General features: G+C 37.1%; 2 protein-coding genes across 2 annotated transcripts; one reads left to right on the forward strand and one right to left on the reverse strand.

Annotated features, from left to right (window-relative positions):
* The first annotated feature begins 961 nt into the window (after positions 1-961).
* Positions 962-13,225, forward strand: LOC118729848 (killer cell lectin-like receptor subfamily F member 1). Its single transcript, XM_036457383.2, has 6 exons — positions 962-1,126; positions 2,246-2,344; positions 8,460-8,591; positions 9,693-9,847; positions 10,673-10,785; positions 11,670-13,225. Exons 1-6 carry the CDS (start codon positions 988-990, stop codon positions 11,800-11,802), a joined length of 771 nt encoding a protein of 256 aa, XP_036313276.1. The 5' UTR covers positions 962-987; the 3' UTR covers positions 11,803-13,225.
* Positions 13,226-17,926: 4,701 nt separating this feature from the next.
* Positions 17,927-54,355, reverse strand: CD69 (CD69 molecule). Its single transcript, XM_045587425.1, has 10 exons — positions 53,981-54,355; positions 50,078-50,200; positions 48,562-48,761; positions 48,108-48,211; positions 46,842-46,949; positions 28,457-28,534; positions 24,670-24,836; positions 23,065-23,231; positions 20,781-20,884; positions 17,927-19,019 (listed from the first exon to the last, which is right to left on the reverse strand). Exons 1-10 carry the CDS (start codon positions 54,036-54,038, stop codon positions 18,896-18,898), a joined length of 1,233 nt encoding a protein of 410 aa, XP_045443381.1. The 5' UTR covers positions 54,039-54,355; the 3' UTR covers positions 17,927-18,895.
* Between the last annotated feature and the right edge of the window lie 17,734 nt (positions 54,356-72,089).

The raw sequence follows: 72,089 nt of genomic DNA on the forward strand, positions 1-72,089 counted from the left end.
GTAAAAGTTATTGAAAGAAAGAATTTTCTGCTTTTTAAAAAAAAAATATATATATTTTATTGATTTTGTACAGAGAGGAAGGGAGAGAGATAGTTAAAAACATCTATGAGAGTCATCGATCAGCTGCCTCTTGCACACCCTCTACTGGGGATATGCCCACAAGCAAGGTACATGCCTTTGACCAGAATCGAACCCGGGACCTTTCAGTCCCCAAGCCGACGCTCTATCCATTGAGCCAAACCGGTTTCGGCGGTTTCTGCTTTTTTGGGTCTGGACTTGGTCCTGTATTTTTTGGAACAATGGCATTCAGTGTAATGAAGCTGTTACAAGAAGATGCTAAGATGCAAAGGAAAAATCCCAAAACATATGGGAGAGTATATGCTGGAAAATTACCTGGCTAAACTTAACATTCTTGCCAGCATCCTGGGGGTGGATGCTATGGATGTCCCTGGCTGTCAGATTCATTTAGAATGCGGAGTCACTCTCTGCCTGTTGAAAGAGGCCATCTTACTGTGACATTTGTAAGCTGTAATGACTTCTGTCTGGTGTTACAAGATTTACTTGCCTATTGTATGGAAAACTGGTGATCAGGAAAAGCTCTTCATTGTATGGACATGGAAAGAACACATTCAGATCAAGGTTATCTGGAGTATTTTTTTTAGTCATGTCACATTAACTAATAGATTTCATCCTAGCTTTGCTTCTAAGAATGCATGTCAAACTAAGTATTTATAATGAATCTCCCCCCCCCCCCCCCCCCTCAGTTAAGGAGCCTTGCAATCAAATGATTAGATGAATATCTTATCTTTGGTCAAGTGTTTAAATGTAAAATGAGTAATCAAAGCTCTGTGAAAGTTAAAAAAAATAAAATAAAAAAGAAAGGTATTTTCCACACCCTTTAACCACATCCTTTGTAATTTTACATGTAGGCTTAGGGTTTGTTCAATGCCACAGTTCTTACACAGGAACTCTGCTTTGGAATAGGTGATGTCTCTCTTTCCATCAAATTCAAAGATGGATTATTCTATTTATAGGATGTTTGGAAAGGAGCAAAACACAGAACGATCAACGATTCAGAACCCAAGGAAACATCCTTATCACTGCCAACAAAAGTGGACATGCAAAGGTAGGAATCTATAACTCTCCTTTAGACCTCAGATTATAGAGCTAGGGTCTTTAAATCCTAGGTTTTTTGTTTGTTTGTTTGTTTTTAATATATTTTATTGATTTTACAGAAAGGAAGGGAGAGAGATAGAGAGCCAGAAACGTCGATGAGAGAGAAACATCGACCAGCTGCCTCTTGCACACCCCCCACCGGGGATGTGCCCGCAGCCAAGGTACATGCCCTTGACCGGAATCGAACCGGGGACCTTTCAGTCCACAGACCGATGCTCTACCACTGAGCCAAACCGGTTTCGGCTAATCCTAGGTTTTTAATGAGAACTTTTAAGAATTTGAACTAGAGTCTATTCAGAAAATTTGTTATCTTATTTTGAAATAATATGTTTACATAGATGTATCTGCCCTAAAGTACGTGGATAATGCTTATATCTAACACAGTTCCTGGCATATAGTTATGTTTATAAATACTATTAAATGGAATGTAATAGATCAGATTTAACTTGACCTGTGTTGAAGATTGTGAAGGTGTTTAATGTTTATTTTATTGAAGCAAAATATATAATTATAAAGATTATCATCCTATTTTTGTTTTATGAATTGATATAAATATACAACTTTATTTCAAACAACATTTGGAAAGATGGCTACAATATTCAATTTTTCTTATGTTTCCCTATAAGACATTCATTTTTACTATTATTCAATTATTTTGGCACTACTTACATTTCACCTTTCTGTGCCTTAACCCCATGAATATTATTTGTGTAATCCAATCAAGATACAAATGAAGATAAATGAAAAATTTTAGTAGAAATGGTTTGACTAACCAATTGATCAGCTAATATCCACCCATTTGATTATTGTACCAGTGGTACAGAAGTGTTAACATAAGAAGGATATTTTTTAAATAAAGTATATTGACCTTTTATTTCAAAATCAATAAATCCTATTCATTAAAGATAATTAAATATGTGTTCATGTCAAGGAAACTTAAATAAAGATTGTAGATTTCTTCCCCAACCTTCAGACAATGTGTACTGTCAGAATTTTCATTTCTAGGAAACATTTTCAAGTTCATTTTAAATGTCAGAATATTTCAGAAAAAAAAAATTATTCATTACAGATTATCCTGAATGTCCAAAGTGGCATCAGACTGCTCTGAGACTGATCAGCATTGCACTGCTTATTCTCATTGCTACAGTGATAGGACTAATTATTTGGGGTAAGTAAATTGAAAGCTATATATTCAACTACAGAGATCAACACGTTTTCTTTGGTATTTACCTTTATTTCTCTAACTTTTTCAGACTAATTTTTCACATTTGTGTGGTGATTTTTTCAACATTATTTTAGTTATGTTGGTAATAAATGTCACAGTTGATTATTTTATTAATAATTATTAGTTTTTTCCTTTATATAGGAGGCCATAAAACTAATTTATTAAATTTATTATACTCCTAACTTTACTTAATTGGTAAATATTGTGGGCTTGACAGACTAAATCTATGAACTGAAGTTTTTTTTTTTCCAAAAAAATAAATTTTTATTTATTTTTAGAGCAAGAAGAAGGGCAAGAAATAGAGAGATAGAAACATTGATCAGAGAAAAACATCACTGATCAGCTGCAGTCTGCATACCCTAATGGGGAATTAAGACAAAAACTCAGGCATGTGCCTTGACTGGGAATTGAACCAGTGATATCCTGGTTCCTGGGTCAATATTCAACCACTAATCTACACCAGCTAGGCTGAGAATTTTTATATTTTGGTAAAATTACTTAGTTCTATGAAAGATGATTTTGGCCCCTTAATTTTTTTTTTAACCTTTTGGCTATAAGCAAGTGTAAAAAATTTTTTTGACTCTACAAGTGACTTAATTTACAAGTGGCTTGAAAATTTAAGACCAAGTGAAATCTAATATCTGTGCCAACAAGGGTCAGGCTGGGAGCACTCAGTGCAGGTGATCAAGGAGGCTGTATCACAAGGTCCCACAGGAAACCTACCACATAAAGTCATCCAACCAAGACTGGAAGTCATTGCATCTGTAGCTAACACATAGAAACAAACACAGAGAAGCAGGTGAAATAGGAAGACAAAGAAACATGGCACACAGGAAAGGGCAGGAGAAATCTCCAGAAAAGGAGCTTAGTGAAATGGAAGCAACAAATAATCAGAAATAGAGTTCAAAAGAATGATTAAAAGGATGCTTAACAAACTTAGTGACAAATAAAAGGAACTTTTAGAACTACATGAAAAACAGCATAGGAACTATAAAAAGAACTGATCAGAAATGAAAACTACAATATCTGAAATAAGAAATACATTAGAAGGAATAAACAGTAGGTTGGGTTAATCTGTTAACTGGGGAGTTCCCTTTTTAATTACGCAACGTACAACGGGCACACACTCTTTCACTAGGATGTGTCAGTACATCACGCCCAGCAGACGTAATTTTATATTATTATTTGTACTTAATTAAAATAAATGAAATATATATTTTTTCGTTTATTTATATATAAAGCACAAAGGAAAATACAAAATTACAAACAAATAGAAAAGAATACTAACAAAAATTGGAAACATCGAATTAAAAAATTATAAATTTTACAAACAATTATAAAGATTACAAAAAATATATACGTCCCTCTCAGGGCGCAACATATATTTCAAGGATGTATTCATATGTCCTACCCATTCCCGGTAGTGTTTATGTTTGATGTATTTATAGTTCTCGCTCGGTTAACAGGTTAAGCAAAGAATTGAATCAGCAATTTGGAAGACAAGGTAGAAATAAACACCCAATCAAAGCAGAAGAAAGAAAGGAAGGAAGGAAGGAAGGAAGGAAGGAAGGAAGGAAGGAAGGAAGGAAGGAAGGAAGGAAGGGAGGAAGGAAGGAAGGAAGAAAAAAAATTACAATAGCTTAAGGAACATTTGTGACAACATGAGCTAGATGAACATCTGTATCATAGAGAGGTACCAGAAGAAGATGAGAGTGAGCAAAGGTTTGTGAACCTATTTGAAGAAATAATGACTGAAAACTTCCCTAACCTGAAGAAGGAAAAGGACACACAAGTTCAGGAAGTGCAATTTCAAAAAAGATGAATCCAAAGAGGCCCACATCAAAACATATCATAATTAAAATGGCAAAGGCTAAAGATAAAGAGAGGATCTTAAAAGCAGCAGAAGAATGGCAGTTAGTTACGTATAGTATAAGAGAGCTGACATAAGACTGCCAGCTAATTACTCAGCAGAAACAATTCAGGCCAGAAGGTATTGACATAAAATATTCAAAATCTGAAAACTGGGGATCTATAACCAAGACTACTTTACCCATCAAGACTATCATTTAAAATTGAAGGAGAAACAAAGACTCACAAGAGAAACTTAAGGAGTTTGATGCTATTGAACAAGCATTAGAAGAAATATTAAAGGGTCTGATTAAATAAGAGGAGGAGAAGGAGGAGGAGGAGGAGGAGGAGGAGGAGAAGAAGGAGAAGGAGGAAGAAATAAATCTATACCTTTCAATAATCACTTTAAATGTAAACAGCTCAAGTGTCCCAATCATAGTGCTTAGGTTAGTGGGATGAATAAGAAATAAGACCTACACATGCTATCTACAGAAACACCTCAGAATGAAGGATACACACATACTAAAAGTAAAGGGATGGAAAAGATATCTCATGCAAATGTAAATGAAAATCTTGATAGACATAAAGAGGACGATTGACAGTAATACAGTCATAATAGGAGACTTGCATATCCCAATGACATCAATGGATAGATCTTCTAGACAGGAAAAAAAAAATAACAACAAAAGAAAAAGGAAATAGCATCTTTAAATGTCATGCTATATCAAATGTATTTAATTGATATCTTCAGAGTATTTTATGCCAAACCAGCAGAATGTATGTTCTTTTCAAGTACACATGAAACATTTTATAGTATAGACCACCTCCTTGTACTACCTCCTTATACCATATATAATAAATTCAAAATGGATTAAAGACTTAAATGTTAGACTTGAAAACATAAAAAATCCTAGAAGGAAGCATAGGCAGTAAAATCTCAGACATTTCTCATAGCAATATTTTTTTTCCCAATCTACCTCCTTGGGCAAGGGAAAAGAAATAAAAAATAAACAAATTGGACTACAGCAAACTAAAATGTTTTTGCACAGCAAAAGAAATCATCAACAAAATGAAAAATTGACCTACTGAATAGGAAAACATATTCACCAATGATACATCTCAATAGGGGTTAATATCCAAAATTTACAAAGAACTTATACAATTCAATACCCAAACAAAACTAATAATCTACTTAAAAATGGGCAAAGCTGCCTGCCTGCTCTCTTTTTATTAGTCTGTCTCTATTTTGCTTGGTAGTTCAGTTTGCTCATTAAATTCTGAATATTAGTAAAACCATATGGTACTTGTCTTTTCATAACTGGTTTATTTAATGTATCACAATAATGTTCTCCAGGAACATTATCAAGCTCTAGTGAGGGTAGAGGTGTGGGGGCATAGGAAGATTGAGCAAAAAAGAAAAAAATGAAAGAGAAATCATGGACATGGACGACAGTGGGGTGATTGTGCAGGGAGTCTGGGGAGATGGAGGAGGTGTGAAAGTGGGGAAGGGCACAGAGGGGTAAACTGTAATAAAAAATTTGTAAAAAGTTAAAAAATTTAAAAAGTTAAAAGCAAAGAGCCTAAATAAACATGTTTCTCAAGAGGAGATATGACATTTGAAAAGATGTTCAACATCATTAATCATCAGAGAAATGCAAATTAAAACCAAATGAAACATCATCTCATACCTTTCAAAATGACTATCACCAATAAATAAACAAACAAGTGTGGATGAGGATGTTGAGAAAAGGAAACCCTCATGCACTGCTGGTGGGAGTGGAGATTGGTACAACCTCTGTGGAAAGCAGAATGGAGTTACCTAAAAAAGTTAAAAATGGAACTGCCTTATGACCCAGTGATTCCACTTCTGGGAATATATCTGAAGAAACCTGAAAAACTTATTTGAAAGAATAAATGCATTTTTATGTTCATTGCAGCATGCTATCTAATAAAAGGGAAATATGCAAATTAACCATTACTCCATCACAAAGATGGCAGCATCCATAGCCATACGATGGCGGCACTAGTTCGGGGGCGGAGGGGGGGCGGTCAGCTACTAAGAGTGGGCAGCATGAGCAGCCTGGTGGAATGCTTGCTTCGTCACTGCGGCAATGAGGCAAGCATTCTTCAACCGGCTGCAGATGAGTTCCTGTTAGCACTCGCTCAATCAGCTGAGTGAGTGCTGACAGGAGCAAGTCATCCCTGTGACTTACTCATTTTAATTGGAGGGAAAGAGGTGTGCAAGTTAGCAAGTGCTGGAGGCCCAAGGAGACGTACAGAATTCCACTTGGGAAAATCCAGAAGACACAACTCATGCAGGCACAGCCACTCTGGGCACTTCACAAATGAATGAGGTATTTTCTTCTCATTCCTGCTACACCGAGCATGCAAATGCCAGAACCAAGACTATATAATAGATAAAACCGAGGGGCCTCTGGGCCTCAGAGAGCCTGTGGGCAGTGGGCACTGAGCAGCCAGGTCCCACAGAGAGCTACTGGCACACGGATTTGTGCACGGGGCTACTAGTTATTTATAATAGATAAGGGAAGCAACCCAAGTGCCCATCAGTAGATAAGTGGATTAAAATGTGGTGGTACATTTACATAGCGGACTGCTACTCAGTTGTAAAAAAGAAATGTTACCATTTGGGACAGCATGGATGGACCTGGATAATATTATGTTAAGTGAAATAAGCCAGTCAGGGAAGGACAAATACCATGTGAATTCAATTATCTGTGGAATCTAATGAGCAAAATAAACTAACAACATATATAAACACTCATAAATACAGGGAACAAACTGACAGCTGTCAGAAGGGAAGAAGTGGGGAGGCTAGTGATAAAGGTGAATGCATTAAACAAAAAATAAAAGCAAACAAAACAAAACAAACAAACAAACAAAACCCTGATAGGCAGATAACAGTATAGTAATTATCAGAGGGGAAAAGGGTGTGAGGAGGTAGGAGGGGGTAAAGGGGAGGAAAATGGCGATGGAAGGAAACTTGACTTGGATGGTAAACACACAATACAATCTATCTATGTATATAAAAGCCTAAGCGACTGTTATGATGGAACAACCAGAACAACTGGAACGACCGATCGCTATGATGAGCTCTGACCACCAGGGGGGCAGATGCTCAACACAGGAGCTGCCCCCAGCCTGCAGGCCCTGATTGTCAATGGGGCTTGACAGCCAACCTCCTGGTTCTTCCCCCCAGCTGGTAGGCCCCGATTGCCTGATCAAGGCCATGCCCTGGGCTGTGACGGGTAACTGGGGGTGGGTGGCAGTGGACATGGGCAGCAAGGGAAGGATGAGGGGAGAGGCAGGGAGACAGGGAACCTGGAGGCCAGACCTAGGGACCCCACCTGTGCAGACATTTCATGTATCGGGACTCTACTATACAGATAATGTGTTATAGAATTGTACCCCCTGAAACTTACATAATTTTATTAACCAATGTCACCTAATAAATTCAATTAAAAAAAGATATTTTCTTAAGATGAGTTCTACTGAATAAGAGCTATGGATAATTATATCTGTTGATTATGATTTTATTCATGTTAGAGGTTGGGGTACACATTTTATATACATTTTCTTTTTTTAAAAATATATTTTATTGATTTTTTTACAGAGAGGAAGGGAGAGGGATAGAGAGCTAGAAACATTGATGAGAGAGAAACATCAACCAGGTGCTTCCTGCACATCCCCTACTGGGGATGTGCCCGCAACCAATGTACATGCCCTTGACCAGAATCGAACCTGGGACCTTTCAGCCCTCAGACCAACGCTCTATCCACTGAGCCAAACCGGTTTCAGCTTTATATATATTTTCTTTTAGTAGGCATTCCCCCTTTTATATATGAAAGTACTAAGAAACAGAGAGGCTTCATAATTAGTTCAAGATAACAAAGAATTCTAACCTATCAGAGTAAACAGATGCAAATTTAAATATATTTTAATTTTATTTAGAACATTTGTTTTTGTTTTGCTTCTACTTACTTTTTTACAAGTGGAAATCTATCTCTAAATGATCAATCCTTTGTTAAATTAGACTCTAATTATTAGAGGGTTGAAATACTATAAACAAACTTTCTTTCAACCAGAAGTTTATGCAATCACTTGTAGTTTCATTTTAGTGGGTAATTAAAAGCCATAGTCTTATAATTATAGAAATCTAATTAGTGTCATTTTTTTTTTTCTTATTTCTCAGTATGCCACCCAAACTTACGTTCCTTCAATGATAGCCACAATACGGAAATGTTTGTTAGTGAAAATGGAACCAGGGAATGCAATTGTATGAATACTCTTCCCAGAAAACAAGCAGGTAATGCAAATTTCACAAGTAAGTGATTTTATTTCATTATATTGTAGGGGAGAAAAAACTTTCCCTCTACCCTCTAAAGTTTAAACTCCGGGGGACTGTGAATTAAACTGACAAAGGAACAATTAACAGGAGAAAAATGATTGTTTATGTGCATACTGGAACTAACAAAAGAAGTAGCTAGCTCACAATGCTTGAAGTTAAAGGCTTATATACCTAATTTAGGAGAGGAAAAGGAGGGGAAGAAATGACTTGTGTGGGCAAAGCTTCTTTCCTTAGGAAAGGCAAGTGTTTTTTTTTTGTTTGTGTTGGTTTTTTTTTGTTTTTTTTTTTTTTTAGAAGTACAAACTGCAGAAAGTTTGTGACAGTGTCTGTTAGTGATGGTGAAACTTATAAACTCATTGCTGAGTATAGATTTATTTTAATACCTATTCCACATTTTTCCTTTTTACAGAAATAAGTCTGGTGGCCATTGAGGCATATAGATAATGGGTCTTGTTGAACAATTTGTCTTACAAATTTGCTAATACAGTGTGTTATGAAATACATTCTTCTGCAGTTAAAAAGGACTCTGACAATAATTTTCTTTTTCCACAGTAGTTTTCTTTTAATGCCATTCAAGCTCTCTGTTTTACTTTAAATTCCCCTATGTCCACCAATGATTAGTTATATAACTTTGAGTAAGTCACTCAGCCTTTAGTTTCCCAGTTTACATTTAATTTAACTTAATCATGGTATCTTTATTTACAAAATGAGGAACATGGAGTTAATAATTTCATGGATTTTATAAGTTTCTTATAGGAAATAAACATTTTAGCCCTGACCGGTTTGGCTCAATGGATAGAGCGACGGCCTGTGGACTGAAGGAAATAAACATTTTATGTATTCGTGCCCATAAAAATTCAGAAAATTAGTACTTGATGTAGTAATAACTCCATAAATAATAACTATTTATTGCATTTATCTCTTCTAAAGACTATTAATCAGTAGAGAGGGAGTTCATTTCTTAAAAGTGGGACAAATAGTTAACTTTAAGAAGACAGTTTACAAAATTAGTGCATAAACTCTTTGATATTCACACCTTGTTTTCTTTCATTCCTACTTCTTATGTTTTCATTACAGGAGGCCCTAGACTAAACGTATGCCCTAATAACTGGGTGCAGGAGAAAGGGAAGTGCTATAATTTTTTTAAAACTTTTAATTCATGGACTGATAGCCAACAGTTCTGCTTAAGAATGAAATCACACCTCTTGATGATCCAAGACAAGGCTGAACTGGTAAGAGCTAATTTACTATGAGTGAAAAAATATACTATGGAAGAGAAAAAAAATTTAAAAAATGAAAATTGGGAGAAATAGGTACATTTTAGAATCCAGGAATTTACAGACTAATAGCTATAGCCATTTATTGAATTCCATTCATGTGGCAGGAACTGTGGTAGACACATTACAAATGTTATATAACTTAGTGCTCACAGTAACCTATGACATAGGCGATGGTATTTTCCTCATTTTCATAAGAATATGCAGAACTTGACAGTTTTTATAAACTTGTCTACTTCACTCCTTAAGTAAATCACAAAGCTAGGATATCCATGCCATCCTTCCTGGAGAGAAAGGTAGGATCTCTTTGAGGTACTCATCAAAAGCATTACAAATATTTGGCAATATCCTACTATGTTGGGTAGGAAATAGAGGGCTCTTTTGTTTCATTTATGTGAAGTTCATCATAAGCCTCAGTTTTCTACAAGTCTGAACATTGGTAGTCAGAGCAATCCATGTATAGTTCTTGCTTCTTTTAACAGACTTGTTCATTCCCCATTTTTTCTTCACATCCTCTTTGCACCCTTTCATCAGTTGCTGCTTTTATCACCATCCTCATGAATTCTTTAAGGAGAGTACGCTTTCACATAAAGTCACATATTTTGAATTTCTTTCCACATTGATTTACTTGCCTACACATGTAGAAATCATCTTTTTAACTCTCTTAAGATTTTCCTGGATAGAGAGATAAATATAAAAACCTCTTAAAGATGGAAAAAAGTAGCAGAGGCTATTTTAATAAGTATTCTCACCTAATTTCCTCTGTATCCCGTTTCACAGGCTTTCATACAAAATAGTATACAAGATGGAATCTACTTTTGGATCGGATTGAACATTACATATCCACAGAAGACATGGACCTGGTTGGATGGGACCCCATTAAATCCACAGTTGTGAGTGTCTGACGTTTGAATACCATGGAGAACTATAAAAGCTCAACAGCCAATCCCTGCTGGGGGCTTTCGTAAACTCTAGATAGACAACTTGTTCTTATAGATTGCAGACTTTGATATTTGTTAATGTGTGTGTGTAGGAAAATTTCCTTAGAGAAATGAAGGCTTCTAAACTAATTTATTTTCATGTTTGCATTTTCTTTTAGTTTACGTAAAACACTAGAGGTATAGATAGAAATTGTAGTCAATATACAATTGTCTACATTTAAATCCTTATAAAGTGTTTCTCAAAGGTTATAGAATAATCCTCATTTTAAAAAAAATATATTTTATTGATTTTTCACAGAGAGGAAGAGAGAGGGATAGAGAGTTAGAAACATCAACGAGAAAGAGTCATTGATCAGCTGCCTCTTGCACACCCCCTACTGGGGATGTGCCCGCAACCAAGGTACATACCCTTGACCGGAATAGAACCCGGGACCCTTCAGTCCCCAAGCCGACGCTCTATCCACTGAGCCAAACCAGTTTCGGCTAATCCTCAATTTATTAGAAGGATTCTAATAATTACAAATTCTAAGGAAATAAGATATTAGAACTCAATAATCAAATGGCATTTGGAAGCCAGTCTTTCCTACTCACATTTTTATTCCACATAGTATTTCCATTTACAAATGACCGTTTTGAGTTAAAAAGCTATTTGGAGCAATTTTTTTTTTTTCATTGAATAAGTCTTTGTTTACTGTGCATTTCTTGTCTGAATATTACGATGTCTTAGACCTCCAGCTTGGAGAATAGTACATTCTTTCTAAGAAGAGAGAAAACACACAAAAGACACACAATTGTACTTTCAGCAGAGTGAGGACAATGTGCCTTTTCCTTTGCAGATGTGAAGTCAAGAGCAAGGATGAAGACAATGCTTGTGCTGTGATAACCAAGAAAGGTGTGTTTTCTGAAACATGCCACACTCAAAATTACCATATTTGTCAAAATGTGATTTCTTCAGACAAGGATCTCTAAATTGATCACAGGTATGCTTCCCATTAAAAAATGTTCACAAATATTCTTTATTTATGAATTTTTGTAAAAACACTTTGTTTCTACACAAAATTTTTGGTAATATTGATGATACTGATGTCAATTTGTGTCACCATAAGTACAAACAATCAGACTCAACTGAGTACTTGGTTCTGCCTTGGTTCACTCAAACGGTATTTCCATAGTCATCTCCCATTCATGAGAGTGACTGTTTCAGACAGAAATTATTCTTTTATCCCCTCAGTGATTCTCTCCCTGCATCTCTTAGTCACCATTAACAGAGGAGTTTATGTTTTTTTAATCATTTTTTTTAAGAGAAGACATTGGATGATATATTCCTGAGCTTTCTACTATTGAATCTACATATTTGTCTGCATCTTAGTACTTTTTCCTCTTCTCCTGTCTCCAACAAAGCAGTATTCCTCTTTCTGTCTAAATAAAATCTACAAGTCTATAGGCAAAATCACATGCATTTTAATTTTTTCAAGAAATTAATCTCTTCTCTAATCTCTCGTTCTTGTTTCCTTTTCTATCAGCAACTACAAGAAAACTTTCCCTCGGCCACATGTGGTTTCTAGTTTCTGCCCACCTCTTATAAGTCAAACTTCCTAAGAATGGTGATATTTCCTTTTCCCCTCTTCCTACCTTACATTTCAAGTTCTAAAATTTGGCTTCTGCTTTTCCTACTGTTTTACCAAAGTGCTGTTACCATGCCAAACAATGAGTTTCTTCTGGTAAAATACAATGATAACTTCTTAACTTTCACTTTAACCATCAAGTTTGCTCGTTGTTGACCTGTGTTTTCGTCTAGAAATATTCACTAACCTCAGGACCTATTACACAAGACCCTCTTGGATGTCAATCTACTTCTTCGGCCATTCTTTTTCAGTTCTTTCTGTCGTGTCTCTTTCCTCTTCTGTTCCTGAGTTTGTGTGGATTCTCTAACACACACAATTTTTGTCTTAACTCATCCACTCCATAATTTTAATTGCCATCAATTTATTGATAACTCCCAAGCCCTTCATTTCTAGCCTAGATCTTATTACAGTGGATTACCTATTGGGCATCTCTATTTGAACATCTCACGGCCCCTCAGTCTCCACTAATTTAATGACAGGAACATCCCCACACCAGTCTAAGCCAGAGTCCTTGAAGTCAACCATAACTTCTTCCCCTTTTTTTTTTTTCACCCTCAATATTCAAACACTAATTTAATCTTTTCAATTTTACTACATAAATATTTCTGAAATGCACCCTCATATCTTCATACCCACCCTATTACCCTAGATCAGTGGTACGCAAACTCATTAGTCAACAGAAACAAATATCAACAGTACGATCGAAATTTCTTTTGAGAGCCAAATTTTTAAAACTTAAACTTCTAACGCCACTTCTTCAAAATGGACTCGCCCAGGCAGTGGTATTTTGTGGAAGAACCACACTCAGGGGCCAAAGAGCTGCATGTGGTTCGCAAGCCTCAGTTTGCCAACCACTGCCCTAGATTACTGCAATAATCTTTTCATTTGTTTCTAGTTTTGTCTGCCAAAGTCCTTCCTGTGCATTGTGACATAGTGACTCTCTAATCCTCATATCAGGTTACATGAGTCATTACCTAATTCCTTTCAATGGCTTTTCCCTGCTTAAACCTTTTATTGGCTCCTACCAGACCCTTCTTGTCATGGCTCCTCTTCATTCCTCCCCACTTTCATGTGTGTAATGAAGCAGACACACTAAACTGTTCAGTTCCTTTAAAATATGTCATGCTTTCTAATTTTATTGTTTGACACAGTTTAACAAACTTTATTTTTTTCCTTTATTACCTTTTAACTTTTTATTTTTCAGGGGTTGAAAAATAAAAGAAATTTAGAGGAATATACTTCCTTGACCAGTCTCCACTCCGACTATATTATATAGAGTTGATATATATTTTCCTAGCTCCTTGTACTTACGTATCTAATCTAATCATCTAGTACCTTCTTTTTTTTTTTTTTTTTTTTTTTTGGCCATTGTTTACTAAATTGTTTCTTAATTACCCGTAAGCTATGTAAGATCAATAATCCTTATCATTGTTTGGAATAATGATGTATAATGATAAATAAGCACCTTTTATGTTACTGAGTATGTATTTGTAATATGTTCTATGAGTTCCAGGCTTTTAGTAGTTATGCAGATCATTCTGTAGTGTAGGTAAGCGTAACCTACAATTGAGAAGTAAACCACTCTATTTAAAATAAATAAGTAAGTAAATAAATAAATGTCAGTGTTAGGTTTATATGCTTTAATAAATACAATTTTCCTGGTTTGCTGTTTGTTTTTAACCTAGAATCTACGTTGAGACTTGGAGCAGAAACATAGCTGCATTAATGTTTGCTAATTAAATATAAGTTTACCAATGGGAAACCTACTTTAAAGCCTTAGATCCACTAGGAGTAAAACTTAAATGATATAGCAACATTTAAAAAATATATTTTTTCAAATACATTTGTTTGAACAGAAGTAATTATAGTTTATAGGAAATGAAATAGAGAACCTTCCACTCACTTTAAAAAATTAAATACAGAACTATTTTTATTTAGTATATGTACTATTTTATTAAGGTGGACATTTATACAATGTGGAAAAATGACTGAAGAAAAGTTACAATTGAAAGAGAAGAAAAAATAATAGAAGATTAAAAGATCTGAGGACCTCGAATATTCAAAGCCACATTATCAATGTTCTTTGAAACTATTTTGACTTAAACACTTAAGCATTTAAATATTAAAACATTTCAAAAACAGTTTAAAAATTAGTTTGGCTTGATTTTTTCCTTTTTATTTTTATTTGAGGATTATTCATGAAAAGTATTCTCCTTTAAATTTTAAAAATTAAGTTTGCACATAAAGAAATGTTTATAGCCTAAACCGGTTTGGCTCAATGGATAGAGCGTCGGCTTGGGGACTGAAAGGTCCAGGGTTCGATTCCAGTCAAGGGCATGTACCTTGGTTGTGGGCATATCCCTAGTAGGGGGTTTGCAAGAGGCAGCTGGTCGATGCTTCTCTCTCATCGATGTTCCTAGCTCTCTATCTCTCCCTTCCTCTCTGTAAAATATCAATAAAATACATTTTTTAAAAAAGAAATGTTTATAAGCAAACACCTGATATTAAAATTCTAAAAACTACTGTGAATTTAATTAGCCATGAATAATAAAAATCAAAGCTTGTCCTATTATTTCCATTATATATCTATATCTATATATTTTTGATACATCAGATTGTCTGAATCATAATAATCAAAGTTATTTTTAGATGACACAGTTCTCAAAATTAATATTTTTTAATTATGTAGCAATCCTACTTGTTGAGAAGGGAGCATATTGAATAATGTAAATTGGAAGATTTTTAGTGGAAAAAGCTTCAGGAATAAATGAGACAATTATAATTTATGGCCCTTCAAAAGTTTTTATCTTTAAAGTTTAGAATTCTTTTGGAATGAATGTGTGTTTATGTGTTTATGTGCTTGTTTGCAAGTGGGAAAAATTGTGGTTTCAGTAGGTAAGGCTTCAAATGAGACCACTTCCAACTTCCCACTTAGACTCCCATTAGAGATGAGTGTCATATCTGCCTCTCTCCCCCCAAAAAGGGAAAACAGCTTAGATTTCTTTGCTCCTGAAGTCTTTTATGTCATTTTCTGCTCGCCTGCTGTCCTGGTCCCCCCCAACTGCCCTCCCCGGCAGGTCTGGGTTCCCCCAGCTGTTCTCCACTGCCAGACCAATCACTCCTAACTGCCCTCCCCTGCAGGCCTGGATCCCCACCAACTGTCCTCCTCTGCATGCCTGGTCCTCCCCCAACTGCCCTCTCCTGCTGGCCTGGTCCCCCCCCACCCCCAACTGCCCTCCTCTGCTGGCCTTGTTACCCAAAACTACCCTCCCCTGCTGATCTGGGTCCCCTCCAACTGTACTCCCCTGCAGACCTGGTTCCCCCAAAACCACCCTCCCCTCCCGTGGCTAGGCTAAGGATGTCTGCTGCAGCTTAGGAAGCAGGCCTAAGCAGTCAGTTGGACATCCCCTGAGGGCTTCTGGACGGAGAGGGTGCAGGCCAGGCTAAGGGACTTCCTCTCCTGCAGTGCACGATTGTAGTGCACCTGGCCCCTAGTATATATATAAAACTTAAAAGTATATAAATTTTTTTTTCAAGTATAAAAAGTTTTAAATCTTACAGTTGTCTTTCCAGAATTTTAGAGAGATGTACTTCTAGGCATAATTATTTATTAATATACCACAACAGAGATATGAGTATATTTGTGATTTTATTTAAAAAAAAAAAAAAGCACCACACCAAAACATCAATTGATTTTAAACTAACAACTTTATTTTAGTATTAATTAATAAACTCGAGACAGACACTTTAAAATCTATGTTGTCTATAATAATAAAAAGCATAACATGCTAATTAGGCCAGGCAGCCAAAGACCTTCTGGACAAGCTTCTGGACAAAGTGGGGCTGCAAGGGCCTCTAGTTAAATATAAAACAGCATTAGATGCAATAAAAGCAAAGAGGCATACCTAAAGATTCTTGACATTGTTGCTCTATAGTTAAATATAAAATAGCATTAGTTATAATAAAAGCAAAGAGGCATACCTAAAGATTCTTGACATTGTTGCTCTATAGTTAAATATAAAATAGCATTAGTTATAATAAAAGCAAAGAGGCATAACAAAAGATTCTTGACATTGTTGCTCTGTTATTAAAGAGAGATAATACAATGAAGATATAATTTTTAAAACTATTTTTGAAAGAGCAAAGAGGCATTAATATATTTTCCTATGTAAGCTTAGACAATAACTATTCAGTATGAGAAGTTTTGCAGATATAATATTTCGGAGTATTGCTACATCTCTATCTTCTGAAATGCCTATTCTTCTAGACAACCTTTGGACAACCTTCTGAATCATTTCCTAGTCCATCAGATAGATTTTACATTGCCATGAGAATTATTATAAATCTTATGTTTGAAGGCAATGTTATCCTGAGTATAAATGTTCAATAACTTCAGAGCAATAACCTATGAAATCAAGAATAAGCTTCCCTTAGCATGGAGTATAATTTCCCTTAAATCTAACCTTCCCTCCCTCAACCCCAAATCTTATTTTCCCTCCCATACCTCTTATTCCCATGCTTCCAGACTATTATAATTTCTCAATTATGCAACATTTGGTACCCTCACAAATGTTCTTCCAGAGAATTTTCTCCCTGGAAAAACCCTACTTTCTTTAATTGTCAGCTTAAAAATATTTTCTCTGTAAAAATTTTGCTAGTTCTCTCTAGCTCAAATTTTGGACATTTTCTCTATGTGTTGTCATTGAACCTTTCATATATCTTATATGCACTTTTTTATTTTTGCCCTTCTTACACTGTTTGGTAATTAAATGTTAAAGGTTCATCTATTCAGTCTTTAATTTTCTAAACTGATTGTAGATTTAATACTAAGTTCCTTGTCATCCTTTTTTTTTTACATTGTAGTTTTCAATAAAAATAATTTTATTTATTCCTGACACAGGAGAACAATGGAGTAATAATACTATACAGTCTGATAAAGACTTTAAGAATAAAGTCAAAATAAAGACCTTAAGAACAGTCATGAGTTTTCTAAAGACTCATGAAATGGTTGATTTTAATTAGAAAGGAAATTTCCTTGTTAAGTCTTTTACTGATTTGGCACTTATTTGATTATAGACAGTTATTTCCTGTATTTATGTGGAGAGTAAAATAATCAAATGAGCATTTATAAAGAATGAGGGAGCCCTGCCAGAGTGGCTCAGTGGTTGAGTGTCAACCTATGAACCAGGAGGTCATGGTTCAATTCCCTGTCAGGTCACATGACTGGGTTGTGGGCTCTACCCCACTAAAGGGTGTGCAGGAGTCAGCCAGTGGATCAATGAAGTTTTTCTCTCATAGATGTTTCTATCTCTTTATCCCTTTCCCTTCCTCTCTTAAAAAAAATAAATATAAGGAATGGGGGGAAAGGGGAAGAACAGGGAGGAAAAAAAAGTGAAAATGAAGGTGAGGAGAGAAGGCAAAAAGATAGAAAACTAGTTTGAAAAATATTTTCTCTGTTATAATATTTATCTAAAACAAAAGATAAGAAACTTTACTAAGTTCCCAAATTCTTACTAGTCCCATCTTCAATATGTATTCTGTTACAATTATTCAAACTTTATCAATGAAGAAACATAAAGCATCCATAGGACGCAGATCACAGATTTCACAACAACTTTCAGAAAAGGATTGTTTTACAAAGAGACATTGGTAATGTTGAGTAAACACCAAGACAATATCCCCCAAAAAGTATCAGTCTGATGCAGAATCTAATTTGTTTTCTCAAACAGAAAAAATTTAAACCCAGTCCCCCACCCATCTGCCCACCCAATGTTTATTATTCGTTTGCCCATTATGCAATAGGTTCTTGGCATTCATAAATAGAACACAGCTAGTTCAAGACTGTTTACTCATAATCTTGAAGGACTCTCACATGATGGTCTGAATGTGAAATCTTATTGCTTTATTTATTTATTTTTTTTCTGTGAGGTTGGTGTGTGAAAGAGATTTTTTAATCTAATAAATCAACAAATTTAAACTCTGTTATTGTGTTTGAATTACACTGAATTCATGAGTGAATCTCATAAAGTAATGCAAATATTGCAAAACTAAAATAAAACCAATCAATGGTTATTGATAATAAAAGTAGGGAGACTGAAAAAATGTCATAGTCTTTTTTATAAAACAAGTAATTTTAAATGACGTTAGTCTGAATTTATATGATTACATCTTTAAAAATTACTTAAATTGTTCATTCATATTTTAATGTATTATAATCAGAAATTTTATTCTATAAAATTTAAACTTTTATATATGGTGAGGTGTATACTTCTTGTATGCCAAGAATCTAGTAAATTTATAACAAATTATTTTAAAGATTTAGTGTGAAACATCAATAAAAATTTCTAAACATGAATTTCATGTACTTTCATATTAATATAACATATTTCTTATAAAAAGAATAAAAGTTATGTTTTATGTAAAAGATTTTGGGTATCTTAACTTCTTAGAATACATGTGTCCGGTTTGCTGCAAATCCATTTCCTAACCAAATGGCTACTGGAACTACTAATCCCAGTTTTGTGTAGATAGGCACATTCTCCAGATCCGATGACCTTAAACCTGAAACAAAATATCAAATAAGAAAAAGGATATAGAATGAATGAATATTTACTTGAAGGCTTAGAGAAAATAATTTCCTCTGATGTCTATTTTTACTCTATGCCCAATACCATATTATCCTACCTAATAAAAGAGTACTATGCAAATTAACCTGCTACACCCACAAGCCATGCCCACCAACCACACCCACCAGCCAATCAGAGCCAGTTTGCAAATAAACCCAACCAAGATGGCTACAGCCACAGAGAGCAAGAGGGAGGCTTGGGTTTTCCAGGCAATGGAGGAAGCCAAGCTTTCCACCTGCTCTTGCTGCCTACACCTTCCACTCAAGGCTACAAAGTTTCAATTATAGAAGGTAAACAAATCCAAACAGAAATGGCAGCTGCCTTGGAGCTGGAAAGAGCGGGAGGCTAAGGTTGCCCCTGGCAATGGAGGAAGCAAAGCTTTCTGCACACCCTGGCTGGCCTAGGCCTTCACTCCAGGCTACAAAGTTTCAATTATAGAAGATACATAAATTCTAACAGAAATGGCTGCCAGCCATGGAGCTAGCAGGGGGCTTGGCTCTGCTCCAGGCTACAAAGTTTCAATTGTAGAAGGTAAATAAATTTCAGATACCAGGGGGTGTGGCTGGCCTGCAAACCATCATATGCCCCTTGCTCAGGCTGCCCCATGCCCCAAGGCAACCCCCACCCTGATCTGGGACACCCTTCATGGCAAACCAGCTGGCCCAACCCATGCACCAGGCTTCTATCCTATCTAATAAAATAGTAATATGCAGATTGACCATCACTCCAACACACAATATGGCTGCCTCCATGTGGTCAAAGATCCTGCCCCTATGTGGACACAAGATGGCCACCACAAGATGGCCTGCAAGGGAGGACAGTTGAGAGGGACCAGGCCTGCAAGGGAGGTATAGTTGTGGGTGATTAGGCAAGCAGGGGAGGGCAGTTGAGAGGCACCAGGCCTGCAAGGGAGGGCAGTTGGAGGCAATCAACCCTGCAGGGAAGGGCAGTTCAGGGTGACCAGGCCGGTAGAGGAGGAAAGTTGGGGGTAAACAGGCTGGCAGGGGAGCAGTTAGACATCAATCAGGCTGGCATGGGAGTGTTAGGGGGTGATCAGGCTGGCAGGCAGAAGCAGTGAAGGGCAATCAGGAAGGCAGGCAGGCGAGCAGTTGGGAGCCAGCAGTCCTGGATTGTAAGAGTGATGTCTGACTGCCCGTTTAGAGGAATGTCCAACTGCCCTATGGTATTGGGCCTAAATGGGCAGTTGAACATCCCTCCATGGGTCCCAGATTGGAGAGTTTGAAGGCTGGGCTCAAGGACCGCCCTCCTCCCGCCCCTGTGCATGAATTTTGTGCACCGGGGCTCTAGTTTAAATACAATGCAAACTGAATTCATATGCCTTGCCTGGCCTAAAATATTACGTGTATGCTGAAGGGCAGTTTTTATTGTCAAATACATGTGTGGCAAGATATTCTTTTTATTCAATATTGTTGAACATCAATTTTTTAAATCTAAAGTAGAGATAAAGATACTCATTCACCAGAGTTATTGAGAGGGTCAAATGATCTGATTATGAAGCATTGTGTTTACAATATTATAGATATTAAGTAACTTGTATAATACTTTGCATTACCACATGTTCTCTGGGTTAATTTTATTCTAAACCACAAAGAAAGATTACAACCCATATTTCTCCATAGTGGGAAAAGCTCAGAATCTCAGCTTTCAGTGTGTAAATTATGTAGTCAGGACTTACCAATCACTGTAGGTGGTTCTATCTACCCACTTCCAGGTCTGTCTTGGTTTTCGGCTCAGTCCAATCCAATATTGAGAATGGTCAGAATATCGCTTCAGGAACTCCTTTGATAAAGAATATTTATACAGTAAACAGGAAATGCCTTTTTCTATTGGGTTTTCTTTCATCTAATTCATTATGCTCTTTAAATAAATATGTATTTTATTAATTTTTTACAGAGAGGAAGAGAGAGGAATAGAGAGTTAGAAACATCAGTGAGAGAGAAACATCAATCAGCTGCATCCTGCACACCCAATACTGGGGATGTAACAGCAACTAAGGTACATGACCTTGACCAGAATCGAACCTGGGACCCTTTAGCCTGCAGGCCAATGCTCTATCCACTGAGCCAAACTGCGTAAGGCTCATTATAGTCTTTATCAAAATACAAACTTCCAGATTTGGAAATAATCTTAGAGGCGACATTGTCTTTATTTAATTCATGGGTTAGTTTTGGATTGTTTTACTTCTATAACAACTTCTATAATAAAGTGTATTGGGTAGATCTCTCTCTTTTCTAAAATAATTTTATTGATATATAAGAAAAAAAATTATCTGTTTTGTGAAGGCTTGGTCAAATTTTGAAGTAAATCATCCTAGCCTTGGTGCCTGTTATGATGGGAGAATTTTGGTTAGTCATAAAATATATTAAATATTTATTGGTTTGTTCAGTTTTTATATAGGTTTACTCTGATACATTATATTTTTTGACAATATTACCATTAACCAAACTTTTTGTTTTGTTTGGGTTTGGTCAATAGTTGCTTTTCATATCTTTTCCTCTCACTTTATCTCTTTCCTGTTTGTGTGTATATGCATGCACACGTATGTTTCTCTACATGCTATGTCTGTGTAAGTAGCACCAACTGGACTCTGTTATTTTATTAAAATCTACCTGATATATTTGTCTTTTAAGAGATAAATTTAAAACTTTTACATTTTATCAAAATTGCTGTTATATTTGAATTTATCAACTTTGTTTTCTGACCATTCTTCTTCTTCTTCTTCTTTTTTTTTTTTTTTTTTTTTTTTTTTTTTACCTTTTCTGAATTCTTTTGAATTAATGCTTTTTCTTTTTTTCTTTCATTACAAAATGAGATATTTATTTCTAATTTTTATGCAATAACACTAGGAGAAAAATTCTATTTGGATTGATACTTTTTCTATGTTTTTATTTGAATACTTTAGTTTACTTGAACTTTTTTTTTTTTTTTACTTTTTCATGCTTACCATTTAATTTTTCATACATATCTATACATATACCAATTTTAAGTTGTCTAAACAATTGTTTAAATAATTATTTAGACATTATTTGTTTCTTTAAAGTTTTAACATTTATTAGCATAAAATTAGTTGTAATGTTATATGATTTTAAGTCTTGGTTGTTTGTATTAGCATGGGCATATCTTTTCTACTTTTCTGTGATCAGTCTTACCTATTTAGAGAAATAGTTCTGCCTTTGTGAATCCTCACTGATTATTTTCTTATTATTTTCTTGTGCTCTTTTTCTGTATTTCCTTTTATGCTTCTTAAACTATTTATTTCCTTTGTTCTATTTTTATACTGAACTGATACTTTCCCATATTTCCTGCTTTATTTTCATAATTTTCTATTCTAATGAATGAAATGTATAATTTCATTTATATTTTTCAGCTGCCCTCTTATATTCATTTTTAAATCTTCATCAGAGTGTTCTTCAAAATTGATTTCATCTTGGGTCAATCTCTCTTCTGTCTATTCTTCACAGAATTGGCATTCCACAAATGTTGAATATATCCCCATGCTCCTTAAGATCTTAATTTCTCTTTCCATCTGACATTCTACATCTCTATTATTTCTGTTCTGGGGGCAGTCTGTATTGCATGCTTTTAAGTTTCTTCATTCACCCATTCTGTGCCCTAATGTTCCTAGATATTCTTAATAATATTATTCATTTTATAATTCTTTCCAGTATTTTTGACAAATGGTTTGTTATGACTCTTTACTTACTATTTTTAAATATAGTTCCACCAAAGGCAGCTTTCATTTGGTATAAAACAGGCAGGTGAAGAAAAACAGGCAGGTGAACCACATAGACAGGTGGCTCTGATGTGAGCTGCTTCCTCTGGCCAGAGTGGATGTGGAACACAGGGCCTCCCCTAGGCTGGTAAGAAGGTCTGCTCTGGACCTTTCCCTCTTCCAGTGGCACTCTTCAGACCAGCTCTCATCGTGGAAAGATAACTGCAGTTCAAAAGCATTGCCTTACCAGTTCTTGTGTGGTGTTGAACACAGCAAGAGTTGCTGCATGGGAGACACAGAAGTTCTGGCTTGCCGCCCAGGTGGTTGTGTTTTCAGAAAAATAGAAGCACTTTCCTAGGTATCCAATCCAGCCATCCAGGCATGATTTGTGTTCAGTGAAAGATTTGTGTTTTTCTACTAAAAAAAAAAAAAAAAAAGATTTTAAAACATATTGAATAGTTAGGGGGTAAAAAGCCCTGAATTTAAAACAACTATCCTTGTGAATGAAATCCACTAGAATTGTTTGATTCTTCGATCTGAAACACTTCATTATTCATGCTTTACATTGTTCCCTAAGAGAGAACAACTCCCAATTTTATGTATTTATTTTCCTGCGAGGTTGAAAGAAATTCTTGATGAATGCTATTCAGGTAGTAGTTATTTTAGGCTTGGTGCTCTTCTCAAGTGATATACTGCCCCTGGGCGATCAGACTCATTCCCATACATTATATGTATCTATACATTTACACACACATACATAAATATATATGTGTATATAAGTACAGAGCATTTTACACACATATATATCTATGTACACACATATAATTATGCATGTACATATATTTATATATATCTTAATGCCTAGTTCATAGAGAGAGGTTGATTAATAATGTACATCCTATATAAACATGTTTAGACATGCATATGTGCACATGTATGTATACAATTATATAGAATATGTTTCAATGTATTACTTTATACATGTATACATTAAATGCGTATTAATAATACATGCATTCATGTATAAATTATATATACATTTATATATGTACATCCATATCATATACACTTATGCACATATTTTCAAACATCTTGAAATATTCTGAGTTATTTATAGGAGATATATATTATACATAGTTCACTATCGCAAAGGAGAGATGTAATCTGCTGCTTTTACAGTTTAAAAGTAACTTATATTTTGCGTACAAATATGCTTATTAGGAGAGCAACAATCTTTCTCTTGCCCAATTCTTAACCCATATGCTTGGTTGTGAATTATAAATTGGACTTAGAAATCTGGCCCTGTCATTTTAAACTTCATAACCAGAGAGAAAGACTACGTTTTGTATCTTGAACTCAGTTTTCCTTACAGACATAGAGCTCAACTGGAAACAACTTAGGACAAAAATTACTCCCATTTTTATATATAGTTCAGGGCAAGGTAGTCCACAACTCGATAATCTTCCACAAACTTCTTACTTTCAGTCTACAGTGAGATAAGGATCCTGTGGCACATTGTTAACGAAATCACTAAATATACTGCTTAGTCTTTTGATATTTCTTCAAAATGATACTTTCTTAATGAACAAAGCTGTGTGGTGATTTACCTTATAAAGACTAAATAATGCTGGTTTCAAAGGAAATTTCATTTTCATTAAGTTATTTTTGTTCTCACAATATTTAATATTGCTATTATTCTCATGTTATAGAAGAGAAAACATATGCTTGTTCTGTATAAACAAATATGTCTGAAATGACCGTTAATTCTGAACTTAAGCATGAAAAGTACACATATGACATAATTTTTATAGGAGAGTTAACATGGAGCATATTTGGGACATGGAAAACTCACCTGTTAAAATTGTGGTCAATGTAGCTATTAGAATAGTCAGAAAGAAGGTGATGATGGTGATGATTTTAGTGGTAGTAAGTTTCATTTTATTTCTTTTTAGATGTTCTTGTGACTTTACAGTAATGTTGGAAGAGGAATCATAACCTACAGAAAAAACACACACAGTTCTTCATTACTAATAAGTGAGTGTAGAATGTTGTAGAAATTAGATCAATATATATATAAACTAATCATATTACTATATACTATCAATTATCAATAGGAAATTAAAACATAACATACCATTTACAGTGGCATAAAATATTAAATACTCATAGATAAATATGACAAAAGATATAAACTTTGTACACTGAAGATTATAAAACATTGCTGAAAAAATTACAAGCATAAATAAATGGAGGGAGATAGTGTTCCCATAAGTTCAAAGACACAATATTGTGAAAATGTCAATTCTACTAGATTCATCACAACCCCAAACAAAATTCTAAACATTCTATTTTCTTTTGTAAAAATTTATAAAGTTTGTATAAGAATGCATAAAACTAGAATAGCTAGAACTGAAAACTAAGTTAAAGAATAAACATTATCTGATTTAAAGACTTATTATAAAGCTACAGTTATCAATACAGCATGGTATTTTGTTGTAAAAATAGACAAATAGTCTAGGATAAACCCACACCAGATTTTTGTCAGACACAAAAAAGGCTAGTCATTTTGATAAATGGTTCCTGAATAATTGGATATCCATATACAAAATGAATATATCACATTTCATATACAAAAATTAATTCCAAATGGGCCATAGGAGTGAATGTAATGCCTAAAACTATAAAATTATAAAACAAGGATTTTCTCAATCAAATCTAAAAAACATAATCTATAAAAAATAACAACTTGGACTTCCTAAAAACTAAGAATATCTACTTTTCAGAAGATAGTGTTAACAAAAATAAAAAGATGAACCAGAGATTTGGAGAAAATATTTGTGAAGTAAATGTCTGATAAAGGACTTGTGTCAAGAATATATAAAGAACTCTTAATACTTAATAAGAAACAAATGATATATTGTAAAACAAAGCTCAGCAAGAGTTCAACAAACACTTCAGGAGTTAAGACATACAGATGGCAAATTGAACATAAAATATGTTCATCATCACTAGTCATTAAAAAAGGTGAACTAAACCAAATGTTGAAATCACCACAAATCTACTAAAATGACTAAAATTAAAGTGGCTGACCACTCTGAGTATTCAGGAAAATAGAAAGAACTGGAAATCCCCTCTATTGTTGGTAGAAATGTAAAATGGTATGAACATTTTGGGAAGTAGTATAGAAGTGTCTAAAAAAAACAAAGATATATACCTACTCTATGAATCATCTATTCTACTCATGGGTGTTTCCCCCCAAAATGGAAGCCTATGTCTGTACAAGGACTGGTACACAAATTTCTATAACAGTTTATTTGTAATAACACCAAACTGGAAACAATCCAAATGTTCATTAATGGGTGAATGCATTATGGTAGAGCTATATGAGTGAATATTAGTCAGAAAAATGAAGGAAGGAATGAACGATTAAGACCTACAAAGCATAGATCAATATTAAAATAATTATGCTGGATAGTAAAAGCTGAACCAAAATGAGTACATGCTGTATGATTCCATCTATGTAAACATTTCAGAAAATGAAAATCTGTTAGAGTGACACAAAATTGATTTGTGGCTGTCAAGGAGGGCATGATGAAAGTGGCAGTAAAAAAAAAAAGAAGATTACAATGGTGTATGGGGAAACTTTTAGTGTTGATGGATATGTTCATTACCTTGGCCATATTTGTGGTTTCATGGATGTGTCATATATGTCAACCTTTATAAATTGTACACTTCAAAGATGTACTTTTCATGTAGGTCAGTTTATCTAAATGAAGCTGTTAAATAGTACAAAACCAGTTATCTTTTATTCACACAGTGTGTACTGTTCACCTGGGGTAACTGAAAGTGACTTGACCTCGATAGAAGAGACGAAAAGTATAGAGACAGTCAACTTTCAGGTGGATAAGGATTCTGAGAGGAAGGCAGGGACTGGCAAAATATAAATGTGCTTATGTCACAAACCACATCTAGAGCCTGTCACAGATGTGCTTCATACCTGGAGACTTTCCTACACTGGTCAGGTTTAGGTCCTCAACCTTTACTTTTTCTGAGTAAAAAAAAAAAAAAAAAAAATACAGACTGGTCATACGTAGTAAACACACCAGATTCAAGATCCCTGCCCACTCCTTGGGGTAAGCATTGTTAATATAAAGGAAGACAATAAAAAATAGAATACAATGACAAGACGGTCTAAAATGCAAATGCAACATTAATATAAAAACATGTCAGAGGTTCCTCAGAAATCACTTAATGGCATGTTGCCATTCAAAGTTCATTCTACCTCACTGCTGCTTAAGAAGTCCCAGGAAGTAGTTTGGACTCTGAAATGATGCTTCTGGCTGTTAGAATCCATGCGAAGAAAGTAAGGTTCGGTGGTTTACGAAGCCACCAGTTTGAGTTTTTACAAGCATCACCCTGACTTAGCAAAATGTTTAGTTAAGTTTGACTCCTAGGGATTCCCAGCCACAGATTCAGTTCTAAAAATTTGAACATGAAATGGCAAGTTAGAGTTCAGTGAAAGGAATATGAATTTGTTTTAATGATAATAGGAAAAATAATACCTAGTATTTATTATGTTTATACTCTATAGTAGGCCTATTCCTGAGCCCTTAAATTTTATGATTTAATTTAAACTCAATAACATTACCAGACAGGAGTTTAAATGTTTCATTAATGTATAGATGAGGCAATTTCCTTAAAGTCACAGAGATGTTAAGAACTTTTGTAAAGTTACACACCCAATATGTGGCAGAGCTTAGATACTAACAGGCTCTGTTCATTCAACCACTATTATACTCTACAGCTTCTCTCTATTCAGACTTTGCCATGAGTGTTCTTTTTTTTTTTTTTTTAATAAATTTCTTTTTCTTTCTTTCTTTTTTTTTTTTAAATATATTTTATTGATTTTTTAACAGAGAGAAAGGGAGAGAGATAGAGAGCTAGAAACGTTGATGAGAGAGAAACATCGACCAGCTGCCTCTTGCACACCCCCTACTGGGGATGTGCAACCAAGGCACATGGCCTTGACCAGAATCGAACCTGGGACCTTTCAGTCCGCAGACCGATGCTCTACCACTGAGCCAAACCGGCTTTGGCTGCCATGAGTGTTCTTATATGCTGAGCATCTACTTCCAGACATAGAAGTCAGACCTCAAGTTAAACAACAACAAAACATGTGCTATTTGCATTACGCTAAGACGTTTATAATCATTTCATATCATTTGACACAGGTGAGGATAAAATACAGGGATGGCAGCCTATATTTCACAGTCATCTATCTCGAGTGACAGAGAGTAATGGGTTGACATTTAAAAACAAAACAAAACTGGGCTATAAGATATAGAGTTCTCTCTAATTATGTATTTTGAAGTTTTTAAGGTATAGCTATACTTTCACATCTCCAAAATAATTATTTCAGGAGCCAAGAAGATGTGTGTGTGAGAGAGAGAGAGGAAGAGAAAAAGAAAGGAAAGATTGGGGAAACCTATGAATAGATAATTTTCATCAAGGCTTTAGCTCTAGTACAAATTATTCCAAAAGTCTAAATGCTACTTTAACACCATAAACTTTGCTACCAAGGTAGCCATGGCCACATTAAAGCTCATTACAAACCATACCCCAAACCCTGGCTCACTCACCGTCTGCGCTGCATCAGTGGAGAGCTGTTTGCTGGAAGCTGGCTGTCTCGGGCTGCTGGTCTGGCCGTGCCGGTTATTCTGAGATCCAGGCAGAAGAGGCAGCGTTTTCAGAAGTTCTTCTCAAGGAGACAGCAGATGTCTACATCAGCAGACCCAGCTGCCAAGTGGCTGAGTGGATATTCTCCTCCCCGGTGACGTAATCAGGGAGGTACACTTCCTTCACTTCCAGTAAGAGGAACCTCACTCTGTCTCCAGGAACTTCCATTAATAGAGTACTTTCCCTATTTCTCCTATTATTTTACTTTTTCCTGACTACTGGTTCTTTCCTATGCCCGCTTCACTTGAGTCCTGCCACGGCTTTCAAAAGGAAACGCTACCGAGTAGAACAACCTACCTTTGCAGGAATAAAGATATATAACAATTCAAAGCTGTTACATATAAGTTAGCAGAGCCATGATCTTAGAGGTGAAAGGCCCTGTTTCAACCACTGCATTTTATAAATGAGGAAAATAAATTGAGCATACGGGAGTTAGTAATTATTTAATGTTACTCAGTTGACAAGTACAAGATTCTGATTCTTCATTTGCTGATGTATTTTTTCTCCATCCACATCTAACTTTGTAGGTCAATTTGAGATTTGAAAGCCTGTTCTCAAGTCTTATAAACACATTCAAATCAGAAACTGGGGCCTCTTATTCAACTTGTTCCAAGTTTTTACCCGCAAATAAGATTTATCAGAATTATACATAAATACCTCTTCAATGTATATCCTTTTATCCCATTGCAATTTTACTGGATATTGTAATCCCTTATTATCTTTTAACCAGACATTTGCTGCATGCTAGCTTCTTAGCAATCACTTTACCTCCAGTCCAATCTCTACCTTCTCTTTCAATCCAACTTCAACATTACTGTCTGAATTGTTTCCTTCTGGAATACAAATCTATAAGTGTCATTGCTTAATTTTAAAAATTCTATTATCTCCAAATCAAAATGAAGTTCCTTAGAATGACCCTTGGCAATTTAAATGTCAAAATACATTAACCTGCTTATCTCTTTTCCATACTGTATTTTGCATTTACGTTTAATGTTCACATTTTTTCACTTGTCCAGGCCCTAGCACATGCTATTACCTCTACTTAAATTACTGGTGTCTGGGGGACATCAATAGCCTCACCTCGATGCCTTACCCGGGTCCTTTCACATCGCATTCTTTCTTCACCTTTTTTTGTGAAGACTAATTTTCGTACAGACCTAAAGGACCACTTTCTCCTGAAAGTGGCCTCAGTATCCATGTCACTGCTTCTAGCCCCACATATGAGCTCCCTGGCCTGAGTGAGTGGACAAACAGGGTCACACACACGTGAAGGGCTGTCCAGGTCCAGAATCAAGTCAACATATCACTTTGCTCAGTGCTCCCGGTGGCCTTCACGTGTGACGTAACTGTTGTGACTGCACCACTTGGTCCACCATTCAAACTGTGGGTTCAGGGAAGGTGGAAGTGAAAGCCAAAGCAAGGCAGATGTAGATTTGTGGGTCATTCATGAGAATGTAGCCACCATTGTTGCTGTCATGAATACTTCCACCACTCTGTGCTTCTTCACACTCGACCTCACGTTTTTGTGATATTCTTTATTCATTTTATACTTCCCTCCTTCCATGACGTTCTTCCAGAACACCCAATCTGGTCACTACATTCTGAGCCTTCTCCATACCCGTTTTTGAAAATTGGGTTTATCTCATGCTGATGTCAGGAAAGCAAATAATTGTGAAGATAAATAGTTTTGCCCTACTTTAACATTTCAGAATATTGATTAGCTTGGCAGGGTGCAGTCCTCTGATATTAGTTCTACAGAATGAGACCTCTGCAGTGTAACTTATAGTCAGCCGTTCTCTGAATGAAAGGTTGGATAGTATTAAGTTAACGTATAGATGTGAGGATTCCTCTGAGAACGTGTTTCTACCGAGTGACAGGCACCTGTGAAAGGAGAAGCAGTCTCCCTTGGTGTTTCCCCTTTTCTGCCAGTAAGAAGAGGGACTTTCCAGAGTGGCAATGCCATTTGTTAATCTTCATTATAAAAAGTGACACCAAACATTTATGTTTTCAGTACACAGAACTACCGTAAGTCTCCTCCCTTCCTCTCCCCTTAAATATCCCATCCATGCCATCCTCCTATCTCCACTCATTATGAGCCAACTCTCAGGTTTAACAGGAAAAAAAGCCCATATCCTTCTGAGATTCCCATATTCCTTCTATTATATCCTGTTCCAGAATTAGATAAAAGGACATTATTTTATATCTTGAATAAAACCGGAATTGGATATTCATCCAGTGCACACTGGTTATAATGACTATGCGGGTGCAAGGACACATGGTACACTGTGTCCTTATCTATATATATAAAAGCCTAAGCAGCTATTGCAACCAAAACAACCAAATGGACGACTGAACAGGCTCTGTGAGGTGACCAGCACCTCCAGGCCAGCAGGGGAGTTAGTGAGGGATAACCAAACAACTGAGCAGAGGGCTGCATGGGGCAACCAGGCTGGCAGGGTGGGGTTATTGAGAGATGACCAGACAGCTGAACAGCAGGCTCTGTGGGGTGGCTAGGTCATCAGGGGCGGCAGTTAGGGGTGATCAGGCAGGCAGGCAGGAGCAGTTAGGAGCCAGTGGTCCTGGATTGGAGAGGATGCAGGCTGGGCTGAGGGGAACCTTCCCCCCATTACACCTCCCCCCGCCCCCCGTGCACTAATTTCATGCACCAGTCTTCTAGTGTAGTTATAATTTATAAAACTTGGTGGGAGATTCCTCACTTTATTGTACATAAGATGGATACAGAGTTCTGTTTCTCAACTGTGTGCTATGATTTGAATGTATCTGTGCCTCCAAATTTATGTGAAAAATCCTAACACCCAATGTGATAACACTAGGAGGCGGGATTTGGGGAAGGCGACTCGGTCATGGGGGTGGAGTCACCAAAAAAGGGAATAGTGTCTAATAAGAGAGACTTCCCAGGGCTGCCTCACTCCTTCCACCATGTTAAAGACAAAAGCAGAAGTCTGTGACCTCTGCTGGCCTCCACTGGCCATGCCTGCAGCTTGATCTCAGACTTCCTCTAGAACTATGTGACATGAGTCTGTCTTTTATAAGCCACTCAGTCTGGGTATTTTTTTATAGCAGACCTAACCAACCAAGACTGTGTTCTGAGACCCTTTTGTGTTTCACAGAGCTGTTTCAAGATCACCTTGGGAGGAAAGAGGGAATGAAGGATGAGAAGGAGCTATACATGGATATCTTTCGATAAGCCCCTCTTAAATCAAAACACCTCTTCTTTTTTAATGTTATACCTATCCCACATGAGCCTGTGTCCAAACAGGACTCCATTACTTAAAATGTTTATGAGTCGCAGGGGAATTCTAGTGGCATGAGAGATGAGAAAATTAGGTTCAGAAACATTCCAGTTGATTTTACTCTATTCTAGGGGTGTCGAACTCAATCAGAGAAGGGGCCAAAATCTAAAATCCAGCCTAAATCGCGGGCCGAATGGTTTACTGAACAGTCATAAACTGTCATTGTGATGGAAACGCAGCAGAGTGCAGTGATGACAGCGCGGTGCGGGCCACATTGCAAGGCCTGGCGGGACGGATTTGGCCTGCGGGCCTTGTGTTTGACACATGTGCTCTATTCCTATATCCATCGGGATGTAATCAGGAGACTAAAACCCACAATAATTTGAACTGGGAAATTTTAACACAAACATTATTAAGGGAGGGTTGGAGTAATGGGGGCATTGGTTAAAAGGAAGTAAAGAAAACTCTGGAAAACACAGGGATATCAGACACAGGGAGTAGCCACCACCCCTCAGTCTGAGACAAAACGCTGAAGAGAGAGGCCTCCCCGCCCTAAACTGTGGACTGAAATCCTCTCTTAGGAGAGAGGACACAGCGTGGCTCAGAAGGTAATGGAGATGTTAGCTGAGGTGCCAGGTCAACAAGTGTTCCCTCTGGAGTGCTGGGGAAGGTGTCCACAGGGAGGCGCTAGACTTATGTGGGAACCACACCAGGGTCCCTGATAGTCAAGGGCGAAGGGAGCACAGAGGCCTTGTTACCAATGCATCGAGACGGCCAAAGCCACAGTGGCATAAGCCTAATCGGGATGTCCGAGGACTCTGAGCCTGGGAATCGTAATCAGGCTGAGATACCGAGCAAGTGCAAGGACACACGGTGCACTGTGCCCTTACGTAGCCAAAGTGTGATTGCTGTCATTGGAATCAGGGAGGGAAACTCCTTCCTTTCTGGGAGTTTGTCTAGTCCCCTCGACTGACAGAACTTAATGTTGTGTCAGCCGACAAAGGAGAACTAGTTAGTCCACTTGGTTGTCATAACAGAACAGGCAATGAAGGGTAGATTTGGACCCAAGAAGCAAAAAAAATGATGATTGGCCCAATTCTTTATATGAACTCCTAGAATTCTTGTGATAGAAAACATGACATAAAACTGAATCCTCTTAGCTCAGAGAATTGGCATTTGGACCGTAAATAAAGGACAGTTTTAGAGGTTTGACGGGTGTTTCCAAGCACCTTGATAATAAAAATATTCACTTCATTCATTTACTTATGAATTTATTCAGTTGAATGCCTACTCTGTTCATAACATTTTGCTTAGTGCTACAGGAGACACAAAATATACACTTCCTCAGGAGAGTAATAGCTATTGTATAAAGCAAGGCTCTCTGTTGTGGGTCGAACCCTGGGTTCAAAATAAGACCACCGAAGTGATGATACATTAAAAAAGCAGGCAAGGATTTATTGAAATATCTGGCCAGGACAGCTGCAAGAGCACCGCACGCAGGCCGTCTCTACACGACTGTGTGGCTTTAGGGGCAGATAATTATTTTTAAAGGTTCTGAGAAGGAAAACCCCCATTCTGCAACAAACTGTTGTTTGGAATTTTCTGCTGTTCTTCCTAGATAAAATGTTGCTTTCTAGTTTGCTTTAGCCCATTTGAAGAATGATGAAGATAAACTTAGCTGTCTGACCTTGTAGGCCAGAGACCAGATATGCCCACAATCTCAATACTACACCAGGTGCATTTTTTTAAATTGGATAGAACTGTATTGTTTTTCAAGGCCAGCATCGAGATAACCACTAAGTGCACACAGGGCTGACTCTTTAATTAAAAAAAAAAAAAGGAAGTTCTGCCTCTAACCTTGCTTAGAATTTGAATTCATCTTATTTCACTCTCCACATTCAGTAAACTAACCTCAGAAACATTCTAAAAGATACTTTGGGATGACTCCAAATCCAGATTGCTGCCAATAGAACAGATTTTTGGCAGGTGCTTTAAAAACAAAACAAACAAAAACCACATTTGTTTCTACAAAAACTTACGTTAAAAGTTTTTTTTTTTTTTTTGAGTTGATTTGCAAAAACATACACTTGGAGAAATGTTTAAGTAGAGTTATATTTATTATCAGAAACAAAGAGAGGGACTACACATTGAGTTTGACTTTGAGATTTCTGGTAGCCAGAATCTAAAGGAAAACATGGTTACTTATGTAGCCCTCACTATTAAAATCATAAAGCAGCTGAAACCAGTTTGGCTCAGTGGATAGAGTGTCAGCCTGCAGACTGAAGGGTCCCGGGTTTGATTCTGGTCAGGGGCATGTACTTTGGTTGTAGGCACATCCCCAGTAGGAGGCGTGCAAGAGGCAGCTGATCGATGACTTTCATCGATGCTTCTAACTCTCTATCTCTCTCCCTTCCTCTCTCTCTAAAAAAAAATAATAAAAATAAAAATAAAAAAAAATCAATAAACATATTTTAAAAAATCATAAAGCATGTCAATTTTGTAGGGGGCCAGATGTAGGAGCCTCTTTCACGTCCCTCGTGGTTCAGGGATCCGGTTCAGGGTTTGAGTTCTGGAGAAGGCTGTACACAGATAAAAAAGAGACTAGAAAAGTATTAATTTGTTGATATTGGGGGCCAAGCGGGAGCCCACCTCTAGTGGGAGGACAACCCGCTGCTCTGGCCCTTTTATTGAGACTATGGGTTACACTAGGGGTGTCGAACTCAATCAGAGAAGGGGCCAAAATCTAAAATCCAGCCTAAATCGCGGGCCGAATGGTTTACTGAACAGTCATAAACTGTCATTGTGATGGAAATGCAGCGGAGTGCAGTGATGACAGCGCGGTGCGGGCCACATTGCAAGGCCTGGCGGGATGGATTTGGCCTGCGGGCCTTGTGTTTGACACATGTGGGTTACACCCTCAGCTCTTGGGCAGGAGTCTCCAATGACAGAAATTTACATAAGACAATAGAGGTGGAGGCTGCTTCAGCTAACAATGTTTCCACTAAGCAGTGAGCGAACTAGCTCTGACCTTTCAGAGCAATGAAGGTTGTTGACAGTGATCAGTTTCAGGCAGGTGTGTAATTTATTTTCCTAACATCCATAAGTGTACTTCTTACATGACATTTTCTGCTTTGAGATATATTAGACCACAGACAAATTTTTATTTGATCGACACATGGTCAATCAAAACACAAGTGGTTCCCCCAGAACTAAAATAACGGTTAATGATTACTACCATTAATATCGTGGGCTAAGACACATGGGTAGTACACATGATGAAGTTCCTATCATGCTGGTCCAAGGCAGACTATGCACTGGGTTCAACCAGGGTATTCGGTTTCTGATTATGGGTTTTGCCACGCAGTAGCTTTCAATAGAAAACAACAATGCCAATCTTAATGTCTGCCCTAGTTCACCTTAGTATCTAGAACCCTTATCTTCACTCAACTAACTTTACTATATCTGGCACTTAGGTGCAATTTAACTGAATATTAAGCATGGACTCTGAAACCACACTGCCAGAGTTCAAATTCAGCTCTGCCACTTACTAAATGTGAGACCTTGTAAAATTTACTCAAATTTTTCCAGAGGAATAACATTCTTTATCTTTAAAATGGGAATAATAGCAGTGTCCCATAGTTTTTTGATGAGGTTCAAATATATTTATTATTTTTAAAGCAGTTAGAACTATGCTCAACTAATAGTAAGTGCTTATTTAAGTGCTGATTTTTTCCCCCCTTCAGTATTTGAGTTTGGGACTCCACAGAATGAATAGTTTAAAGAAAGTATGTGATTATTTTGCACTGTTATTTTCTGTTTGTTCAATTTACATCTGAGATACTATTCACTTCAACTTTTCCAACCATCTCAAATAAAATGAATTTCTAACTTATATCTCTGTAACCAATTATTTTCTACAAAAGTGTCTAAGGGAACCTTGTAGTGCCTTGATCATTTGCCCTACTCTTCCTTTCACCTCCCCTCCAGCTAGTGTAGCTCAGTTCCCAGTCTTGGTTCTGTCACCGCTGTTCCTACTACACAACCTCATTACCACAGCCTGTGTGTGAGTTTTCTAATTCACTTTTATATTTAGAGTGGCAATGTACAATTCTCTGCTTAATGAGAACAGTGATAAATGAGATGTATTAAGAGTAAGATACACATGTTCAACGCTTACCTTTTTTTCTTCTTCAAAACTTAAGGCTAATTTAACTTTAATTGGGCTAGTAAGAAATCAGAGGAATTATGGAGATGAACAAATGGTGATCTGACTGGGGACAAAATGAGCTCTGTGTTTTCTCAACACATCCATAATTTGGAAACCCAGAGTCATCTCTCTCTAAATCTCAGTAAATCCTCAATTTGAATTTTGAAACTATTGTAAATTGTGTTAAACTTACTAAGGGGCTGAGGGATTACATGGAATTGACAATGAGTATTTCTATTAGTACCAAAATGGAGAAAAAGACTTCCTTAAAATCCAATTGAATAAAAAAATTTGTTCACAACCCTACATTTTGTACTTGTTATTTTTTTCCATTAGATATTTGATAGTAAAGTTTCCTCGATAATTTTCTAACATAAAAATCACATTGCTGGAGAGAGGACCTGTCCCCAACCTCCCTTGCTCCAGATTTGTTGCAGGAGACTGGAACAGTACCAGGTGTCTGACCGGTGGGGTCAGACCAAGCCTGGATTCAGCAACCTCAATGCGTGGGTTCCGGCCAGGAAAGAATTTGCAGCCAAGACCTCAACCTGAATTTCACAAATATTTGAGACTCAACTGGCGGTCAGAGAAGTGAGACTTCTGTACCATCTTGAGGTAACAACTGTTTTTCTGCCCAAGAAAGCTGCTTGGTTGACCTCATTTCTCTGATCTTCAAAATCTGGAGGTGGGGTTGTCCAGCGGGGCTGCGCCTGGCTACAGGTTGGGGGAAGGGCTTCTCTGAACAGCTGAAATGGAAAGGTCAGGGGATTCACAAGAGCGCACTATGGCAACACCTTTCTGCAGGCTGAGAAAGAACCCTATAGGTCTATCAATTAAGGTTTATTATCAGACTCATAGAAGTCCTTACTAGGATGCTGATCTGAGAATGACCACAAGAGGGTGCCATTGAAACCAATCTCTTATTATAATAGGTTGCTGTTCTCAGAATGTCCACAAGAGTGTATTGTTGCCCTGGCTCGTTTGGCTTAGTGGATAGAGCTTTGACCTGGGGACTGAAGGGTCTCGGATTCAGTTTCCATCAAGAGCACATGCCTGGGTTGCAGGCTGGATCCCCAGAAGGGGCATGCAGGAGACAGCCGATTAGTGATTCTCATCATTCATATTTCAATCTCTGTCTTGCTTTCTCATCTTCTCTGAGATCAATAAAAAATAAAATAAAATAAAGTGTACTATTGGAACACCACCCTGCAGGGCAAGAACCCTCTAGGATTGTCAATTGAGTTTTCTTTTCAGAATCACAGAATTCCTTATAAGAGTGCTATTTTCAGAATGTCCACAAGAGGGAACTATTTTAACTAATCCATTACTAGGGTGCTGATCTCAAAATGTCCAAAAGAGGGCACTATTGCAACACCTCTCTACAAGGCCAAAAGCTCTCAAGGTCTATTAATTGGGTGTTCTTTTCAAACTCATTAGATTACTTATTTTTGTTAGTGTGTTTAGGGACAAGCTAGGCAAGTCCCTAGAAATACCTAGAAGACTTCCAGAGAATTGGTCTACAGATAAAACCACTATTAGTTGCGTTGTTAGGGGCTGAGAAGAGGGATGTCCTGGATTCCCAACACTGCAGGATGTCTGTTGTTAAAGTGAGGGTACTGACTGAGAAGGAATGAGATCTTAAAAACTGGACTAGAGAATATGGGAAGATTCCAATCAATCTATGGACATAGAGCTCTACTTCCTAATGAGCCCTTCTATTTCTGTCTGAGGAGGTTAACTTTTGTTTTTTTTAAGAATCTTGAGATGCCCTTCCTTAAGAGAGTTTTAGGGCAAGTTAACAGAAGTCTAACTCAAATCTTAAAAGCAGAGGGCCATGTCCCCTCATTCAATTCCAGACTTGAGCCGGTTTACAAACCAGGAATCTCTTTAATTAAGAGTTGTGGCAGAGGGCAAGCCCATTACAGAAGGACTCTGCTAAAGTGAAAAAGTTTGTGCAGTTAATTTCCCCCCACTTTTCTTCAAAGAGACCTATAACCATCTGCTTGGTTATCTGTGTACTGAAGGAAGGGAAATAATCAGACTTCAGGGGAGTTACTGGGTATTGGCTCTGAACGGACACCAAGTAGGAGATGGAGAGTATGATGGTACTCCACTGTGGAGTGTTGGCTTGGGAAGGCCTCACAGTGAGTCCAGTGGGTTCTTGAACCAAACACGTATGTGGTCAGTGCCCCTGTTCTGAAATGTGTAATTGGAATAGATAATACTCCACAACTGTCAGGATCCCCACGTTGGTTCCATGATCTGTGGAGTGAGAGCTTGTTAGGATGGGAAAGAACGGGTGGAAGCTACTAGAATGCCTCTTCCAATAACAATAGTTAGCCAGGAGCATTACCACGTTCTTGCACAGGGTTAAGTGCCACCTTCAATAACTTGAAAGAAACTGGGGTGGCGATTTCTAACAAACATCCACCCAACTCACGGTAGGGGTTTTATCTCTAGACAGAAAAGAGATGAATCTTCGAGAATGACAGTAAGTTATTGTAAACGTAACCAGGTAGTGACGCCTACTGCAGCTGCTGTTTCTGTCGTGGTTTTGTGGCCGGAGGGGATTAACACGTTGCTTGACATCTGGCACGCACCTATTGACCTGACAAATTATTTTCTCCCCCCTCAGTACCTGTTAGCAAAAACTACCAGAAGCAGTTTGTGTTCAGCTGGCAAGGACAGCAAGATGCCTTCACTGTCCTACCTTGGGGATATATCATCAAGTTTCCTATATAATAATTTAGCCTATCTTTCTAAAGATATAACTATTAAGAGGTAAAAGATGTAACTATTATGAAAATACAGAGAATATATAAGAAAAATCAAAGAAGCTTTCTCAGCAGAAATAACCAAAATGCATTGTTATACATAACATCAGCTTTCTTGTAAAATATTGGATTAGATGAGTGAGGGTTCCCACTTACTCCCAAAATGTGATGACAAATTTGTGAACTAGGGTCAGGATAAGGACTAGGGAGAGGTGGATTTCTCTGTAAAATCAACGAGGAGAACGTAACATGTTAGAGTAGGGGTGTCGAACTCAATCAGAGAAGGGGCCAAAATCTAAAATCCAGCCTAAATCGCGGGCCGAATGGTTTACTGAACAGTCATAAACTGTCATTGTGATGGAAACGCAGCAGAGTACAGTGATGACAGCGCGGTGCGGGCCACATTGCAAGGCCTGGCGGGACGGATTTGGCCCGCGGGCCTTGTGTTTGACACACGTGTTTAGAGGAAGATCTGATGACCTGAGAAAGAGAGGGACCGGAAATGTGAGGAATTGTATGGATGAAGATTAGAAAGTTGAGGTCCTCTGGAACAGATAACCCAAAAGAGATTTGGGGGGGAAAGATTAAGAATTGATTTTTAATTTGTTTGCACTGGAGCGTGCGGTGCATTTCTTTCCCCACATGTCACTCTGAAAGCAATGTCAGTTTTTGCTAATATTTGTGAAAGGTTACAATTTGGTAAGATAATTTTAGGCCCAGACAAAACCAGAAATTGATTCTGTTTTGTTCCTGTATTCTTCCCACTTTCATAACATCAATTATGGAAACACAGAGACAATAAAAATGGAAACTCTGCCGAGACTGGTTTGGCTCAATGGATAGAGCGTCGGCTTGGGGACTGAAGGGTCCCGGGTTCGATTCCGGTCAAGGGCATGTACCTTGGTTGCGGGCATATCTCCAGTAGGGGGTGTGCAAGAGGCAGCTGATCGATGACTCTCTCTCATCGATGTTTCTAGCTCTCTATCCCTCTCCCTTCCTCTCTGTACAAAATCAATAAAATATATTTAAAAAAAAAAAGGAAACTCTTAGAAAATCCTATATAATAAAGAGCTAATATGCAAATAATCGTCACACCCTCATGCCATCACGCTATAATGGCTCAGACACTCAACACTGGGGAGAGAGGAATGGGGACTAGCTAGGATGCAGCCAGAAGAGGGACAAGCTACCCACTCCAGGGTCCAGGGTGCTAGCAGCTGTGCCTGCGCCTCTGGCCAAGGAGAGAGATAAGCCACCCGCCCCACAGTCCTGGGTGCCAGCACAGGGATCGGGCCTAAACGGGCAGTCGGACATCCCTGAAGGGGGGTCCCTGATTGGAGAGGATGCAGGCTGGGCTGAGGGAACGCCCTGCCTCTGTGCACTAATTTCATGCACTGGGCCACTTGTGATAGAATTATCCTTCTTGGGCGATAGATTGGGCAAGGCAGGGGCCAATATGGATAAAAATTCTTAGCCCTCTCGTAGAGGGCTCCACAGTAAAACTCCAGGCACAGTGATGTAATGGCCAGGGTGTATTACAAGGGCTGAGGAATCTGCAGAACGAGAGTCCCTTACCAAGGCTAAGCAGTCATCCTCTCCCATCTCAAGTGTCATTAGAGGCAAAACTTGACTTGGATTTTGAATCAATGGCTTAAGTTTTTTTATGTCTTTGATTCCTTATTGAGAAAAACAAACAAAAAATGAAATGCCTTGTCACAGAATTGTTGTGAGTTTCATTTACAATAATGTATGTAAAATCCCTATGCAAATGATAAAGCAACACACACACACACACACACACACACACACACACACACACCTTACCATTATTGTCAGAGACCATTTAACCTTGTATACTAATGGTTGGGGCTATCCATGTCTAATCCCCCAAAAGTCTTCCTCCAAGGCCAGTTCTACTCAGCCTCATAGAAGAAGCCTCTGATCTTGGGCACTTGTAATATAATCTCTTGGTTTCCAAGCATGGAGAACTTGCCATGAAATGACAGAGATGGCCCAAGACTGGCTTTCTCTTTGGAAAAAGTGGTGAATTTATTTCCATGCTTTTCTGTATCTTTCTATCTAGCAGGGCCTATGGAGTTCCAAGCCCCCAGTGCAGCTTGGGTTGGCACTGAGTAGGAGAAACCATAGAAAAGGCAATGTGAGGATAAGAGGGATTTGGTAAAGTCAGGAATATGGAAAAATGTGTCTCCTGCTAGGACTGACAGGCCCTATGCTGTTCCCAGCTGGAGAGTGTATCTTCCATCTCCTACAGCGACCTGCGAAGCTCTCGCTTAAGGTCAACTCTCAGTAACTCTTTTTTTAAAAAAAATTTTAAATATAGTTTTTCTTTATTGATTAAGGATTCCATATATGTCCTTATCTTCCCATTGCCCCCCATTCTACTCCTATTCATGCCCTCACCCCCCTGGTGTCTGTGTCCATTGGTTATGCTTATATGCGTGCATACAAGTCCTTTGGTTGGTTTCTCTCCCTTGCCCACATCCTCCCCTATCTTCCCTCTGAGGTTTGAGCATCTGATCAATGCTTCAGTCTCTTACAGCAAGATCACTGCTATAGCAAGGGTGTGGGTTGAGCTGCTGTTCAAGGAACTTGGGGGCTTTCTGACCTTTTGGCTTTAGCCTTCTCTGTTTCTGACACCCACTCTTTCAGCAGACACTCCATAGGTCCAGTTACTCACCACCCTCTGCTTAGCTCTCTCTAGTTCCAGCCTTTGTGTCACCTTCTTGTGCTGAGGACTCTCTGGAGACCCTTCTTTCCTCAGTGACTGCTACCTCAGCTCCTTCTAATTCCATTCTTCTCTGGTCATAGCCTCTCATTGGGTTCTGTTCCCTCTGAGTTTCTCCTACTCACATTATTGGCCTTCTCCCTGCCACCGGATACTAGCTACTTAGTTATTAGCCAGCACCATTCTCACTGAGCAGTTTCCTTCTGTCCCACCAATGATCTTATGTCCTCTGCCTTCAGAGTCGTCTTGGACATTGGATTCTACTAATTCTTCATGTATTCCTTGTTCACTTTTGTAATTGACTTTCTCACCTCACGCCTTTCAAAATGGCTAGTCATCAATTAACAAGTGTTGTCAAGTATGTGGAGGAAAGAGAACTCTTGTGCACTGCTGGTGGGAATGCAGACTGGTGCAGCCACTGCGGAGAACAGTATGGAGTTTCCTCAAAAAATTAAAAATGGAACTGCCTTCTGACCCATAATTCCACTTCTGGGAATATCCAAAGAAACACGAAGCACTAATGCAAAAGAATATATGCACCCCTATGATCACTGCATACTATTATTTATAATAGCTAAGCTATTTTTTTGCTCACCAGTAGAGGCATGGGTGAAAAAGCTGTGGAACATTTGCACAATGAAATATTAGTTGGCCATAAAAAAGGAAATCTAACCTTTTGTGACAGCCTGTGTTTTTTGGTGTAATATTCAAGAAATCATCGCAAAGACCAATGTCAAGAAGTTTTTTTGCTATCTTTCCTTTTAGAACTTTTATGGTTTCAGATCCTGTGCTCAATTTTAAAATCTATTTGAGCAATTTTTTTTTTTGTGTGTGTGTGTGTGTTGAAATAAAGATCTAATTTCATTATTTTGGAGGTTGACCTCCAGTTTTCCCAACATGTAGGAGAGTACCCTTTCTCCATTTTGTATTCTTGACACCTTTGTCAAAGACCAGTTGTGTGGGTTTATTAGTTATCTATTCAGTTCACTTGGTCTCCATGTTTATTTTTATCCCAGTGCCATACTCTTGATTATAATATTGTACCTTTGCAATATATTTGGAAACGAGGAAGTGTAAATCTTCCATCTTTGTCTTTTCACTCAAGGTTGTTCTGCCTATTTGGGGTCTTTTGTCATTAGTATGAGGTTGATAAATGTTAATTTAAAAAATACATTTCTGCAAACAGTGTCTCAGGAATTTTGTTAGGAATTGTACTGTTTATAGTGCACTTTAGATAAGATGAAGATTTTAACAATATTAATTCTTTTAATTCGTGAACACAGAATACATTCACATTTGCTTGTGTCTGCTCTAATTAATTTCATGAATGTTTTAAAGTTTCCAATGCATGTCATTCTTCTTTTTGATTAGGTTTATTTCTAAATAGATTATTCTTTTTGATCCTATTGTGAGATTGCTTTCTTTTTCAGATAGTGCATTGCTGGTGTATAGAAATGCACCTGGTTTTCATATATTGATTCTGTGCATTGCAACTTTATTGAATTCATTAAGAGGTTAGTTTTCATGTTGTTTCTTACCACAGCACCTACACAAACCCACACAGGAACCAAAGTAACCTTTTGGAGATGGTGAGTATGTGTATTACTTGGATTATAGCAAAAAATATGCATTAATTATGTATAGTTTTTGGTACAATGATTATTCTTCAATAAAGCTGAAGAACAAAACAGAATAAAAGTGCATTTTAGATATTACTATTTGGAGTGAAAATTTTTATTTTATTTCTATTGGGGGCAGAAGCTAGATGAAATGCCTCTATAATTAAACACAAAAACTGATTACACTATCACACTGTGCTTGCAAATAAAAGTCACAATTGTTCCCAGGTTAAATATATCTTCTGGCCCAAGAGAAGACAAAACAAAAAGTGCAACAATTTATCCAGCCACTAGGGGACACTGCCACTTGTGGGTGCCCACAATGCGGAGGGGGGGGGGGGGGGAGGGATAATAGAGGCAGAGCCAAAAGACAACTTAGGACAGCATGAGGAAGATTCATGAAGCAAACTTGCAGTTACTATTAATATAGAAAGTAATTATTTCTAAATTAGTTACCAGAAGTAAAATTATACTTTAAATAATAAAATTATTTGCTTTAATGATCTTGTATTTGGGTTTATTTAAAGTAAAAGTTTTTCTTCTGAAGAGTGAATAACTATTTATTTAGGACATTTTGAATCTAAAGAGAAGCATAGGGCAGAACATAAATATTTCCCATATTCCTACTACTCAGGGGAAACCATTTTGTTTATCTTTGAAATTTTTCTTTCTTTCTGCTTACAGAAGCACAAAACATATGATTAGTGTTTTTTGATATTTTGACAAGTTTTATTGCGGGTATATTTGTATCCAATAAAATGTGGAGCTAAAGTATCTATTCGTTACGTTTGACAGACGTGTATGCTGATGAAAACCGCTCTAATAAGCTGTAGACCAGAAAGCACCTCATGCCCCTCCCACATCTTCCTCCCACCTCACTTACAGAGGCAACCACTGACTCTGTCACTGTCCCTTCATGTTGCCTGTTCTTGGATTTTATATAAATGGAATCATACAACAGGCCCTAATTTACTTTTAGCTCAGCATAATGATTATTAATATAATGCTTATTAATGGCATGGTATCTTACTGTGTGTATATATATATATATATATATATATATATATATATATATATATATGATTTTAACTGGTTTAGCAATAACAGTTTGAGTATTCTCCCATATAATTAAACATTCTTCTTCATTATTATTTTTTTAATGTTGGCATATTTTTCATCATGTAGTAGAAACATACTTAACTAAATCTTTAGTTTTGGACAATTATGTGGTTCTGACTTATTGCTAGTAAAAAAAGCTATTAGATAAATATTTTTGTGATTATGGTTTATCCAAGACTATTCCTGTAAAATCCACTCATCTCCCCTCCCCAAAATTGTCACATGAAAGAAAGAATGAGTATTTTTAAGATTATTGATAAGTATCTTCAAACTGTTTTCCAAAGGTTAAACTAAATCAATTTATATTATCCCAAGCAGTCTCTCTGGTTATATATATATATATTTTTAACATTTTGTTCAGAATATTTTTAGCAATTTAATTTTAGTTATGATACATTTCCATGAATAAAAATCTTGTCAAATTTATAAAAATTGAAAACGAACTTAGAAAAAGCATTGCCATATTCATATTATAAAATTTTGAGTCAATTTAAGACTGACTATAGTATATACCATTTTAATGGCACCTTATCATTTTTAAAATACTTTTAACTTTATTGAATTTCTAAATTTATGTAAAATAAGCCAGTAAAGAATTTTCTTCCTTTCCAGAGGAAGAAATTGAAATTATCTTGGAAAAGCAAAATAAAACACAGATAACAACAATGCTCTTCAACCAGGTATGTTCTCAGTCATTTTTCATGTATTAACTAATTCAGTTTCCAGCTATTTTAACTGCATTTCTAACTCATTCTAAGGTAACAGCTATCCCACCAGTGAATGACAGAGATGAACTCAGGCAATCTTTCTCCTGGGATCTGGCTCTTAACAGCAACACTTTCTGTTACACATTTCATGGAACACAAATCACAAGACATTTTTTTTCTACCATGACTCAGAAGAGTAGATGACTAAAATATGTATAGCGTTTTTGAATTGAACAAGATGCTTTTAGAGCATTGGTTGTTAGGACCAATTATTTTCTTATTGGAGAGAGAATGCGGTTATAAATAGGTCCCTACAAAATGACATTAGGCATCTCCTGCTTTAAATTTGTTTATTAGTTATAACTATCTTTAAAAACAATTTTTGTATTGATTTTTGAAAGAGGGGAACATCTGATGAAAGAGAAAGATTATCAACTGCCTCCTGCATACCCTCTACTGGGGAATCAAGCCTGCAATCCAGGCATGTGCCCTGACCAGGATTGAACCCATGACCTCTCGGTGTAAGGGACAACATTCAATCAACTCATCCACACCAATCAGGCTTATGTTTTTCTTTAGTATGAGGGTGATAAACAATAAAGAATAAGAAAACAAGAGACGAAACATGTTAAATGGCATAGATTCTTTTCAAGTCAATTATAATATTTACTGAGCATCTGCTATTATACAGGAGAATAGATAAGGCCTTTTTGGAAACAGACATGAAAAAACAATTCAAAAAGTAGAAACCACATCATAAAGCTAAGGTATTACAGTAGATAACTTTTTGAAAAACTATGTTATAGCATTCTGTTTTTCTTATTTCTAGTATGACATAATTTTTAGAGTATTTTAAGTGAGCAAACACTTCTCAGAAATCATTTTGTTTCCATTTTTATTATAACGTACATAAAAGCAGCTTATAATTGCACTGAATACAAAAGACAAACACTTTATTGCACTAAAAACACCTCACATGAAGTACTGCATGTGATAACATTGATTAGGAGAGGCACACATTTATAATCAGATATTGTCTTATTATAGGTTTGAACAATACAGAATTTTTTTCTAATAGGGATCTGCACATCATATATTGCACACTTTCCGACACTTAATCTGTTTTACAAATATTTCTCATGCTCTTTGGTTTTGTTTTTATCTTTGTAATATATGGTGGGTAAGGTTTTAAAGGCAAAGAATTAAGTACCATTGAAAAAGACATTGAAGAAGTAAAAACAAACAACATAAATATGTGGTTATCCCAGTCTTTTGGGAGTAAAAAAGTGACAAAGTAGCCTAGCAAACTTCTCCAAAAAGAGAGAAACAGTACAAAGCTTAGTTTCATAAGCATTTGTCCACCTATAAATGTCTTCTGAGTTCAACAAATGCATTTAGACTAAATATCTGTGTTACCAGTTACAATTTCTTTTGTTTACATTCAGTTTTTAATACTGTCATCTAATTGCTTCTACTAGTGCAAATGCGTGAAGGACACTCATTGTTGGTAGTCATTCGGCAATAAATAATAACTCTAAATCTACCTATTATATTATTTTTGAATTTGAAAAAGTATAAAGTGCACACCAAAGGTTTAAAGTCATTCTTCTCCATCTTGGACACACATATCCATCAACCTGTGATGTTTTCAGGTCACAACAAGGGTGCTCTACAATGCAGATAGTCCTGCAATTTCCCTGCCTTTCTTCCACAATCTTGTTTGGAAGGAAGTTTCCAGAATCATAGCAAGTTTTTTCCACAAAGTCCTTACGGCAAACATCTGACCATAGAACAGCATCCATCCACATGAACTGCCTTGAGTCCCATGATGGGATAGTCTATATGCAAACAGGGCTCCTCATTGTTTGAAGGGTTTGCTGCATATCCAACGTAAATGCCTTCCGCATTCTGTGCTGCTGACCGCGGTGCTGTTCAGAAATGCACAGCTCTCTGACCCTGTGAGGTTGAACCTGTCGAACAATAAAGAAACGGAGAATTACTTTTAGTTCATCATTTCCCTTGAGTTACATGAACATAAAAACTTTGTGGTAGTGGTGGCCTCTGCATTATTTATTTATTTGTTTGTTTACTTATTTATTTATTTACATACTTACTGAGTAGAAATGCATGAAGCAAGCCTGTCAGTCAAATGATCATAGACTAATCTAGAGAGAGAGAGGAGACAGGGATTGAGAGGAGGAGTAAGTGTAAGGAAGGAACAAAGCTAGGAGTAAAGTGTATCCATTTGGGCCCGCCAGCATGGCTCAGTGAGCCAGGAGGTTAAGGTTCAATTCCTGGTCAGGGCACATGCCTGAGTTGCAAGCTTGATCCCTAGTAAAGGGCATGCACAAGGCATCTGATCAGTGATTTTTCTCTCATCATTGATGTTTTTATCTCTCACTCTCCCTTACTCTCTGAAATCGATAAAATCTGTATTTAAAAAATAAAATAAATAATAATAAAATAAAGTCAGCATCTTTAATTCTGGGGGAAGTTTTCTTTCAGGTCCACAGAAGCTGCTAAATAGATATGAAAACATTGTTCTTTATCCCTGTGGAGATGAGAACAGGGAAAGAGTAAGAAACTAGTTTCATCAGTAAAATATTAATATGATATTGGAAATGTTAGATTTTATCATCACAATTATTCCTGGAATATTTCTGAGCTTCTATTCACATTATTTTTTTTTCTGAGATCAAATTACTAGAAGCATTTATTGTATGAATTCCAAGTAGATGAAAAAAGCAAATGATAATATGAAAGCTTTTCTTTATTTTTTTAATTTTATTTAAAAAAAAATATATTTTATTGATTTTGTACAGAGAGGAAGGGAGAGAGATAGAGAGTTAGAAACATCGATGAGAGAGAGTCATCGATCAGCTGCCTCTTGCACACCCCCTACTGGGGATATGCCCACAACCAAGGTACATGCCCTTGACTGGAATGGAACCTGGGACCTTTCAGTTCCCAAGCCGTCGCTCTATCCATTGAGCCAAACCGGTTTTGGCTGAAAGCTTTTCTTTAAAGAATTCCAAAGAGTATAAGCATACAAAAGCGAAGAGAGGAAATGGAAAATGGTTTCCCTGAGCTAACAGCTGGGAAAGATAAAGAAACATCTTGAAACTTACCGGTTGTTAAATTCCTTGCCATTTGACCATTTCCATGTCTGACCAGCATCATTTTTCAGCCCAATCCAGTGTTCAGTTCTACCCACATATCTTTTTAAAAAGATCTTGAAAAAAGAATGACAAAGGAGATACTTGTTAAACAGATATTATGGGTAAATATACGTAATAATTCTCAAAATCAGCTTCTCAAAAGGTGCATCTCAAGTAAAATAGCTGATCATTCATTAGCTCTGTATAGAATTGACTCATTTGGATTTCTAGCCTTTGAGGCTAGGCGTCCAAATCAAATTGGCAAGACTAAATAGAACCCTCATTTGACCTCAGGCTAAATGTTCCTACATGGACACAGGTACAATGTCTTCTTCACTTATTAGGAAACAGAAGGAAATCACAGATTAGCTCTATAAAAGAAAACAGCAATATTTTACGAAATTGTGTTTGAATCCTATCTTACCATGTCTTTTTCAGAATCAATGAGAGCAAGGGTAGCACCGTGTTTGAAGCAAGAGTTTTGGGCCAAGGTCCAATTCCTTGTTATATTGGAAATAAAGTAGCATTTCCTCTGGTATCCAATCCAATCATCTGAGCATGAAGAAGCATGGCTGTTTGATGGTTGCGAAAACATATATGGCGCTGGACAATTGTACTGGCCCACTGTGGACAGGAAAATAGTTTTAGTAACAAAATAAGTTAAATACCCACAGCATGCAAACCTCATGCTTGGGGTAGGTGATAAAGTGAAGGCTAAAAGGCAAAAAGGCAAATTCTGAGAAGCATGAGAAGGCAGGTCCTCATCTTATCAGATCTCCCATTGCTCCTAATCATCATTGGACAGGGTATACTAGTAAGAGAAAAGGAGGTGGCTCTTGGGCCATAATGTCCAAACGTGGTAACAAAACAAACAAACAAACAAACAAACAAACACAAAAGACAAGAAAAATCTTAAAAACAGCCTTGGACTAGAAAGGGTAAAGTGCTTTATAAATTTCAAGAAGGGTTTTGAATCTGAATGCAGAAGGGGAGGGATTTAAACTTTCAGGAGACAAAACACGATATTGGAATATGAAGGAGAGAATTATTTGCAGGGAAGTAATTCAGAACACAAAAAGATCTATGGCTGGAAAAGTTTCATAAAATTATAAATATAGTGTTTGTAAAAGACATAAACGCATCTTGGTATAGTGGTATACTTTGAATATCTCATGACAATTGACTCTGGGAGTTTCTAGATCCAGTCATAATTATTCATAGCCACAATTTGGCAGTCTTTGAGTTGAAAGACAAAAGACTGACAAATCTTGATGAATCTATGGCTTAGAATAGATATTACATTTTTCTGTCAATAATGAAAGTGAAGCCCACATTTTTTTTCTAACTAACTGTTGATTTATTTAGAATCTAAGCCAGCTCATGTCTATCATATTTAAATCCATAGTAATGTAATTTTCTTCCACAGTAATCATAAATCATAGACACTTTTCATACTTACAGAAAGGCCCCTGAGTTGTGGAGACAAAGAGAGGATATAAAACTGGAACTCATAGACACAGTGGTTTTCAGAGGGAAGGGGGTTGGAGGGCAGTAAACAGTACAGGGGGCTAAATAGATGGTGACAGAAGATGAGCTGACTGTGGGCGGTGGGCACTCAATGCAATATACAGATCATGTATCATAGAAATGTACACTTGAAACCTATATGATCTTATTAAGCAATGTCACCCCAATACATTTAATAAAAAAGAAAAGCTCTAGAAAACTCCAAATAGCATTACATTAACCACCCAAGGAACATGGAATTGTATTAGTATTTTTTTTTTTTTTTTTAGGAAATCCACCGTGGATGATATATAGGATGATGCTAAATTGCTCAGAATTGCTGATTAATTGGACCAAGGAATCCCACTGATTTCAGCTGAGATTACAATGGGGACAGCAAAGAGACTCAATGAATTCATGAAGTGCAAACCCACCTGATAAAGTTATGAGAGCTATGATCAAAATGGTGATGATGACCACATTCAGTACAGCACATGGGATAGGAACTTGAAGGGACCCTTCATGATGTGTTGCAAAGTGAAGGCTGGCCCCATTATCTGAAGAGAGAAAGTTGATGTGAGTTCAGGCAGACGACAGAAGTAAGATGGGGACATTTGAAATTTTCTTGCAGTATTTCATTTAAAAAGTAACGTGTCTCCCTAACGTCTATAAAATTGATGCCAGTTTCCCCCAAAGTTTGAGTGAATTTGGACAATTTCTTTTTGGCTACAAAAGGAACAATATAGGCATAATGATGAGTTCATAAAACATCTTCCCAACATATGTACTTAGTAGCTATGAAAATTCTGCATCTCTCATAGTTTTATTGCTTAAATCCCAATAAGAACATTTATTAAACACCTGGTTACCCTAGATGACATATTTTAAAAAATCATAACCATAATCCCTTAACCTCTCTGTATTTACTATTTATTGTTTAAGAGTAATAATGTACATGAGAATAAATGGGGGATAGTACGAAAATATGAATTGATATATTAATATCTATAACTAGCATGACAGAAAATAAAAACAACTGATAACTTTTGGTAAAATTGGTACAGATGTGAAACAATTGAAATTTTCATAAGTTATTGTTGGAAGATTAAAATGAAAAAAATAACTTTAGAAAACTGTTTCTTACACAATTAAGCATACACCTACTCTGTGATCCAGCAATTCTACTCTTATGTATTTTTTTCAAAAGGAATGAAAATATGTCTCAAAAATACTTTGTATAAAACTGTTCATAGCAGTTTTATTCTTAAGAGCTAAATTCTAGAAATAACCCAAATGCACATCAACAGGAAAATTGATAAACAAATTACTCTATTATCCATAAAAGGGCATATATTAAAAAAGAACAACTGATACATGCAACAAAATGGAAAAAGTAAAAAAATGTTGAGTGAAAAAAATCTACCTACAGTTACATACTGCATATTTCCTTTAATGTAACATTTAAGAATAGCTGAACTTAGCTATGGTGACAGAATTCAGAAAAGTGAAAGCTTTTATGTGTGTAGGAAAGGTAATCTGAGTAGAAAGGAATACAGGAGAACTTTCTAGAAAGATGACAATTTCAAATGTTGATTGGAGTTGTAACTATACCCCATTAAACTGCACACTTATGATCTATGCATCCATTCTATGTAAACTACACCACAATTTAAAACACATAAAATATTTGAATTTTCAAAATATTGATAATTCAAAATAATAGAAGAAATATAACAGTATCAAAGACCAAACATTGGGAAGAAGTTATTTCCCCCTATTTATCCTTTATTGATTTCACCAATAAAAATATTTCTGTGGAAGGATTTAGAATATAAATATGATGTCAGTGATGATTCTCAGTCACACAGACACACATCAAAGAAAATCTAGAAGGAAGGGTATCTGTTCAAAATACAAATAAGTAATGGAGAAAAGAGAGCATGGGATCCTGTGGCTCAGAGTTTGAATTTGGTTTTTGCTAGAAAGAGTGGCATTTTCAAAACCTTGGCCTCACAAGAAATACATAGTTCCCTTTTATGTTCTGAGAAACTGACATACAAAATTGCTACCTGAATGATATTAAAATTTACCATCAAAACAGCCTCAATACGAGAATATATTGTGTTTTTGAATATAGATGACTTTTACAATTAGAAGCCCATATCTTGACATGCATGTATTTTTCCTTAAAACATTTCTCTGAAGTTCAACTGGGCTGAGACGTTGCTTTCTTAACGAGGAATTTCCTATGCACTGAATGTCAGCATCAGCTTCTGCCTCCGGGGTGGTTTTTCCCAGCCTGGATTTTTCACGAGATGCCTCTACTTCGCTCCTATCTATTTCTATTTCTTTCAGCTTCTCAAAGCCAATCTTCCTTTTCCCCACCAGAATCCAGCTGTTACCGGAAGGAGCCCATGGTAGGTAGATAGCAAGTTCAGAGCTCTCTGTCTAGTTTCACTTCTCATCATGCTTCTTAGCCTCAATGCGGCAACACAGCCCTTGTTCCCCAGCCAGTATCAGCTCGTGCAGACAGCTCAGGGGCTCTGAGGTCCACCTCAGTCTGTCGGCCTAGTCGGTGGGTGAACCGTGCAGAGTATGTTCAGATGGTACTTTATATCCATTAGTGAGGGCTGCTGTTGCTCAGCTTGGTTTATCACCTAGGTGACAAAACACTCCCCGGGAGAGTGTCCTTCCGCTCTGATTATGGTCTCTGTCCATTAATGGAGAAATTGAAAATAAATCCACCATGACAGGTTGAGTCAACTAAGGGTTTTGCCCAGTGTTTTTTTTTTTTTTTTTCCCCCCCACCCTATATGAATAAAGTATGTAGAAGGCAGCATAAATTAAACATTCAACAGGAAATGGGGATGATCTCAGGCAAAGTTAAGAATTCCTGAATTAGGACCTTTTTGCAGCTATGCCCTCTATTTATTGAGTAGTTTTACTATTACAATTATTTTTCTTTTTGGTAGTTCAACTAGTCCATAGAGTTATGGTTATGTGGTTACCAGAAATTTTGTATAGTTTGTACTTGTTATCTGTAGTTGATTTTGTGTTCTAAAGTGAAAGAAGGGTTTAGGGGAGGTAATCAAAGCTTTTCTAATGTGAAACAGTTTAGTGGACACACACTCTAAAAACAATCCTTCCTCTAGAGTTTTTCAGCTCTGCTATCCACAACGCATCCCTTAATTACTGCTTACAAATAAACTGTATTTCATACATATTAGGTTTTGGGGTACTTCAATAATTCAAAAAAGGAAGAGACATAAATGAAAAGAAAGAATGAACGAACGAACGAAAGAAAGAAAGAAAGAAAGAAAGAAAGAAAGCCTCATAGAAATCAGTTATAGAAAAACAATGAGAAAATTCTGGTATAATAAATAGAATAGGTCTCTGGACAGAATAGACAAATAGAAGAGAGGAAATAGTATACAGCTACTATAGTCATATTTTGATGGGGAAAAAAAAAAGAAAAATGTCTGATTCATTTGGAAAATGAAGCCAGTGACTGGATGCATGAAACTGAAGGATGAAATGTAGAAAAAGAGTCCCATAAAGATTAGAGAAGCAGAAGATGGCATTTTCAAGAATTATTTCATGGTATTCTCTGAATACATTCCCGTTAGACACTGTAAATGTAAAAGATGCCTATATAGCTATTCTCTCAAAGATTGGAAACCTTTATTTTCAGCAACTAGAAGATGTTGTCATGAGCACACAAGATGGGGCATGCAGAAAGCACACAAAGGTACAAAGTGAAGGCAGTCAAGAGCGTAATGGCTTATGAGCTACACAGAATTTTTGTAAAGAAAGCCAATGCTTCCTGAAACATGTGCAGATGGATATGGAAAAAAATTATAGAGAGTGTACTGGACCAGAGCAGGGAGTTTTATCATTTCATCTAAGAAAATGAGATCATATACATTGAAACAAAGAAACACATCATTGAAAATCTTCTCAAATGCAACTTTGTGTTTCCTCTCTTCTCAGGAATCTTATCTTTTCATATATTAAAAAAAAAATATTGACTTCTTCCCATTTTCTCTTTTATCCTGACCGACATAGAATGTAATCAAGTTCTTCAAACGTCAAAGGCTCATTTTCTTCCCGTAAGTCCCTAAATCCTGTAACACGGGGTGAGGAGTGGAGAAGGGGGGACGAAAGTAGGTTTACAGTTGTTTGTATGGAAAAATAACACCATAATTAATCCAATAATAATATCAGAATAAACTTTGTGTTTCATGTCCTTACAACTGTAAACCTACCTTTGGCCCTCCCTGTGTATATCATCGATATAGACAGGGATAAGCGGTATATGAAAACAAGATCTGACTTACTTTGTCGTCCTCTCTCCACGGAGCTGTTGTCTGTTAGGGAGCAATCTTCAGACCCCATCTTTACGCTAGCCAATATCCTCTGCTTACTCTCAGGCCAAGCCAATCCACAGTGAGTGTCTTTGCTGCAGCTCTTGCTCAGTCTCAGAGAGAGCTCATCATTTATAGTCACAGATGCTGTCTCCGCCCCCTTCCTCTTCCCTTCTAATCGCTCCACCACTCCAGTTCCCTTTAATTTATGCCCCAGTGGCCCAGACAATTTACAATGTGTTGTTGTGGTGAGCGGTGGGTTTTCCCTACTGTCTGAAATGTGCTTTCTCACAACTGTAGGTGTAGCATGAAAAGACACGTGGGATTTCCCAGAGTCTGTGACATCCTTCCTTAAATTTATAGAAAACAAACGTAGTTTAGGAAGCGGTGTATCTAAATAAAAAAAATCAAAGTTAGAGATTCATATTTTTGAGATGGAAATCATTTTCAGAGTAATATTTCTCTGGAATTCCATTCATTCACTTATTTAAAAAAATATATTTTATTGATTTTTCACAGAGGAAGAGAGAGGGATAGAGAGCTATTGTAGAAACATCGATGAGAGGGAAACATCAGTTGCTTCCTGCACAACCCCTACTGGGGATGTGCCCGCAACCAAGGCACATGCCCCTGACCAGAATCGAACCTGGGACCCTTCAGTCCATAGGCTGACGCTCTATCCATGAGCCAAACCGGTTTTGGCTCATTCACTTATTTAACTAATATTTATTGAACATCCACTATGAACCTGACACTGTTTAGGGCTAGAGGATTTATTGTTTAAGAATTTTTAAATCTCTATTGTCCTGCATCTCTCTTCACTGTGGAAGAGTTTCTTAGGAAACTATAAGTTGGCTTTCAGAAGTCTGTCATTCACTTCTTTCCTGGGGACTAGCTTTTTTTTTTTTTTTTTTTTTTTTTTTTTAAGTTATCATTTAGTAAGTAGGTGCTTTAATTCAGGAAATAGAAACCCTGTGGTCTGGAACTTCCTTTCTATGTTCTAAAATTGTTTATCTTGAATTATCTGTTTCATTTATCTCCTGTTAATTTTTTTGGTCAAATTTTACTGTTATTTAAGCCACTCTGATTTTCCCTCAGTAGCATTTTATCCTCTTATTTTTCCCTATGTAGTAGATTATTTTTTCATATATCTCTGAGGTTTAAGACATTTTAAGTATGTCTTAATATATATTGCCATATATTATATTGCCACAGTATAATTATAATACAGATAATTTATTAAGGTCAACATAAATAAACACAAAATGTCCATGTATGGTGACTTAAGGAGGGGATCAAAATACCATTCTGGTTAACAATGATGCCAAAAATTGTATCATTAATATCACTTCTTTAGAGTAGAGACATTCTGTTTGTACAATAAGGTCTTTGGGAAAATGTTTTGCTTAGGTTGGAAATTATCATCTACTGTAGGTTAGTTAGGCCATCATATTTATTTGTTTACCTAAGACATGAAGAGGTACATGTTGGTCCTAAAGTCTCTTTGCTTTCATTCTATTTGTCAGTCAGTTTCCTGGTATGTTTTCCAAATAGCAGCTCAAGGATTTGTTTTGTAATCAAATGATATAATTTTGGTGAGTTGTTCAACTCTTCTCCTCTATCCACCCTTAATGGCTTCTTGTAAGACTTACCATAAAATTCAACTTCCTTATATTTAAGTAGGTCCATGATCTGGTCCTTGGCTACCTCTCAGCTATTTTTCCTATTAGCCACTGCCTTCTCTCATATAATAGTAACCTCTTTGCTGTTCCACTATACTTCCACTATTAGGTCTTTGCCTTTTCTCTAAATGGATCTTCCTCCACCTACTTGCATGGCTTGCTCTCCCATTAATTCAGTTCCCTCACTATTAAACTTTCCTCTTCACTTGCCTTTCATATGTAGTAAAATAAAAATGCCACACTCTAAGCTTCTATAAAGCTTCATCTGTCTCTATATCATTTGACAATATCTGATATTATATTATCCTACATCCTATATAATAAAAGGCCAGTGACCGAAATGGTGGAACACCACGGCCTCTCATCCCTGCTGGCCCCACCCCCCAGGGAGTGCTTAGGGACAATCAGGCAGGCAGGTGAGTGGTTAGGGGTGATCAGGCAGGCAGGTGAGTGATTACGGGTGATCAGGAAGGCAGGTGAGTGATTACGGGTGATCAGGAAGGCAGGTGAGTGGTTAGGAGCCAGCAATCCCAGATTGCTAGAGGGATGTTCAAATGCCAATTTAGGCCTGATCCCTCAGCCTGCTAAACGGGCAATCAGACATCCCCTGAAAGGTCCTAGAATGCGAGAGGATGCAGGACAGGCTGAGGGACCGGCCCAAGCACTAATTTCATGCACCAGGCCTCTAGTATTATTTATAATCTACTTTCCTTACTAGTCTGTAAGCTGCTTGTGGCAAGAATTTTTTCTATCTTGTCCCTTCTGCCTTTAATACCTGAAATAGTAACTGGAAATTAGTGTGTATGCTCAGTATATACTCATTGAAAAAGTGAATAAATAAATCAATAAATGTGAATTTAAAAAAGAATATGTATAAAAACATATGGCTTACAAAATGTTGAGTGTTATCCTGGGAGACTTGTGGGACTGTAGGGTTATGAAATATATAATTTTAGACTGCGACTAGATAGTAAGCACACATATGAATACTGCTGATGATTGTTGGAGGTGTTAAATTTGGTACTTAAGGGAATAGCTAGTGCATTTGCTAATTTCTTTGGGGTAAAACAACTTAAGATTATTTATTTATTTATTTATTTATTTATTTATTTATTTATATCTTTATTGTTGAAAGTATTGCAGATGTCCCCTTTTTGGCCCTGATTGAACCCCTGCAGCCTGCCCCCACCCCCTCCACAAGATTTCCCTGCACTATTATCTGTCCATAGCTATCAATATATGCATATGAGTTCTTTGGTTAATCTATTCCTGATCCTCCCCCCCTTTCCTCTAAAATATGCCAGTCTATTGTATGCTTTAATGTCTCTGGATTTATTTTGCTTGCCACTTTATTGTGTTTATTAGATTCCACATATAAGTGAAATTATGCAGTACTTGTCTTTCTCTTACTGGTTTATTTTGCTTAACCTAATACTCTCCAGATATTTTAAATGTATATCTGACACTAACTACCCATAGCATGTTGTGGTTGTGATGATGCATGCGAAAATATTAGTCCTATAAATCTGCAACATGATTTGATCTCTTCCAAGTCTGGGGAATAGAGAAAGAAAACATCCTGACACACATGATAATCCTTACCGTATGTGTTTTCCACATGCAAAGCAGGACTTTTCAACAGCTGATTAGACTAACATAAAAATCATGGTCCAGTTACACCATTTACTAATGTACATTTTCTCCTTTAGCAATTCTCATAGGAGTGTGAAAATGTAATTTTGTTAATTGGACACCAACTATCTTTGAAGTTTGGATATCCTAGAATAGTTAGGCAGGTTACCATAATGAAAATAGTGTACACTTGACAGATAGATAACCATTTCCCAGGTGTGCAGGTGGGAGTAGGCAATCATTGCAAAGGTAAAATCCAGCCAAGATACTAAGCACATGTTATCAGTAGGCCTTCAAGGTATGCACAGGCTCTCATGCTATTTAAGTCCTCTACAATAGTCTAAACTTTATTGTAAAAAAATTAAGTTGTTCATCAACGCTCCCTTCCCTCCTACAGTAATTTTTTAAGTGTAAGGACTCTCCCTTATATTTGAGAAAACAATCAACTTTAATTCCTGTAAAGAAGGGAACACTAAGTAGGGGTTGCCCAGCACAGCCCTTGTTGACACCTGCTGCCCTGACGTAATTAGTTAAAGCACGTCATTTAGCTTGCAATAGTGTCTTCCTGTGTACAATCATTTATATGCTCAGATCATCCATCATTATTTGTTAAATGAAGGGAAGGTATCTGTACATGTGAAATTTACAGCAAATAGGACAAAAGAAGGTGTAGAGGGTCAGGATGCAGGGTGGGAGAAATTTGGGGGTCAGAAGGTTTTTCAGTTGTCCCTTATTTGTCTAAATGTGGAAGCTAACTTCCTGTGTGGTTAGCCCTGGAGGATTCAATTCTCCAAAGCAAAGAAACACATAATGAAAACCGAAGAAACAAAACTAGTGCAAATAAACTCTTTTCAATCTCCTTATAAAACACATGACAATAATATAAAGTATCACTTTCAGATACTTTATGTCTTATTTCATAAATAATATATCAAAAACTTAAAGATATATCCACCAGGCAGAGATTATCATTGACATTTTATAGTTCTGTTTAGGAAATTGAGGCTTAGAAAAATTAATGCCTGGACAAAGTTGGAGGAAGCCACTCAGGACAACCAGATCTCAGTGCAGCTCTCCTTTATGTTTGACCTTATATGAAGAATCCGGGGGAAGGTCCCAGAAAGGAAATGAAGTAATGTGAGCTAGATGCAAAGTGATGCAGAGAAGACAGGATATTCAGTCCTTATCAGGTAGCAGCTCAGCAGAAGCTATCGGTGGCACCTGTTCACAGGGACCGCAAACTTCCGACCAAAGTCAGTTTCCGAAGACGACCTGTTCATCTGTGTTTTTTTTTTTTTCTTTCAATTTCCTTTCTGTTTCAATGAGTGATTTAGGTTTCTGAATGGCTTTTAGTCTTCTTGGGAACCTAAACTTCAATTTATAATGTTTATATCTTCTATCCAATCAATACAAATTTTGCCAATTGGTAAAAAATTAGTTTTAAATCACAGATGTGTTCATGCTTTCAATCGGTTATCATGAAGGGCCAATCAAGGTAACCATGAGTAAGTGGGGGAATTTCCAGTTCTAAACACTTTCCCACCTTCTCTCCTCTCTGAATTGATTCTTTGAACTTTCTAATTTTCCCCTTTGGTGGAAAATCTCCTTTAAAAAACAACAGAAATAAGTTGGTTTGGAAAGTATGAGCTAGTATATTTCTCCTTATATCGTTCATGTGTACAGAAGCTCAGAATCTAAAAGATCTGAGAAGTTTTTGAAAGTAAAGGATATAAAAGGACTCTATCAAAGATGAGATACGATGTTTAACCGCACCATAGGACTTTACATCAATTAATTATAGGCTTCTGTCATGTATAAAATATTTGGGAGGATTATTCCCAAACACACTGGTGTGGAAATGGCAAATGTAACATATAGAAATTTTAGGTAGGCCAGAGCCCATGCCAGTAAGTGAATTAAAATGTATACATTTATATTTGAATCTTGACAGATGGACAGTGAACATGAAAGGACTCTTTATCCCACCTCCTATAGGTCTATTAGTACCTACTTACACAAAAAGCCTCCAAGTAAAATATATCCAAGGATTGTTTTTTCTTCTTCTGCCCAACCAACTTGAACTTTAAATGCATTAAAATATTTCTGATGGATCAGATTGGCCTTTTCTGAGGCAAGATACTAGGAGACCATAAAAAGAAAATGTTCAGAAAGCATGAGAGGTCAGTCAGCCATTAAAATGCAAAATAGTGTATTATGAATAATTTTAAGCTAGCATATTCAACAATTTAAGTAAAATAAACACATTTTTAACTAAAATGAACAATTCCCAGAAAAAATATCTTTCAAAAATAAATTTTAGAAATATTGAACAATAAATACATCCTCTTGGAGAAAAAAAATGTAGAGAATATAACCAATAAACCTCCATACCTGGATCATTTTATGTTCTAATCTACCAAACATTTAAGGAACAAATAAGAAATTACAAATTCTTCCAGAGAATATAAAGAAATCACATCAGGAAAACACTTCAATCAAAACCTGACCAGCCAATCTAACTCATGAACATAGATGGAAATTTTCTAAAAATAAATTTAAAAAATTGAACTCAATAATATGTAAAAAAATAACATACAATATTGGGTTTACTCTAGGAATATAAATTGTTTTTTGATTCAAAACACAATCAATTCAATTGAGAAATGGGCAGAGGACCTGAACAGATACTTCTCCCAAAATGACATACCAGTTGGCCGACAGCCATATGAAAATATACTCAACTTCACTAGCTATTAGGAAATTACAAATCAAAACTACAATGAAATACCACAAGACAAGTAACAATAAGTGTTGGAGAGATTGTGAAGAAAAAGGAACCTTCATTCTCTGCTGGTGGGAAAATAAACTGATACAACCACTATGAAAAACAATGTGAGGTTCCTAAAAAAGTTAAAAATAGAGATACCGTATTACTCAGCAACCCCTCTTTTGGTATCTATCCAAAAATTTTGAATGTATTTATTTGTAAAGTTATGTGTGTCCCTATGTTCATTGCAGCATTATTCATGGTGGCCAAGACATGGAAACAACCAAAGTGTCCTTTGATAAATGATTGAATAAAGGATATGTGGTTCATATATACAAAGGAATATTACTCAACAATAAGAAAAGATTAAATACTGCTATTTACAACGACATGGATGGATCTTGAAAATATGCTAAGCAAAATATGACAAGAAAAGTTAACCATAAAATTTCACTCATATGTGAAATATAAAACTGAAAACACACACACAAATGAACAAATAAGACAAACAAACAAATAAAAATTCATAAACACAGATAACAATATAATAATTGCTATAGAGGAAATGGGGTGGGGTTGGTAATAAAAAGTAAAGGGGATCAAATATATGGTGATGAAAGATGATATGACTTTGGATGACAAACACATAATGCAATATACAGATGATGTATTATAGAATTATACACTTGAAATCTAAATAATTTTATTAACCAATCCTATATAATAAAGGATAATATGCAAATTAACCCTCACTCCCTCACAAGATGGTTGCTTATGACCAGGCCAACAGAAGGGTTAGTGAGGGACGACCAAACAACTGAACAAGCAGGCTGCATGCCTGGGGTACCAGGTGGTGGGGGAGCCATGAGAGGTTAGCAGGGGGTGCAGTTGTGGGTGACCAGGCTGGCAGGAGAAACAGTTGGGAGCAATTAGGCTGGCAGGGGGGTCGGTGAGGGGCAACTAAATTAGTAGGGGGGGGCAATTAGGGGTGACCAGGCCAGCAGGGGGTCAGTAAGAGGTGACCCAGCTGTCGGGGGGGCATCTGGGGCCAACCAGGCTAGCAGAGTGGGGCAGTAAGGGGTGACCAGGCCTGTGGAGGGGGCAGTTAGGAGCGACCAGGCTGACAGGGAGGAGGAAGTTGGGGGTGACCTGGCTGGCAGAGGGGAACAGTATGGGGCAACCAGGCCATCAGGAGGAGGGCAGTTAAGGGTGATTAGGCCAATACACAGAGGCAGTGAGGAGTGATCAGGCTGACAGTTGGGAGGGGGCAGTAAGGGGCGACCAGGCAGGCAGGCAGGTGAGCCATTAGGAGCCAGCAGTCCAGGATTGTGAGAGGGATGTGCGACTGCTGGTTTAGGCCCGAGATTTAGGCTTAAACTGGCAGTTGGACATTCCTCGAGGGGTCCCAGATTGGAGAGGGTGCAGGCCAGGCTGAGGGACACGCCCCTCCCCAGTGCACTAATTTCCTGCACCGGGCCTTTAGTAAATATAATTTTAAAAAAAGCAATCAATACAATTTGTCATATTAATAGATTAAAGGGAGAAATTAAGTCAAAATATGTAAAATATGGTATTTGATAAATTTAACTATACATTTACAATGAAAGCCTATCACATACTAAGAATCATATGAACAATGTTAATCTGTAGATTATATAAGAAGGATATCTATAAAGTATATCATACTTAAGGACAAATAATTGAGAATGTTTTTCTGTGAAATCCAAAATGAGATGTAATATAGTAAGGCAATAAGGGTAAAAAATAAATACAGTAAATATAAAAAAATAAACATATGGATAGAAGAATCACACATTTTTAATTTATTTTTTTAACATTTTGAGGTAATTGTTCATTTCAATTACAAAAAATAAAGGATCCTTTTAAATGTTAACCGTTAAGTTCCAATGGCAATGTTTTACAAAACTATGGTGCAATATCACAACTAGGATATTGACACTGATACTGTTAAGATAAAGAACAAACCCATTGACACATGAATCTGTTGTCCTCTTAAAGGCAAATCTATTTCCCTCCTGCATCTCCCTCAGCCCTGTCTGCCCTGGCCCCTGTCCTTAAGCCCTGGCAACCATTAATCTCATCTTCATTCAGGTCAATATAATTTTAAGGTTTTCATGACACTGTATTTGGCCCATGGATAATTTAGAAATGTGTTGTTGGAGTTTCAAGTATTAGGAGATTTTCATATTCTCCATATGAAATATATATTCCCCATTCATATATAAGTGTCTTTTAAACTCATTGGTTGCTGGTATTGTTGAGTTTTTCTATATTAGTGTTTACTTTATGTCTGGTTATTCTACCACTTGTTGAGAAAGGATGTTAACATCCTTTACTGCAGTTGTGGCTATGCTTTCATCTCCTTTCATTTCTATAAGTTTTAGTTCACATATTTTACAGCTCTGTTTTTGTTGCTTTCGTGATTAAGATGGCTATATCTTACTTTTTTTCATATATTTATTTATTTTATTGTTTTTTTAAATAAATCTTTATTGTTCAGATTATTACAAATGTTCCTCATTTCCCACCCCCCTCCATTGCTCCCCTCCACCAGGTTCCCACCCCACCCTCTGTCTTTTCCCCACCCCCCATTGTCCTCATCCATAGGTGCACAGTTTATGTTCAGTCTCTTCCCACACCCCCCACTCCCATTTTCCCCAAGAATCGTCAATTCTCTCCTCTTCCATACCTCTGATTCTATTATTTTCACCAGTTAATATTCATCATGTTTTTTACTTCCCTTGGTTTTTAGATTCACTTGTTGATAGTTACATATTTGTTGTTCATAATTTTTATCTTTATTTTCTTCCTCTTTCTAAAGAACCCCCTTCAGCAATTCATATAATTCTGGTTTGGCGGTGATGAACTCCTTTAGGTTTTTTTTTTTTGTTTGTTTTTGTTTTTGTTTTTTTTTTTTTTTTTGTGAAGTTCTTTATCTGGCCTTCAATTCTGAGTGATAGCTTTGCTGGGTAGAGTATTTTTGGCTGTAGGTTCTTGCTATTCATCACCTTGAATATTTCTTGCCATTCCCATCTGGCCTTTGGTTTCTGTTGAAAAATCAGCTGACAATCGTATGGGTGCTCCTTTATAGGTAACTACCTGCTTTTCTCTTGCTGCTTTTAATATTCTTTCTTTGTATTTTGCTCTTGGAATTTTAATTATGGTTTGTCTTAGTGTGGTCCTCTTTGGATTCCTTTTGTTTGGGGTCCTGTGCACTTCCTGGACTTGTAAGTCTAATTCTTTCACCAGGTGGGGGAAGTTTTCTGTCACTATTTCTTCCAGTATGTTTTTGGTATCTTGCTCTCTCTCTTCTTCTGAGGCCTCCATAATTCTGATGTTGGTTCACTTGAAGTTGTCCTAGAGGTTTCTTACATTATCTTCAACTTTCTGGATTCTCTTGTCTTCTTGCTTCTGTGGAGGAGTATCTTCTAGCTCTTTATGTTCCAAATCTTTGACTTTATTCTTGCGATCTTCCATTCTGTTTTTAGGACTCTGTATAATATTTTTTATTTCAGACAATATATTTTTTATTTCCAGTTGATCCCTTATCATATCCTCATAGGTCTCGTTTATTTTATTGGCCTTTTCTAGGAAATTCTTGAAAAACCTTCTAAGCGTGGTTTTGAACTCTATATCCAGTCACTTTTTGTCCTCCATTTCTTTTGTTTGTGATCTATTTCCTTGTCTTGGCATTTTCGCTGCTTCCCTGAGTTGGTAGGGTGGCTTTGTGTGCTAAGGTGTCCTATATGGTTCAGTGGGTCAGTCTCCCAGTTACCTGAGGTGGACATTCTTGGTGCCCCCTTTTGTGGACTGTGTGTACAGCCTTATTGTAGTTAAGTCTTGATTGTTGTTGGTATCACTGGGAGGAACTGACCTCCAGGACAATTGGATGTGAGGATCAGCTGTGTCTATGCCAGGAGACAGCCTTATTCGACTAGACTTGGCAAATTGCAAAAGTCTCTGTGCTCAGCTTGGATGGGGTGGAGTTTCATGGTGGAGCCTGCAGCCTTGGCTTTCTGTCTGCCTCACCCTCTGAGGTTCCTGAGTCTCAGTATTCTTCAGTGTCCTTCAGTACTTGCTGCAAGCACCTCTGAGAGAAAGGTGCCTCAAGTTTTGTCTGCTACCAAACAGTCTAGGCTCTCCCCAAATGAGCCCGGAACTGAGGTTCAGTTCAGTTGGAAGTGGAGTTGGAAGTGGGAGCTTTTGTCTCCTTCCCAGCAGGGCAATCCAACAGCACAGTCAACAGTCTGTTCTCTTTGTGCAATATGCGTGCCTCTGGGACTGCCTTTCACCGCTCCCCTAAGTTTCCGCCTTACAGCCCAGCCTCCCTCCATATGGGCCTGGGTCCCCAGGGTCTCGCCCAGAACTGGGGTTCAGTGCTGTCAAAACTGGGGTTCAGCACAGTCTGGAGCTTTTATCTCCTTCCCACTAGGGTAGGGGTGTCGAACTCAATCAGAGAAGGGGCCAAAATCTAAAATCCAGCCTAAATCGCGGGCCGAATGGTTTACTGAACAGTCATAAACTGTCATTGTGATGGAAACGCAGCGGAGTGCAGTGATGACAGCGCGGTGCGGGCCACATTGCAAGGCCTGGCGGGACGGATTTGGCCCGCGGGCCTTGTGTTTGACACATGTGCACTAGGGAATGCCAACCAGGCACTCAGCCTCCCCCTCCTCTCCGGCTCCTTCCTCTCCCCACACGCACCGTGTCTCTGTACCTTAGGCTTTTACAGCTCCTCTGATTTTCCTTCTGGTTTTCTCTTTCTTTCTAGTTGTAGAATTTCCAGTCAGTCAACTTTCCTATAGTTCTGGATAATATCCATTTTGTATTTTAGTTGTATTTTTTTGAAATTGTTGTGTGAGGCTGCAGTTAGGCAGTTAGGTGTTTACCTATGCCACCATCTTGGTTTTTCCTGATATGTCTTACTTTTATCACTATAAAACTTTCCTCTGTCTGTAGTAATATTTTTGCTTTGTTTTTTACTTATAAGTCTATTTTATTATTAATATAGCCACTCCTGTCCTCATTTCATTAAGGTTTTTCATGATACTTCTCTGTCTACATTTTTATTTTAAACCTATGTATAACCTTATAACTAAAATTAATTTTTCATAGAATATTTTGGTCATTTTATTTACTTTATCATATCAATCTTGCCTTTTAAATCTTATATTTAGGCCATTTATATTAAATATAATTGTTTATATGTGTTAAGCCTTAATTTTGCCACATTATTTTTTAAATATTTGCTTATTCTGTGTTTTATTCTTTTTTCTCTGAGGACTACTTGAACATTTTCTTTAAAATTGCCTTTTGATTTATTTATAGTGTGTTTTTTAAATGTATGTCTTTGTATAGCCTTTGTAGGGATTGCTCTAGGTATTGCATTATATACACATAACAATATAGTCTACCTATTGTATTAATATTTTACCAGTTTGAGAGAAGTAAAGAAAACTTATCTATCTTTATATCTTTGTCCTCCCCATACCTAAGTGTAATTTAAAAAATATTTCCTTTATATATTTAGTACCAGAGCAACTCTCAAATTATTTGAATATTTTAAGAGAAGTGAATTCAAATTAGGTGTTGTAAATACAAACTTTATAGTAGATTTTGAAATTGACTCTTTTTAAGATCAAGAATTATTTTAAAAATTATAATATTTTAAATTGATAGTCTATAAACTGTAATTGCCAAAATATTGTATGTAATAAAGCCTAATATGCTAAGTTGTCTGGTCCTCTGTTCCACCAATCAAAGTGTAATATGCTAATGATCTGCTAAGACTGTTCAACTGTTCACTATGACATGCACTGGCCACCAGGGGGCAGACAGTCGGCCGGCTGACCAATCACTATGATGTGCACTGACCACCAGGGGGCAGATGCTCCAACTGGTAGGTTAGGTTGCTGCTGGGGTCCAGCTGATTAGGACTGAGCGAGATGGGTTGGACATGCCCTGGAGCCCTCCTGTGGTCCCTCTCCAGCTATCTAACCTTCCACATCTTTCCCCTGCTCTGATCATGCACCAGTGGGGTCCCTCAGCCTGTTCTGTGCCTTCTCACAATCTGGGACCCCTTGGGATATGCCAAAGAGCTGGTTTCGGCCAACGCCCACAGGCAAGGCTGAGGGACCCCACTGGTGCAGGAGTTCATGCACTGGGCCTCTAGTTTATTATAAACACAATGGACTAGTTAGAATAGAAGTGAACTTTGCTTATGAAGATATTTTAATTACATGAACTCAAAACAAATTTCTGCTATTGTGTTAAGACAAATACAACAAAGAAAAGTGAAAGAGGCAAAGCAAATGTAAACTGTTTTAGTGCTGGTGAAATATCTTCATTATGGACGGTTTTTCAAGATTAAAGCTCTTGCCAAAACCGGTTTGGCTCAGTGGTAGAGCATTGGTCTGCGGACTGAAAGGTCCCGGGTTCGATTCCGGTTTTAACCTTGGTTGCGGGCACATCCCCGGTAGGGGGTGTGCAAGAGACAGCCGGTCGATGTTTCTCTCTCATCGACGTTTCTAGCTCTCTGTCTCTCTCTCTTCCTCTCTGTAAAAAAACAATAAAATATATTTTAAAAAAAAAGATTAAAGCTCTTCTGGAATGAAAACTCTATGACAAAGATGTATGGTGCTTTGGGAAAGCTTAAGAGAAAGGCACATTAGCTTTCATAGGTAAAATAATTGTCCAGTGCTAATAGAACTAATATAACAAAAAGCAATCTAAAAATTAGTCTTTATAACTATTTTTCTCTTCTGTATAAACCTATGGTGGTAGGAAATTTATTATGGAAAATAGAACTATAGTGAAAAATTCCTTACCTATATATCTGTAAAGAACAATGCTTGTCTTGAAGCATAATAACCTCCATCTTGTACAAAACTGCTATTTGAATTCTCTGCTATTATTAGATAGTCCCTTGTTCTGTTAACTCTGTCATTTTCAGACTGTGTCTTATTCCGTAGAATAATATTTTAGTTTGAATAATGGAAGAAGATAAACACTTAACTGTCTGACCTTGTAAGCTAGTAATCTAACGTAATGGACTAACACTGATAATAATCCCCATATTCTTATGCCAAATGTTTGTTCTTTATGTATCCAAGATTACTAACTCTGTTTCAATAACTCACACAGAGCTTTTTGTAATATGTGCAAACAAAGAAGCTCGAAGGTATAAATACAGGACACTTCCTATATGCGTTGCTCAGAGATTTGGAAGTGACACCTCCCTCTGGGCCCCATACAATAAACGACGCCTAATTAATTGGCTCATTAAGGCATCTTATTTCTCATTCGCTAATTTATGAAACAACAGTCTTATACACCAATATGCCACTAATTAATCAAGAAATCAAACCACTGAACAAGGCTCCAAGCACTGCAAAGGATGTACTGTAGAGTCACAGAGAAATTTTAACCTGGTATAGTCCTTGGAATTACCCTATTCTTTGAAATAACCTCCCCCTCCACCCTCTGAGTCTTCCTGCTTCTAACTCTTCTTACCTGGAGATAATTCACAGTCTAGTTATTAGAATATTTCCTCTCAGGTTCTTCACCACATGAGCCAGAACCTTTTTAGTAATTTCCATGTTTTAGCCCACATGCAGCATATCTCTGGAAAAGTCTATTCCAGATAATCTATCTAACTCCTCTTTAGAAGGGGCTGTCAAGGATAGAATAATTAAGTTCAAGATATTTTAATTGTTCCTCAATATTATTAACCTTAAAATGAAAATAATATGTGTACTTGCCATATAAGGTAGGTGTAAAATTTAATGAGTTAATACATGTAAAACACTTAAAATGGTACATGGGTAAAAGTTGGTAATAAACAATGTCAGCTATCATGCCAGACTGGTATTTCCTAACTCAATTGCTGGCCAAAAATTGATAAAACCATTATTATCAAGATCAATTAGGATTAGCAACTGAGTTCAAGGGTGGCATCTGACACACCATGGCCACATGCAATGCGTGAACATGCTCTAATTTCTATTAGGAAGAATGAAGGGAGCAATTGCCTACCAGGCAGGAAACCATAACAACCTGCAACTATTATTAAAGAAGATTTGCTAGAAAGAAATCTTTGTTATTGATCTCTATTACTTCAAGTTCTGGAACTTTATGTCCCCAGCTTACACTTACCTTAGTCTCCTAACAGGAAATTTTAAAACCACATGAGTAACTTGAAACATTTTTAAAGTGCTCTTGTCCAAACACACAGATGATATAGAAATTAAAGAAGTGGGTGGGGAGTAGCAAGATCAGAGAAAAAAAATAGAGCTAGGTCACATCAGTAGTAAAAGCTTGAAATGCCATGACTATAGCATACCATGTAACACAAGTGGTAGAACTCTAGGTTGGAAATCACAGATGAATGAGGTTAAAGACTGACTACAATCATAAGCTTAGAGAAGTTGGTGTATATCACAGAGTTGCACTCATTCGTTTATATTGAATGTTTTGTGCTAAACACTGAAATAGGTACTGGACATACAGAACTGGACAAAACAACCATGCTGTCTGTGCTTTTAAAGAGTGTGCAGTCTAACAAATATGCCAGACAACTACTAATTTAATCTCCTCTCTTTTTCTCATGGCCATTCTAGCTAAAATTTTAATATTTTGTTGATTAAAAAAAAAACCTCTTCTGGTATAAATGATTTCCTTTATTTTTAAAAAGTTTTTATTGATTTATTTGGGAGAGAGCAGGAGACACACACACACACACACACACACACACACACACACACACACACCCAGAGAGAGAGAGAGAGGAAGAGAGAGAGAGATTTGTTGTCCCACTCATTCATTCTTTCTTTGCTCTTTGTGTGTTCCCTGACCAGAGAGAGAGCCTGAAACCTTAGAGTATGGGAATGACTCTCTAACCAACTGAGCTACCTAGCCAGAATCTATCACTGACTTTCTGTATTGTTTCTCTATCCTTTATTTTCTTTCACATTTTATTTCCTTCCATCTTCTTGTTTAGGTATAATTTGCTCTTTTACTTCTAGTTTCTTAAAATAAAAGGTTGAGTCATTGATTTAGATAGCTATCATTTTTAAAATAGGCATTTATGGCAATACAGTTCTTCTATTGCTTTTATTGTACCTCAAACTTTTTTGGTATGTTGTGTGTTTATTTTCATACATCTCAAAGTATTTTCTAACTTCTCATGTGATTTCTTTTTTTACTCTTTGCTATTTAGATATATTTTGCTTAATTTAGACATCTCTATAAATTTCTCAAAAATTTCTTCTGTTCATATTTTTAATTTTATCCTATTATGTTCAGAAATATACCTTATATAATACTAGTCATTTTAAGTTGATTAAGACTTGTTTTAACTTGTTTTGACCTAACATGGTCAATACGGATAATGTTCCATGTTCACTTGGAAAAAATTCTTCTGTTATTCTGTATTCTATAGATGTCTTTTAAGTCTATTTAGTTTTCAAAGTCTTCTATTTCCTGTTGTACTTCTGATTAGTTTTATTCTATATTCAGTACCCTATGAAAGTAGGGTACTGAAATCTCCAACTGTTATTGTTTAATTGACATTTTTCTCCCTTCAATTCTGTCAGTTTTTACTTCATGCTTTTTGGGCTATATTTTTAGATACATTTATGTTTAAAATTGCTGTGTCTTTTTGATGGATTGATCTTACATCACTGTGAAATGTCCTTTAATGTCTCTAATAATTTTTTTAAAAATTATTTTATCTGATATTAGTGTACCATCTCAGCTCTTTTGATTACTATTTGCATTGTATACCTTTTTCCATTTAAAAATTTTTTAAATTTAAAATATGTCTTTGATATACACACTAGTGGCCCAGTGCACGAATTCGTGCATAGGTGGGGTTCTGCTGGCCTGAACCCAATCAAGGTGGACCAGGGCCAGGCCTGTTGGGAGGAAGGAGGAGATTGTCTGGCCAGCCCAGCCCCAATCAGGGCCTGATGAGGGCCAGGCTGGCTGCAGGGAGGGGCTAAGGGCAATTGGTTGACGGACCACACCCACGGTTGGTGTGGGAAGGGGCCAATTGGGGGTCAACATCCAGGAGAGGGACCATAGGAGGTTGGCCAGCCAGCCCCACCTCTGATTGGTGATTGGGGGGCAGATTGGGGACAGAGTTGGCTGGGGGAGGGGCTATGGGCTGATCAGGTGTTGGGGCTGATTGGGGGAGGCTGGTTTTGGGGAGGGGCTGTGGGCAGTGGACCGGCCAGCCCTACCCCTGAATTGCATGAAGGGGCTGATTGGGGACCAGTGTCTTGGGGAGGGGCCATGGGTGGTTGGCCAGCCAACCCTGCACCTGATCAGGGTGGGTGGGTTGATCTGGGGTGGGGGCAGGTGAGGGGAGGGCTGCAGGAGGTTGGCTGGCTGGCCCCACCCCTTTTTGGGATGGTGGGAGCAGTCAGGGGTGGGGCTGGATGGGGATAGGAGCTTCGAGCCTGTTGGGATGGGCCTGGCCTGGCCAGGGGAAAGGGCTGTTGGGAGGGGAGGGGGAGGTTGGCTGGCCACCCTGCCCTTGATCAGGATGAGAGAGGCTGATCAGGGGTAGGGTTGGCTGGAGGGAGGTTGGCTGGCCGGCCCCACCCCCTGATCAGGCCAGTTTGCTGGCCGCAGTGGTCGTCATAGCGATTGGTCATTCCTGTTGTTATCGTATTCTGGTCACTGGCTTTTTATATATATTGTATATATATTGTATACTTAACTAGTGCTCTAAGCAAGTATACTTAACTAGTGCTCTAAGCAATTTTACCTATATGTTCCCAAAAATTCTAGTTTAGCACTTCTTAGTTGGGATTCAGGAATCTGTATTTTAACAACTTCACCAGGTGATTCTCATCATGAGAGAAGTTTGGGAAACTCTGCTCTGGAGGATGGAGTTTTTTTTTTGTTTGTTTGTTTTTTTTTTGTTTGTTTGTTTGTTTTGTTTTGTTTTGTTTTCCCCTTGTTTTATACATCACAATCAAAAGAGATGTGAGTTACATGAAATTCATTGGTGATAAGTTAGGGAGGTGGGAGAAAGCAAAGTGGGGGAAACCTCTGGGATTGGATAAAAAGTAAAATGATAGACACATATTTCTTTTACTTAGGTGGATGCAGGACAGTTAATAGTCAGCAATTAACTCAATAACCACAAGGGGCTTTTTGGTCTCCTCAGAGTGGTGCCTGAGCTTTGAGGGGTCCGGAAAAAAGTACTTTGACATTCCAACAATATGTTCTCATAGAGGCAAAAAGACAATAGGCTCAGTAAAGGTAAGGATGGGCCTTTGTCAAGAAAGAAAGATACCTGCCTAGGATGTGACTACCCACCATGTACTGCTTTTAGTTAAAGTTTTAGTAGCAGACCCTCCATTATGGTTACTTTAGGTCTTTTGAGTTTACAAGGCCACCACACAGGCCTTCCCTGAGTTAGGTTAGCATGTGGCCCCTTTTCGTCCATACAGAGATGAAAGTAAGAATGGTCAATTTGAGTAACTGAAGGAAATTCAATAAACTGGAATAAAGTGAGACTAGAGAGTGAAGCAGTAGACAGATTACAAAGCACCAAATAAATGTTGTTAAATGGTTTAGAATTATTCTAAGTACAGTGGAAAGTCTCTAAGGCATGACAAATTATGAATAACTTGGACTGAATATTCATTTTTAGAAATATTCTCGGGCTGACTAATTAATACAAGACCAACTGGAGTGAACTGTAACCATAAAGTTGATTGTATTCAAGATTGGTGTGAAGGAAGTATAGATAAAGAAGAGGTGCTGAATTAAATACATGATTATTAAGTAGAATATGTGATTAATTAGAAAAGGGAATTCAAAGAGATGAGATACAGAGACAGAGTGTGTGTCTGAGATGGCCCTAATGTCTTGATTCAGACAACTGTGGACAGTATTCCCTAAATAAGATAGAGAATAAAGATTGGATTTCGGTGAAAATAAAAAAAGTTAAGTGAGTTTCTAGAAC

The sequence above is a fragment of the Pipistrellus kuhlii genome, unplaced genomic scaffold (genome assembly GCF_014108245.1).
Source record: "Pipistrellus kuhlii isolate mPipKuh1 unplaced genomic scaffold, mPipKuh1.p scaffold_m20_p_3, whole genome shotgun sequence".
NCBI lineage: Eukaryota > Metazoa > Chordata > Mammalia > Chiroptera > Vespertilionidae > Pipistrellus > Pipistrellus kuhlii.

Coding starts and splice junctions, on each gene's coding strand:
- LOC118729848 (XM_036457383.2), top strand. CDS start 988: ATGTCTCTCTTTCCATCAAATTCAAAGATGGATTATTCTATTTATAGG. Junction 8,592..9,692: donor AGGTAATGCAAATTTCACAA/GTAAGTGATTTT, acceptor TTTTCATTACAG/GAGGCCCTAGACTAAACGTA. Junction 9,848..10,672: donor TCCAAGACAAGGCTGAACTG/GTAAGAGCTAAT, acceptor CCCGTTTCACAG/GCTTTCATACAAAATAGTAT.
- CD69 (XM_045587425.1), bottom strand. CDS start 54,038: ATGGGGTCTGAAGATTGCTCCCTAACAGACAACAGCTCCGTGGAGAGA. Junction 48,212..48,561: donor TTGATTCTGAAAAAGACATG/GTAAGATAGGAT, acceptor TCTTTTTTCAAG/ATCTTTTTAAAAAGATATGT. Junction 28,535..46,841: donor TGCAGCAAACCCTTCAAACA/ATGAGGAGCCCT, acceptor CCTGGATCTCAG/AATAACCGGCACGGCCAGAC.